The sequence below is a fragment of the Diceros bicornis genome, chromosome 19 (genome assembly GCF_020826845.1).
Source record: "Diceros bicornis minor isolate mBicDic1 chromosome 19, mDicBic1.mat.cur, whole genome shotgun sequence".
In the NCBI taxonomy this organism is placed as follows: domain Eukaryota; kingdom Metazoa; phylum Chordata; class Mammalia; order Perissodactyla; family Rhinocerotidae; genus Diceros; species Diceros bicornis.
In genome coordinates this window covers 8,007,402-8,079,490 of record NC_080758.1, presented here as the reverse complement: position 1 = coordinate 8,079,490, position 72,089 = coordinate 8,007,402, and the positions used below count along the sequence as shown (strand labels likewise).

Genomic DNA, 72,089 nt, shown 5'->3' with positions numbered 1-72,089 from the left:
CTCCAATGTATCCTATTGCTTGCCGTTTATTTATCAGAAGTAAAACAGTTTTGTTCCATTTGATAAATTGAGCACCTACCATGAGCTAGGCACTGTGCCAACTATGATTGAGGCTAAAATAGTCTCTGTTCTCAGAGTTTATATTCAAAGAGCAAAAGCAGCCACACCAATCCATCCATCTGTTCATCCATCCATCTGTCCACTCACTCATCCATCCGTGAACTAATAAATAACATGAAGTAACACAGACATGGCAATGAAAATATTTGACGCCTGGGAAGACTCCAAAATGAAGATGATATCTGAGTAAGATTTAAACAGAAATAGAAATTACTGAGGGGTTTTAACAGGAGAAAGAGTAATATTCATTTACACATTCAGTTAATACTAATAATGTATATAATTTTGTACCAGGCCTGGTGCTGGGTACTCAGGCTATAATGGTGAGCAAACCAAGAGCTGATACCTGATCTCATGACATTCCTTGTTGATTTGGGAAATACATCAGATCTGTATTTTAGATGATTTTATGGTGACAGTGTAAATAACACAGTGGAGTAGAATAACTATGGAGTGCCAAGAGGAAGGAGATAATTGTAATAGTCCAAGTGCTATTTTATGAGGAATTGAAGTAAGGGAGGGATATATATTGATCTGAATTATCCACAAAATTGCATTAGATTATGGCTTCATGTTTTCCTGTTACTCTATATGCAACCCACATGATATTCATTTAATGAGAAGAGGTGACATATAGGAGAGTGTTTTCTTGTCTACCTGAGTATTCAAATGTGTGGTTATTTCCAAATGGTGTTGCTTGGAAGGATAGAAATGGAAATAGAACAAGCTCCCGATAATATAGAGTGATGGATCTTAAAAAATGAAACAGTGAATAATTGTCATGAAAATGACAGCCTGGGATGCACACAAAGGAACAAATTCTAATTTCAGATTGTGCAGTCAGGCAACAGAGCTAAGCAGAAATGAAAGGCTTTGTAAAAATCTCATGTCATAGTCTAATTTTGCACGTAAAACATCCGCCCACTCGAAGAAGAGATAAGAAGTGCTTAACCTTAGCCAATCTGTATCTGAAAACTTTTCTGTGAGGTTCTGATAAGATGAATGAGATTCGACTATTGGGCCATTGGAAATTAGCCTGCTTGTCTGTGGTGCTCAATATTTCAAAGCTGTGCATTGAATTTAACAAACATTAACTGAGAATCTGGCACAGTGTAGGTGCCATGGATGATTCAAAGTTGATTAAGACTTGGTTTATTTTCCAAAAGATCGCGGAACCTACTGTGATGCAACTCACAAAGGTGGAATACCATAGTATTCAAAGGGTAGGGACTTTGAAGTAAGACATCCCTGGGTTCAAATCCCAGCCCTTTCACTTAACATCAGTGTCCACAAGGGCATTGCAGATCTCTCCAATAAGTCTCAATTTTACCGTCTCTTGAATGAGAATATTATTAGTACTGTATTGGTTTTATATGCTGTGTAACAAATAATCACAAACATGTTTATTGTCTCATAGTGTCAGTGGGTCAGAACTCTGGGCATACCTTAGCTGGGGCCTCCACTCCAGCTCCCAAAAGGCTGAAATCCAGGTGCCAGTTGGGCTGTGCTCCTTCCTGGAGCTCAGGGTCCTCTTCCAAGGTCCAATGGTTTTGGCAGAATCAGTTCCTTACAGTTGTAGGACTCAGGTCCTGCTTTCTGGATGGCTGTCAGCCAAGGCCTGTGCTCAGCTCCTGAAGGCCCGCACAGTTTCTGGCCCTCTGGCTGTCTCCCAGCCTCTCTCAACATGGCAGCTTAGACTTTCAAAGCCAGTAGGAGAAGCTCTCTGACCTCTAGACCCTCTTTGAAAAGAATCGTCCGATAATCTCCCCTTTGATTACTTTAAAGTCAACTGATAAGGAATTTTAATCACATCTGCAAAATCCCTTCTCCTTTGCCATATTCTGTTGGTTAGAAGCAAGTTACAGGTCTAACCCACATTCGGGGGACCAGGAATCATGGAGTACGTCTTAGAATCTGCCTACCATAAGCGCTTACTTCACTGTTGTTTTCTTTAGAGTTAAATAAGGCAATAGGTATTACTTAGGATTTGGACAGGCAGCATATCTCCAAAATATCAGTGGCTTAAAAATACATTCTTGTGGTCACCTGCAGAGGCGGACGGACCCCAGCCAAGTTTGGTTCAGATTTCACGATTGATGACACCACACAAATACTAAGAGGGTGTGGAAAGTTTTATTACTTAAGTAACTGAGGTCCCTGGGAGAGGAGGGAAGGCCTCTCAAGCAAGTCTGAAATGGCTTGAGAAAGCACAGAAAAAAGACCGGCCTTGGTTTTTATTGTGATTAGGGGGTGGGACTGGGGTGATGGTTCCCCCACAGATAGGGGCTTGCATGGTTTGAAATGTGGGAGCACGCAAGCTTTCTTATCAGCTTGTCTAGATGTGGGCACTAGGGGAAACACAGGAGTAAGTCTTCAAAGCTGCAAGCAGTCAAACATCAAAAAATGGGATCAGACTCATCATTACACACATGTAAGAGCAACACTGAGGTTGCCAATTGAGAGCTGGTGTGGCAGGTCCACACCGTTAGATGTGATGTAGCTTCCTTCTCTCTTTCTGCTGTTCCATCCTCAGCATTGCCCTTCCTTCTTCAGGGTTTGCCATAAGACTCATAATAGCTCCCAGATCGGATCTTTAGCCTCTTTATCCATATCCCAGGCAGCTGGAAGGAGAAAGGAGAAAAAGTCTAAAAAGTGGCTTTCCCCAGCTATTTGTTCCTCATTTAAAAAACTTCCTGAAAGTTCCTCCAGATAACTTTTGCTTACATCCCACTGCATGGCCATGAATATTAGGGAGAGCTTGGGGCCACCAAGGAGAATGGGAAATGCAGTCTTTTAGCTAAGCCCAGTGTTAACCCTAGTGATAAAGGAGTTTGGTGAGGAAAGGAAGTCTCTTCTTTAGATGTCAATTACCTAGCCCAGTGACTGGCTTTTTCTAGAAATGTCATATATTTATTAAAAACACTCACATTGTCTTTTATCAAATAAACTTTTAACTTTAGAAGAATTTTGGATTTACAGAAAAGTTATAACAGTAGAGAGAGTTTCCATGTGCCACCACGTGGTTTCAGTTCCCACATTAGTATCATCTCACGGAATCAGGGTACCTTTGTCAAAACTAAGAAACCAGCATTTGTACATTACTAGTCACCAAACTCCAGACTCACTGGATTTCCCCAGCTTTTCCACTAATGCCTTTTTTCTGTTCCAGGATCCCTCATTGCATTTAGTCATCATGTGTCCTTAGTCTCCTCTTGTCTGTGATAGCTTCTCAGATTTTCCATTTTGTTTTAATGACCTTAATAGTTTTGAGGAATACTGGTCAGTTATCTCATGGACTGTCTCTCAATTTTAGATTTTTCTGATGTTTTCCCATGATTAGAATTTTGGAGAGATTACCACGGAAGTGGAAGCCCTTCTTGTCACATCATTTGGTAGGGCACGTGATAGCCATGTGACATCACTGTGACGTTCACCTTAATCACTTACTTGGCAAGGAGGTGTTTTTAGATTTTTCCAGTTACTTTGTTTCCCCCTATCCATACACTAGTATCTGGAAGTGGGACACCGAGTCCAGCCTGTATTCAAGTGTGTATGTGACAGGGGAGGGGATTAAGCTCCATCTCCTATGGAGACGTTAGCTACCTATAGTATTTGGAATTCCTCAGTAAAAAAGATTTGTCTCTTCTCCCTCACTTATGTATTCAATCATTTATTTATATGCGTATGGAATCGTGTGTATTTATTTTGTACATTGAGTTACGATCAATGCTATACTGTTTATTTTGTTGCTGAAATTGTTCTAGCTTTGGCCATTAGGAGCACTTTCAGCCAGCCCTGGTGACCGTTCACCATGCTCCATCCTTTTGTTTCTGGACACTTCCTTAATTTCTGGCACTACAGAATGCTTATGGCTCATCTTGTGTTTTCCCTGGCCCAGCCCTAGAATCAGCCATTTCTCCAAGGATTCCTGCTTCCTTTTATCGGAGAGTAGTATTAAAAACTCTGGGTGTGCATTAAATTTTATAAATATCAGCTGAATATTGACATGATAGAGTATAAACAAATTTCTATAGAACTATGAAAATGATTAATTGCCAATGGAGAGTTACAGTGGAACAGCATGAAATGTGCTTTGTGAATGATGTTGATGAGTTTGTCTACACATCATCTTATTTTATTTCTCCCACAATTTCCCAATTTATGCATGAGGAAGTGGAGACTTAGAAGAGCCAATCCCTTGCATATGTCACACAACTTGTGAATGGCAGAGATAGAACTTGAAGCTCTATTTCCCAGAACTCTTTCTTTTTCATCGTAACAGGTTGCCTTCCCAAGGGACATTTTTAAAAGGCTTGATTCCAAGTATTAAAATTTTTTTTTCTTTTATTCACTCAGTGAGCCAACAAAAATTATTTATCTCCACCTATTGGCCAGACACTGTTCTAGGCACTGGGCTTCAGGCAGGCAACAGGGCAAAACAGTTCCTGGCAATCACATAGTTTACAGCATGATAGAGAGGAAAGGAAGTAAATAAATAATTTCAGAGAGTATTAAGTATTGTACAGAGAAAGAACTGTGCTAGAGGGTGAATGATGAAAAGGGCTACATTAGACACGTGGGCAAGGAGGTCACATGTGCATTAGGACATGGCTGATACAAAGAAACCAGGCATAAAATGATACAAGAGCAGAAAGAAGGCAGTCTTCAAGGCCAGAATGTGCTTGACATGTTCTATGAAACTGAATAAAGACTAGCGTAACTGCGTCATGGAGACTGAAGGGTTATATGGAAAAATATAAAATCAGAGAGTTAGGCAGAGGCCAAATAATAAAGGGCCTCATATGACATGTTAAGGAGGTTATATTTTATTTTATTTTTCTCAGAGCAGTAGAAGCCCTTGGAACAATTTTGGCAGGGAAGTAACATGATCTGATTTGAATTTTAAAAATTTTATTCTTGGGGCCGGCCCGGTGGCACAAGTGGTTAAGTGCACGTGCTCTGCTGGGGCGGCCCGGGGTTCCCTGGTTCGGATCCCGGAACGCATTGACGCACTGCTTGAAGGCAAGCCATGCTGTGGCGGCGTCCCATATAAGGTGGAGGAAGATGGGCACGGATGTTAGCCCAGGGCCAGTCTTCCTCAGCAAAAAAAGAGGAGGATTGGCAGATGTTAGCACAGGGCTGATCTCCTCACAAAAAAAAAAAAAATTTATTCTTATGATTGTGTGGAGAATATATGCCACATATTTCATTAAAATGTAACATACCATTGATTGTAATATCCACTCTTGTTTTTGAGATGTTAAAATTAGAAAGAAAAAAAGAACCAGCGCAATTTTAAAGTGCCATCAACTGATTGTAAGATGCATTCTAATTTCAGAGGTGTTGAAATATGAAAAAAATGTACATCTCAGGATACACGTAGTACAGAACTAGTTGACAAGAGTGCAAGCAGGGAGGCAAACAGGAGGTGATTGCAGTCGTGCAGGTGGGATATGTCAGAGCACTAGGCTGGCATCCTTGTGATGGAGATAATTGGCCAGATCTTGAGTATAGTTGGAGGTAGAGTGGGCAGGGCTTACTGACAAATGCGATATGGGCTGAGGAAGAGAGAAGAATGACTCTAGGCTTTGGTTTGAACAACAGGAGGGCGGTGGTACCTTTACTGAGATGGAGGACATTTTGAAAGGTTCATGACTTCACTTTTGGCCATGTGTCTAGTAGACTTCAAGTGAGATTATTAAGCACACAGTCGAGTAAGGAAGTCTGGACACAGTAGAGATGGGTGACAGCCTATGATACTGCTTTGGGAGTCAGTCAGGTGTGGTAGGTAAAGTTATGGGACTGGAAAAGTGAGAGACTAAAGGGAAAAGACTCCAGAAATAAGCCTAGGACAGAGGAGGAGGAACTAGCACAGGTGTCTACAAAAGAGGAGCCAGCATGGGAAACGGCAGCTGGTTAAGTTTGACATCACAAAGGCCAAGAGTGTGAAGAGTGAGGGCGTGGCCAGCTAGGCAACATATAGTTGAGAAGTTGAGCTTGGTGGAGAAAGAGTACTGACCCTGGGTTTTGCAAGACAGAGGTTATCAACGACAGGCTAGACTTTTGCTGCATGTTAATATGTTGATTTACACCTTGGATGAGAGCGTATAACCCTTTTAGGAATTAGTAACACTGAATATTAACTTTGACTGTGCTTTTCTTTCTCTAATTTTCCTCTCTTTTACAGCTCAAGTGTTGCTATAAGATAAAGAATATTTGCAGCTTTATTTTTTTTCTTTTCTTTTTTTTTTTATTGCAGTAACATTGGTTTATAACATTGTATAAATTTCAGGTGTACATCATTATACTTCTATTTCTGCATAGATTACATCATGTTCACCACACAAATACTAATTACAACCCATCACCACACACATATGCAGAATTACCCCTTTCGCCCTCCTCTCTCCCCCCTTCCCCTCTGGTAACCACCAATCCAATCTCTGTCTCTATGTGTTTGTTTATTGTTGTTATTATCTACTACTTAATGAAGGAAATCATACGGTATTTGACCTTCTCCCTCTGACTTATTTTACTTTGCATAATACCCTCAATGTCCTTCCATGTTGTCACAAATGACTGGATTTCATCGTTTCTTATGGCTGAGTAGTATTCCATTGTGTATATATATCACATCTTCTTTATCCATTCGTCCCTTGATGGGCACTGAGGTTGCTTCCAAGTCTTGGCTATTGTGAATAACACTGCAATGAACACAGGGGTGCATGTATCTTTACACATTGTTTTCTCCGAAGAAGATATACAGATGGCCAACAGACACATGAAAAGATGTTCAAAATCATTAACTATCAGGGAAATGCAAATCAAAACTACAATGAGATATCACCTCACACCCATCAGAATGGCTATAATTAACAAGACAGGAAACAACATGTGTTGGAGAGGATGTGGAGAGAAGGGAACTCTCACACACTGCTGGTGGGAATGCAAACTGGTGCAGCCCCTATGGAAAACAGTATGGAGATTCCTCAAAAAATCAAGGATAGAACTACCATATGATCCAGCTATTCCACTGCTGGGTATTTATGCAGCTTTATTTTTAAAAATGCTGTCAGTGGCACATTTTTTAAATTAATGAATTCTGAAATTATTTGGTTAAATGAGAAAATTACAGTATTACAACTCAGACTTGCATTACATCAAAATTATTTATTAGTTTATATAGTCAATAATTTTCTTTTTTGTCCTGAATGTGTTTACAGGAGTCTTCAAATGTCTAGAGGAATGATTTCCTTTTGAGAATTAACACACTCTGAGTCTTTTGAGTTTGACTAATTATGATAAATTTCTTTATTGTCCATTCTCTGAGTGTTTTAAGTTTGTCTAATTATGAGATATACCTTATTATGAATTTAAATGCAGATATTGTCATTGGGAAAAGAGAGCTTTATCCAAATTCTTTATTATAGGGAGGTAAATGTTTTAGATATGGTTCTCACTTCCCTGGAGCATCAACCATATCATGGGGGTATTTGGAGAGTAAGGAGCCTACTGCACTAGGTTTATTAAAACTCTTTAATATATATTTTTCTGTAAACTCTTCATTTTAGATTTGCAGAAAAATTGTGAAGATAGTAGTGAGAGTTCCTGTATTCCCCAGTGTCCCCGATTATTGACATCTTACACTAGTATGGTACATTTGTCACAGTTAATGAACAGTTAATGAACCAATATTATTAATAGATTATTATTAAATGAAGTCCAAAGTTTATTCATATTTCCTTAGATTTTACCTAATGTCATTTTTCTGTTCCAGAATATCCCATCCAGGACACCACATTACATCTAGCTCTTATGTCTCTTTAGATTCCTCTTGGCTATGGTAGTTCCTTAGATTTTCTGTGTTTTTGATGACCTGGACATTTTTGAGATACATTGTTCCGGTATTTGGTAGAATGTCCCTCAATTTAGGTTTGTGTGAAGCTTTTCTCATGATAACACTGAGGTTTTGGATTTGGAGAGGAAGAGGTAAGAGTCATTCTCATCACATCGTATCAAGGGTACATACCGTCACATGACCTTGATCACTTGGCTGAGGCAGTTGTCTCCATTGTGTCATCACTTTTTCCTTTTCTTCCTCTACTCTTTGGAAGAAAGTCTCTATTCTCAGTCTGTACTTAATTAATAGAGAGTTATGCTCCACCTCACTGAGGGCAGAGATTCTTCATAAATTATTTGCAATTCTTCTGCACAGGAGATTTGTCTCTTCTCTCCTGTTTGTTTGCTTCTTCGTCCATTCATTCATTCAATAATTTATGTCACTATGGAGTCATGGATATAGATTTTGTACTTTGGGTTGTAAAACAATACTGCTTTATTTATTTTGTTGCTGAAGTTGTTCCATCTTTGCCACTGAGAGCTCTCTCAGTTGGCTCCTGTGTCCCTTTGGCATGCCTCCATCGGTGTGTGTGCGTGTCTGTGTGTGTGTGTGTGTGTTTCAAGCACTTTGTTACTGTCTGGCACTACCTGAGCCAGACTTCCTGTTGTATATTTACTGTCCAGTTCCTACAATTAGTAATTTCTCCAAGGTCTCTCTTTTTTTTTTTTTTCCCCCTGGAAAATGGTATTAGAAACCAAGATCTGGTTGCTAGATGTGTTTGTTTCTGCTGTGATATCGTTTCTTTTAGGCAATCTCAGCAGACAGGAAGGAAATCTATGTTTTTATACTGACATGTTTATACACATAGCTATAAGTATTTCTATATGTAACATCTGTGTATAGATTACGCTAAGCCTGAGTTCATAGTGATGTCTCCAAACGTAACCCATTTTTGCATTGTCATTCAAGCCTCCTCCCCTTGTTTATCTGTATATTCCACCCCGACGACGAGAAACCTGGCTCCCATCACATACCATCCATTTACTTAACCGTTCAATTCCAGTTTACACGTATAGTGGTTTCAGAATTTCTAATATTAAAACTCTTTTAAAATTATATATTTACTTATTTCAACTTGTGCATCAAATATCAGTATGGAAAGAAATTTTTGTACTATGGTTAATCTGTAAACCAATGAGCATCAATAATATATTGATAGTGAGTCAATAAGAAGTTTTTCTGTTATAACTTTTATGTTCACTGATGTAACTTGTGTATATAGTTTTAAAAAGTAGTGATGTGTGCAAAAAGCTTAAGAGTAATATAAGCTAAAATTTTTGTTATAAGTAACAAAAAGCGTCAGTTCTTGCCTCACCCTACCCCATCCTTGATCCCTGCTCTCCAGGGAAAAGCCATGTTCAACTTTTTAAGCTGTTTTTTTTCTGTATTGACCTCGACGTCTCTAAATAGTATACTTACACTGCTCTTTCTTAATATAAACTTAAACCTGGAAATTTATACCCAATAAGTGACCATTTTCTGCTGGGGTAAACAAGAACACTAAGATATCTAATTGCCTCTTAAATAGATTTATGGCCATTCATTTTGTGATTAGCCCTACCCACACCCTTGCTTTCAGGGACACCGTATCATCCATCACAGCCCCTTCACTTTTAGCATTCTTAGATTTGATATGTTGTTGCCACTTACTCTCCAGCTTTCCACCTTCCAAATTTGATTAACACGTTTCTTCTACTCTTACCTTCTTCCCTTTCTCCTTGTTGTTGTGAGTTGATACCTTTTAAATGGATTTTATTGCTGTTTTAGTGGGATTGTTGGAGAGAGCAGAGCTAAATGCCTGCATTTAATTCACTTATGTTTAACTGGAAATCAGAAATGAACTTTAAAATATGCATGTTTGCTTATGAGCAAAGTATGAGGTTTTATAAAATGAGATTATTTGTGCTGATTATAAAAGAAATAAGATTAATTTAAATAATTAAAATATTATACAAGAAACTGCAAATCTCTCTGTTGTATCGCCTTCACCCCCCCCCCCCCGAAGTTCCATTCCTTAGATTGCTATGTTTTTTCTGGATTGATTAATTTTTGCATTGTTATATGTTTTAATTCACTTTTCTTAATGATGCATATAAACCTATCTCAACTTCTTAAATTGCTTCATGTTAGCCTGTAGATGTACCATACTGTATTAACAAATTCACTGTTGATGGCCATTTAGATAGTTGCCTATTTTTCGCAAATAAACAAGGCTACAGTAGACACCCTTACAAATAAAAAAGTTGAGATTTCTATAAAAAAGGAAATAATGAAGACCAAACATCTAATTGTTACTCATGGGACATGTTGTATATTTTTTTAATTTCCTTAGCTTATATGGTACAGTGACATTTTATGCAAAGGATGTTTTCCTAAAGATCTATTATGATTGCAACTCACATAGCTCAAGATTATTTTTTCCAGTAGGAATAAAAGTAAAGTGTACAGGAGTGTATTCTCGGATCACATAAATCTACAATCATTGTAGCATATGTTTTCTTTAATGCTACTTTAAATTTCCACAATAATGAACACTAATATTTCGCATAATGATATTCTGTAAATTAAGAACACAGCATATCACTGTGGTTATTTAAACTTTCTCATGGTATTTTATCACACCTAATATTGATTCTCAGGTTTAGTTTCCAGTGTTAGCACAAAACAACCATCACTTAGAATGCATTGTTATGGGATCTGAAGAGTTTAAATTATAACAGCCTATGTTAAATGATAGAAAAAGAGTCATGGATTCATTTGTGTGGATTCATTTAAAAAACATGTTTCATACAATACTTCCAAAGGCTGGTAATCATTTTTGGCTAGAGAGTAGGATCACCATGAAACAAGTGTGAAAGCCAAGTTTGCAATTCACTCAACCAGCTCCGAAGTCATATAGTGCTGATGCTTTCTTGGGGAATATTTGCATTATTTAAAATTTTGAGCCAAAGTGGAGATTTATTAATATTTTAATATCATACTATTTCAAATTTACATAATTCATTGTTGCATTCAATGTGATATACTATGTGAGTGTATGTGTATTGAGGTGCCATCATCCATTACATCAATATATTTAGAGAAAACTCATATCCAACAATATGTTAATAGGATGCTATGACGTGGACTATTTAACCTGGTTTTTACTTATTTTCTCACTACACATGGACAGAGGCTGACTCTAAAAATCAATTTATATGTGTGTATATATACACACACATACATAAATATTGTGTGTTTGTGTGTATGTTGCATTTCTGGTGATACTAGGCACTCTTCTTTTTAACTAATTCAGTTGCTGTCCCCTGTAGCATTAAGTACTATGAAAGAACAGGCTTTTAAAGAGATTAGAAGATAAAAAGAAATATTTGAGTTAGTTCTAAAGAGAATTTCTCATTTTACATAGTCTATTTCCAAGAAGTAATTAAAACCATATAAATTACAGTTAAATCTTACCACTGACTTGCAAATCCATAGACTAACAATGTAGCTTTCAATCTTCCCTTTTTTTTTAGCTTTCCAATATTTTAGGGTTTTTATATCTCCAAACCAATGATCAAATAAAGCAAGACATTAATTAAAGTATCATTTATAGTTATTCCAAACTCCATGAATATTCTTTTTAACATGTTAAAGTAAATATTATTATATAAAATATATTTTTTACCAATTTGGTCTTAGGGAAATTATTTACTTTGAAGCATCTCATCTGTCTCTACCGAGTAACCCAAGTATCAGCACCTACTTTTCCCTAGATATCCAATCATTTGGAATAACCATTCCCATTAATAAGCAATAATGTAATCAAAATGACTTTGTTACACACATCTCTGCCTCAGTGTCTCTGGATGGTCCAGTCCACGCTTGCTCTCATTTCCTGATTTCACTGAATTCTTAATCTCACTCCCATTTTGCCCTAACGTCTTGTCCTCTTTCTCTGGCTCATCTGACTCAAAAGTAGAAGACCAACCCTTTCCTCAAAACAAAGCAGTTGTGTTAAGCAGAAATTTCTTTGTGGTTTGTGGTTAATGGGAGAAGGTTACTTTAAATCCCAGTGTAAAATTGAATATTATACAACCACATTCTTTTGAAGGTCATTCAGCCTCTTTAACCACCATCAATTTCTCTCTGAATGACTTCCTCCCCGTCTCCCCGTCTGGACAGCATGGTACTCAAACTCCTCTTTCTGCATGGGTTCCCTTCATGAGACTTCTTCCTCTCCAATTACAGCCCTGGGCTGACTACAAAACTCAGATTTCTCCTTGCAGAGTACATCTCACTTCTCTACCTTTCCAGACCAGTCCATTGAAGCAATTTGTGATGGTTGATTTTGTGTATCAGCTTGACTGGGCCATGAGGGGCCCAGATACTTGATCATGCATTTTTCTGGGTGTTTCTGTGGGGGTGTTTTTGGATGAGATTAACATTTAAATTGGTAGACTTTGATATTAGATTAGATTAACATTGTAATCAGTAGAGTAAAGCAGATTGCCCTCCATAATGTAGGTGGTCCTCATCCAATCAGTTGAAGGCTTGAATGAAACAAAGAGACCAACCCTCCCCTGGTAAGACAGATTTTATCCAGCTGACTCTTTTGGACTTCATCTGCAACATTGGCTCTTCCTGTCTGATGTCCTTGGAATTGAAACCTTGGCTCTGCCTGGGTATCCTGCATCACTGGCCCACCCTGCAGATTTTGAATTTACCAGTTTCCATAATTGCGTGATTCCGATTCCTTATAATAAATCTCATATAGATATATATGAGTGAATATATATGCATTTTTTTTCCGCTGAAAAGAAGCCATCTGCTGTGGGCTCTTAAATTCACAGACTTTCCACTAATATTATCATAGTCTTCGTTATGTTTACCTTCTCATCAATCTCTGTAAGAGAAAAGGGAGCCATGTAGAGATTTATTCTCTCAGTGACATTAATTCTGCTGACTTCCTTATTCTCCTTACTGCCCCTGCCTGAGTCAAGAGAGGTTACCATCAGAGTTTTTCCACTGAGCTTAGTTTGTTATTTTATTTGAAATAGCCATTTTTTCTTTATACTTCTGGAGCTGCCTTCTTGAAAAACGACCGTCTAATTTAACAGCTTAGATTTTATGTATCTAATGAGACTGTTGTAGACACTGAAAGCTTGAGAAATTTGGTCTTGATTTGTCCAAATGCAATAGCATGTTCTACAGTTCTCAGGGCACCAGAATCAGAGGAAAATCAATGGAAACGATCAGTTTGTATCACTCAGGAGACAACGTTGCCTGGCCATAAATGATCAGTACCAGTAAATACTTTGGCATTATCTCCTTCTAATATGATGATGTGGAGCCAGTGGTGTAGCACAGAAAAATAACTAGAAGTAGATTTTGTTAACATATTTTTGGGGAGTGATACTGTCTACTGCCATTGATAGCAATGCTTTAAAGTGGAGTTTATCAATCATTGTTGCACTTTTGGGCTGGATAATTCTTTGCTGTGGAGGGAAAAGGAAGAATAGAAGGAGGGAAGCAAGAGAGTTGCAAAGAGAAGTGCATATAAAAGTTCATTTGCCACAGACCCTTTATTTCACAACATTGCTCTAGTTTTAATGTTATTCTTATGGGAACATACATCAATTTACAAATGTCTTGAACTTTTAAGCTTAAATTCTTTTTTTTTTTTTCAGAACTCGGTAATAACAACTAAAACATTTTCACTGAAATAGTCACCATTCCTCTGGGAAGTCAGTTTTCAAAATCACATTTGTGTATTTTTCCCACCTACCTATTTGGGGGTGTAAGGTGTGGGAGATCAAGATTTGGACACCCTGAAATATATCTCTTTACCTTGATTGCTTTCTCTGAGGGACATTTGACCTCCCCCACTAACTGCCTAAAGAATTTGACATGGTGGCTCCTTCCTGGAACAGATCTTCTATCATGATGGCTGTAAGGATAATGTAAAACAGATGTTACAATGGGAGGGGCACCAAGCCCCTTTTATCAAAAAATTCTCTCTCTCCCTGACCACATTATCTATAGATGACCCTGAAAAGAGTTGTCTTCTTGCCCTCTGAAGTCTACCCACCCCCAACACCTTCCTTGCCTTTAGCTACAATACTTAAGCAAGCAGCTTAGACAGAGGGACGAGTTGCTCATTTCTGAGTTTCTCCCATGTATACATGTTATTAAACTTGGTATTATTTTCTCCTGCTAACCTGTCTTGTTAATTATTTGGCTAGCCATAAGAACCCTAAGGGAAAGGGCAGAGGGGGATTCTCCCTCTTCCCCCCTCAAAGGCAACTGCTGTTAAGAAAAGAAAAGATTGTTTGTTATTTGAAAAAGTACTCTGGGTCCATTTTCCTGCAGGGAATTGTGAGAGCTTATGACTAATTTCCGATTATTTAGGAAAAAGTCACTCCTTTAAGTATCTTATGATAAAGTCCTTAACAGTTTTCACAGGCAACTTCAAATGATGTTTTCTGAGAAATTGGAGGTGACATTTTCTCTGACTTCACAAAGTTTTATTTTTCCCATTTACCTCTCATCAATAATGTGCCATATATTTCCCTCATAAGATATTTTAAATTTCTGAGCATCCCTGAGGAGATTTTAAGATCAAAAAATCAAATCAACATTTCATGTTACTATGTTACCGTTAATGTTACTATTCAAGGTCCTGTGCCAGGTGCTGTAGTGTGTACTGGTTGAGTGAGTCTTCAAAGAGGTTTCAGTATAATCAGAAAGTTGACACATTAAAGACAAAGTTGGGGAGGGCAAGGGCTGAGGGTGGCGAGCGTGGAGATTAAATAGCAACAGGTTTTAACAGTAGCTGATTAGAACATAGCAGATACCATGGGTTGAGGTGGGCGTGGTACAGCATGATTACGGGCCAAATATAGGTTTTTGTGTTACAAAACTCCGAGGATGCTAAATTTAATTGAGATTTGAATGTAATTAATTAAATCTTGTATTGCCTTTCCTCTTTGGCTCCTAATTTCTGACCCCAAATCGCTGTAGTTAAAGGTTATTATCTAAATTAATTCGTGGCTAAAAAAATAAGGATTTCAGTGTTTGAGTTTCATTAATACTGATGCAACAAATTGCAAAGGGCAGACGCTGGGTTCTCAGATGCCCGGTGGGCTCTGAAATGCAAACATACTTGAAATTCACTTTGTAGGAGTGGGGTAACCACTTTGCATGTCTGAAGTTTTGCGTTTTTCTTTCACATTGTGATTAGTCTGAAAGATGTGAAGATATTTCTTAGTCATCATACTGGGATTTTCTAAGAAACGTCAGTTTTTGGTATTCTGGTCAGTATCGATTATATAATAAGGTGTAATCATAAAGCAATTTTTTTCCCCAAATCATAGATTCTTCTGAAAATATCCTTCCTATGTTCTTCTCTAAAATGAAATATTGGTTTCTTTCTTATTTGTCTTTCTTTTCTTCCTCTATGTAGGAGATTGGTCTTTTCTTTTCTCTCCCATAATAGTGAATTTGTCTTTTCTTTTATCATTATTCCAAAGTTAAGTTTTCTTATCCTTTGTCCTCCAAATGAATAATTCTCCCTGTACGGGCCCCAAGAAAGTGAATTTGTGTGTGTGCCTCTCATAGTGAATTTCCTTTCTTGTTTGCTTATTGAAATTTAATTTTTCTTTTCTGCTTTTTTACTCACAGGTAATCTTTCTCCACTTTGACTCCCCCACACCCTTAAATTGATGACTTTTAAAAAGTGATTTTTTTCTCTTTTCTGATAAGTTGAAGAGGCAACATCAGGATTTAAAGTTACAATTGTAATATTCTCATCAGTGACTTCTTTCAGGAATTTCTGCAAATAATTACTTTTGTGGACTTTTACTGAACTGGCCTATTCTCTCCTCCTAGCACTCTTAAATTTACATTTCTATAGTATACATAACTGTATATTTAATAAACATAGAAGGTTTTTCTTAAAAAATTGAAAATATTTTCTTTCCTGTTTAATTTTTAAACTTAAAAGATATTACCAATAAACTTGTAATGGCTGAGTAAATGGTAAGCCTACTTTTTGAGGTTTCCTGGAAGACTACAGCTTTATTTTCAGTTTTCTCAGGTTTACATGATAATGACTGGTTAGCACAACTGTTCTGCCTGGCTCTCTCACTCTTATACACAAAAATTTATTCATTCATCAAATAGTTACTAATCACCTATTATGCACCAGACACTGGGCTAGGGGCTGGGGGAAAGCAGTAATTTTAGTGATCTGGGCCCACTCCCGTGGGGCTAGTGGTTTAGTTAGGGGGACAGTCTCAAAATAAATAAACCAATACATGATCCATGCAACTAACACACTTGGATTTCCCATTGGAGGGTTATGCAATTTCTTTCACCTTTGATAGCTATCTATTTTCTTTATTTCTCATAAATAACAGTAATCACTGCTGCCACTTATTGAGAGGTTACTATGTGCCAGGGACTTTGTTCAGTCTTTTAATTGCGTTATGTCATCTGGTGCTCCAGATACCCATCAATCGATCATTATTACGTGCATTCTACACATCAGAAACTGAATCCTAGAATGGCTCTCATCGTGCAGGCAAACTGGAGCCAAAGTCAAATCCAGTGGTCTGATGCCTGCTCCTTGACCCTCCTTGAGTCTGAATGGGTTCACACGGCCCTTTCTCTTTACTACCAGACGAATAGTCTCTTCCTCTTTCTAATAGAGACCTTCTCCCTCCAATCAATTCAAGGATTTCTTTGGTTTTATTTTTCCCAAACCACTAATGTGAGTTTTGGATAACTGTTCACCAGACAATCATTTATTTGTTGTTTATTCACTCAGGAAGCCTATGAGATAGTGCCTGAACAGCATCCGTAGTATCCATACCTGGCCTTGACTATCTTGGCTCACACAGACTAGCTCAGGGATGGGTGTGTGACTCAGCACAGGACAGGCAGTATCAGTCAGGCAGTATCAGTCTTGGTTTTTCCCTGGAGATACTCAGAGCGAGATGTTCTCTTTCGACTGCAGTTTCCTCGTTGGAAAGATTTAAACCTCAAACTAACTTCCTGACCTCATGTCAGATGTCTCATGCAGTGTGATCTACTATACCCTCTTAGAAAAGGAGCTGCACAGAGGAGGGCTTGGGGTTTGGAGAGACCAAGAAATGTTCATCAGAGAACGAGCATTACCCTTGCTCCTTCTGAGTTGTAGCGTGGATAAACCTACAACCTCACTACATATACTAGTTAAGTAACAAGTTGACTCTCTTACTACTTAGTTAACACTTCATTGGCTTGAGAGCATAGGCAATCCCACAGGTATGCAAACCATTTCTGTATTAAAGTAGTGAGGCAGGCCTGGGCAGGGGGAGGTCTGGCTCTAAGGAGCCAGAGCATTTAAGAATGCTCAGTCTTAATGTTAATACAGAGGCAAAGGAAATTGGAGACGCAAAGGGAGGTCTGGGATTGATACCAGATCCCTCCAGTTTTCCAGGGGGCCCCACGAGTGATGCATAGATTTGTGTAGCAATGAGGTCTGTCACACTGTGTCAAAGGAGGTGTCATCTGCAGCTCATTGAGGATGGTTTTAGAGCAATGGAAAACACACGTGGGATGCAATATACATATCGAGGCTGGCATTAAATCAAAGCATATTAGAGGAGTCTTTGCAGAAGAGTGCTGTCAGTTTCTCTGGGCTCCCAACCAAGCAAGTTACAGAGGAATTCACATCAGCTGTGGGGAAAATTCATCTGTTGATCCAAAAGCAACTGCCAAGCTGTCTTTGGTACATGACAGCTGGAAGAAATGTCCTTCTCATATCAGTGTTTCAAATGCAGGCACTCACCAGATTGGTTAAAGAGGGAGGAAGGGTAAAGGAAATGAAAATGTGGAGATCGTTGATATGAGAGGCAGGAAGAGTGAGGGGAGATCTGATGAAGAAAATCAAATGAATGTTAAGTGGCTCATAAAGGTACCTCTGCAGGTTTCAGATAAATCACCTGTCATAAGTTATTTTCTTACAGGATATAGTTCACCCCTTATTGACTATGACGGGTTTACACCTGATTCAAAGCCATGTTCTCAAACTGGATTTTTACCTTCATTTCTTAAAACAAAGCATTGGCCAGCTCAGATAAAGGTAGAGGCTCTCCAGTATTGTGATACTTATCATTACTGGTTTTCTTGCTGATGTTTCCTTGAAATTTACATTTAAAATGGTACTGTGCTAATTTACCCCTTAAAACCATCTCCATGGAAATGTCCACCAGGAGTGTAGGAATAGTGGGCACGGTTATGGTAGGTGTGAAGGCTGTCCTATTGCTGCCACATAATTATTGCCCTGTGAGAACTCCATGCAGAGCACATGCAACATGGAACCTATTTGCCAAGTGAATAACAATTTTTGATTTAAAAAAAATTTATTTCTAAAACTCTGTCTTTAGCAGATAAGCATTATAAAACTATATTAACTTTTTTAATTTCAAATTTCAGTTTGTCCATCGTGTTTTTTCCTTTAAAATAAAAAGTTGCATTACTTTTCTGATTAAAAAATATATATGTGTGTGTGCGTGTGCTTATTATAAAAGATGTAATCAATTCTGACAAATATGGAGGAAAAAGTTACTGGATATACTACCACCTGAGACAAGTACTGTTCTTCCAAATCTTCCTGAGTTTATATGAACACACATATGTATAAATACACATATATACGTATGTAAATATGCAAAATTATATGCATGTAAAATTTAATAACAAAAATATATATTGTATATACTACATTAAGTTAATTTTTTTTTTTTTTTGTGAGGAAGATCAGCCCTCAGCTAACATTCGTGCCCATCTTCTTCCACTTTATGTGGGATGGCGCCACAACATGGCCTGACAAGTGGTGCATCGGTGCGCGCCCGGGATCCAAACCCAGGCCGCCAGCAGTGGAGCGTGCACACTTAACCACTACGCCACGGGGCCAGCCCCTAATTTTTTTCTGCAATACATCCACTTCATGTTTCCATTTCCATGAATATGAATCCATATTAATGACTACATACCAGGCATTACGTTCATTTAAAATAATTATTTAAATCAATGAATTATTGATGGATTTTTTTCTCTTTTACACAATAGTACAATGAAAATGCTTTTATGTGCATCTTTGGGCACTGCCATTTTATTTGCTTAGGAAACAATTCCTAAAAGCGAAATTGTTAGATCAGGTGGTACATGTAAATTACATTCTAATACCTATTGTTGGAATGAACCTACAGAGAGATTGTTACATTGTATACATCCATCAATAGAATATAAGCTGCCTGTTTCATTTGAACCATATGGGAAATGCTAAAATAACAATTCTGCTCCCTCCCCCAACCAGGTGAGTCAAATGCTCAGGGAATGTGGATAATTGTATTAGTCAAAATCCTGTATTTGCAATAATTTGAAACTTTATTTTCCAATGTGAGAAGAAAAGCTTTGGGTTTAGTTTGTTCTTTTGCTAGTTCCTTACTTTGTAAAGATAAGTTGTTGGTTTGAAATCTTTCTTGTTTTTTTTAGTTTAAGCATTAACAGCTATAAATTTTCCCCTCAGTGACTGCTTTTGCTGCAATTCAGATTTTGGTATGTTGTGTTTTCATTTTCAGTTTTCTCCAAGAATGTTTTAATTTCCCTTGTGATTTCTTCTTTGAGTCATTGATTGTTTAAGAGTGTGTTGTTTAATTTCCATGAATTTTCCAGTTTTCTTTCTGTCACTGATTTCTAACTTTATCCCATTATGGTCAGAGAAGATACTTCACATGACCTCTATCTTTTTAAACCTATTGAGACTTATTTTGTGATCTAACATATGGTGTATGCTGGAGAATGCCCCACATGCACTTGAGAAGAATGTGTGTGCCGTTATTGTTGGGTATAGTGTCCTGTTAGATCCAGTTGGTTTATTGTGTTGTTCAGGTCCTCTTTCCTTAGTTATCTTCTGTATGGTTGTTCTAGTCATTATTGAGAGTTGGGTATTGAAATCTCCAGCTATTATTGTGGAAACAGCTATTTCTCTCTTCAATTCTGTCCATTTTTTCATCATATATTGGGATGGTCTGTTATTAGATGCATAAATGTTTATAATTAGTATATCTTCTTGATGTATAGAACCTTTTATTAATATGTAATGTCCTTTTTTTTTTCATAACCCTTTTGATTTGAAATCTATTTTGACTGATATTAATATAACCACCTCTGGCATCTCTTTTGATTATTGTTTACATGGAATATCTTTATCCATATGTTCACTTACAGCTCTTTGTATCTTTGGATCTAAAGTGAATCTCTTGTAGACAGCATATAGTTGGATCATGTTTTTATCCTTTCTGCCAATCTCTGTCTTTTAATTGGAGGATTTAATGTATTTACATTTAACATAATTAGTGATAAGAAGGGATTTTCTTCTGATAAACATAGTTATTCTTTTTATTAAACTTGATAATAAATGTGAAAATATTAGGGAATGTCTTGATCAGATGTAGTTCTGTATTTGCATAATAAACTTAAATTGGTTATTCTGCCCCTTAGAGTGATTTTGTTTTTAACATCCTCTGACCCACACTGGATTTGATGGAACAGCCTTCAGCGTTGACTTATTCCAGTGTTTCTGCTCTGTTTTTCTGGCATTCACTCAGCTGTGCTCTCCTCTACATTTCTTCTTCCTCAGCCTGGATTCTTACACGGGGGGCAAAATGGCTGGAGCATTTCCGGTGTTCATGTCCACATATACTCATCATCATCAGAAGAAAAAATGACTTTTCTAGCAGCTTTGCCAAGAGATCAAACTTTGTTCTTAGAACCCATCCAGCAAATCTCTTTCACATGTCGTTGGCCCATATTAGGGCAAATGCTTCTTTCTGAACCAATCCCTGTGGTCAAGGGAAGGCTATGTGGTGACTGGCTTAGGCCTGGGTTCTGGAACTAATCAGTGTGGAAGGGAGAATTGGAATTCCTGTAATTCCCATCAAACCAATCCCCAAAGCTTTCGAAGGACTGGACCTCTCTGAATCACAAGGCTCCTATGTGGGAGTCTTATATTAGTTTTCTATTGCTGCTATAGCAATTGCCACAAATTTATCACCTTAACATAACATTTATAATCACAATTCTGCAAATCAGGTGTCTGGATCAGCGTGGCTCAGCTGGTTCTCTGATACAGTCTCACAAGGCTAAAATCAAGGTGTAGGCAGGTCTGTGATTCTATCTGGAGGCTCTGGGATGAATCTACTTCCAATCTCATTCAAGTTGTTTGCAGAATTCAGTTCTAAGCAGTTATAGGACTAAGGTCTCTATTTCCTTGCCGGCTGTCAGCCAGAGGTTACTCTTAGCTTCTAGAGGCTGCCTGCATTCCCTGGCTCAAGGTGTCCTTTTTTCATCTTCAAACCCAGAGCCAGCAAGGACAGGTTGAATCCTTCTCACTATTCCAATATCTTTAACCTCCCTTTGTCTCATTTCCCTTCTGCTCTTCAATCCTCCACATCTGTCTTTCCTTTTTGCTGTATAGAGTTTGTGTGATGACGTTGGATAATCCAGGATCATCTCCCTACCTAAATTCGTGAGTAGTAACCTTAATTCTGTCTGCAAACTCCTTTCAGAGCAGTACCTAGATTAGTGTTTGATTGAATAACCATGAGATGGGAATCTTGGTGGGAACATCTTTAGAATTTTGCCTACTACAGGTATCAACGTATGGATAAAACATTTCAGTACCTTTGGAGGGAAGAAGGAGGAAATAGAAGCTGGTTAGGCAACTATCATCGTTTTCCAAAGATTCTAAGTACAAAATCTCTAGGGTTCTTTTTTAATTTTTAAAATTTTAGAATTAAAAAAATGTTTTTTAACATATCAAGCTCTAAATACAATGAGAACTAAAAGGTATCCTTTGGATCTTACAAATATTTTCCTGCAATTAGTCCTACAGAAACTCAATCAGGTAATACATTTCTATTCTCTTCACTCAACAAATATATATTGAGCTTCTACCATGTGTCAGAATCTGTTGTAGGGACTATATTATTTGGGAAAAAAATCCCTGCTCTCATGGAGTGTATACTTTAGTTGGGGGCCATGGGGGGGGCGCTCAGTGAAAATAACACATATATATGTAGCAGAAAGTGATACATATTTTGACAAACAAAATGAGCAGAGGAGAGGAACTGCTGCAATTTTAAATAAAATGAGAGATCTCACTGAGAAAGTGAACATTTGAATCAAGGCCTTGGAGAGGTGAGGGGTGAGCCATATTTATATCTGGGGGAAAAGCATTCCAGGCAGAACCACCCCTATCCACCCTCCCTTCATCCAACACAATGTAGCTACTCAGTCTTCAGCCATAAAGGCTGTGAAGGCTTTTATACATCAGTCAAATTATGGGAGGCTTCAGTGAGGAATATTTTGGAAATAATAGTGGAATTCTATCAGAAGGTGTTAGAGCGTTTCTTGTGGTGAACAGAAATAAATGCCAGTTTACAATGCATTGATGTGTGTATTCAAATTGATTTCTCCTTCTCGGAGAAGAACTAACAAGAAAAGTTATATACACACCTGCTTTCAACACAAATATCTTCAACCTTCATGTTGCTCATGTAGATTCTCAAGGAAATTGCCCCAGAAAAGCAGCAGAATGTTAAAGCTAATAGCAACAAGGCAAACACTAACATTTTGCTTCCTTTGCTTACTAGAGACAGCCCCCCTCTTGTCACAGAAACGGATAGCCTCCTTGATGAATTTCTACATTTCAATTTATGTCTATTTCGTTGTGGGTGAGGAGGGGTGAAATATGATGACAGGCCTACGGAAGAGGGAACAAGAGTAGTTAGAGGAATTTGTGATTTCAACATTTGAGAAAAATATGGACCCTGGAAGGAAATAATGATGCTCATCAAAAGGCACCATAAAACAAGATTATGGAAAGAATATGCTTGTCTGCAATTCTATTTTGAGAATGGATGATTAACTTGTACTGCAAATTCATAACATTCCTTCCTGGAAATCATGATTGTGTATGAAGGTCTGTGCCCCAGCCATAGTGTTGAACACACTGTTTAAGGTGGGGTTCCCAGAGCTCCTACGGGAAATAGGCATGGAATTCATCAATTTACAAATATAGTTGAGTTTTGTGTAGTTAGGAATTAGTTCACATGCTCGAAGTTCCAACAAAAGTGAAAAATAAAAACCAGAGTGGATTATACAGGATAGATATTTGTTTCTCTCCTCTAAAAGACACCTCGAGACATTAAGACAAGGCTGGTGTGGTGACTGTGTTAGTCAGGGTTCTCCAGAGAAACAGAACCAATAGGAAATGTATTTTATGTATATAAATATATATATTTATAAAATATATATAAACAAATATGTAAATATAAATATATTTTATATATAAATATAAATATATATACATATATATACTGGCGAACTAGAAAAGCCAATGGTGCAATTCAGTCTGAGTCCAAAGGCCTGAGAATCAGGGGGCTGATAGTGTAAATCCCGATAAACCCAGGGAACCAAGAGCACTGATCCAAGGGCAGGAGAAGATGGATGTCTCAGCTCAAACAGAGAAAGTGAATTTGCCCTTCCTCCGCATTTTTGTTCTAGTTAAGCCCTCAGTTGATTGGATGATGCCCTCCCACACTGGCGAAGATGATCTTCTTTACTCAGTCTACTGATTCAAATGTTAATCTCTTCCAGAGACACTCTCACAGATGCACCCAGGAATAATGTCTTATCAGCTACCTGGGCATCCCTTAGCCTGGTCGAGCTGACACATAAAACTAACCATCACAACCACATTAGGCACTAGGGCTATTTCTACCACGTTGCTTCTGCTATCCTCGGCACTGGTTTTCTAACTCACAATCCAAGATGGCTGATTGAGTTCATTATATTTGTACACCTGCTACCAGAAGCCTACACCCTCAAATTCACCTATCTTTAAAGACATTTTTGAAAAGTGATACACAACATTTTCGTTTATATCCTATTGGTTAGGACTTAGTTACATGGACTTAACTCTGTATTTTAGTAGATTATGTGCCTAACTTCAAATCAAGACTTTTATGATGACGGATGAATGGGACCTTAGCTACTAGGGGTGTGCAATGGAAATTGAGCTCTTAAATGTTCCCTGTGTTACTGATAAGAATGTCCTGTATGCTTGAAGCCTTGAACCACACTGTACCAGCTTGTCGGGATAGTTTGTGCAAACAATGTGGTTTATGGTGAATGCGTATTTTTTTTCTGGGGGTTTGGAATTTTGATAACTGGTCAGTCATGAAGGCACTGTGCTCCTACGTGACAGTCTCCAATAAAAACCCTGGACTTGTAGGCTCATACAACCTTCCCTGGCAGAAAGCACTTCACATATGTTGCTACAGTTTATTGCTGGGGGATTCAGTGTGTCTTGTGCAGCTCCATTGGGAGAATACTCTTAGCAGTTCACACCTGGTAGCCTCCAGACTCTGCCAGGTGTGGCTTTTTCCTTAATTGATCCTGCTTTTTATCCTTTGGTCATAATAAACCATCATCATAATGAAATGACTTTTGAGTTCTACATACCAGGCTGTGTGCTAATTGTCTTATATGCTTTTTATATGCATTAATCTTGCTAGCAACCCTACAAAGTTATGATTACTATTGCCTCCATTTAAGTAAGGAAAGCCTCTGGATATATATGTTATTCATGATAATGTGGACCCTGGAAGCTGGTTGTTCAGTTTTGGGAAGGAAAATGTCTTGAGTATAGGCATGTCTCATTTTTTGAAATAGTGGAATAAACAACAGGTTGTTGCAGTAGACTGTGTTATTTTTCAAAAATGTCTTTGTTCTTGCGTTACTCTTCCCTGCTCTGTTGACTTTGGGCCTGCACAGGTGACTTACTCTGCCCAATGGAACATGGGCATAAGTCACAGTGTGAAAATTTCAAGAAGAGGCTTAAGGGCCACCATGAGTTTCCACTCCTCTTGAGCTTCTGGCTTCTGTGATGAGAACATCAAGACAAGACCTGGGTAAACATTGATTTTTCAGCTTGAGTTCTGAAATGAGAAGACATGTGGAACAACCCAAATCTCCAACTCAAGCCTGGAGCAAAGCAATCACAGTACACTCATCCCATCTATGAGGATGAAATATAGACACGTCATAGCCACTAATGTTTTGGTATTGTTTGTTATGCAACATTACCACAGTAAGGCTGAATAATACAGTTGAAAAGCAAACATGTAATTCTATTATTTTATTTTTTCTTGGAAGATTGGCCCTGTGCTAACATCTATTGCCAGTCTTCCTCTTTTTTTTTTTCTCCCCAAAGCCACAGGACCTAGTTGTGTATCATAGTTGTAGAGTTGTAGCTCTGCTGTGTGGGACGCCACCTCAGCACAGCTTAATGAGCGGTGAGTAGGTCGGATCCCAGGATCCAAACCAGCGATCCCCGGGCTGCCAAAGTGGAACATGCGAGCTCAACCACTACGCCACCGGGCTGGCCCCCTAAATATGTAATTTTAAATGGAAACAATTTGAATAGGCCGTCAGAATTCCCAAAATAGTCACTCTTATGATAAGTCATTTTATTTAGTAAAAAATATTTTTTGCATCACTAAAAACTCAATATTTCTATCAAGAGAAAATAACAACACACAATTACTGAATTTCTGCTGTGTGGTAGATACTTTTCTAAGCTCTTTACATATATGTGTGGTAGATACTTTTCTAAGCTCTTTACATATATGAACTCAAGTTGATATATGTAAGGATGTTATCCCACATTATAGAGTTGGAAATTATGGAGGCTAAGTAACTTTCCCACATTCACACAATGGTTTCAAGTGATAGAACAGGGCTATAGTTACAGGAAGTCTGAGAGTCCAGAGGTTACACTGTTGCCCACTATGTAATACTGACAAATAAGTTTGGATATTTAGATAATTTACAGGTGGGTTTTTAAAGTTAGATGCATAAATTAGTAAGTTTGCAGATTGATTGTATAAGGGGGAACAACTAGCATTTAGTTTGTTTTTTTGATCACTCATACACACACACACACACATTTTAGCGGATGGGGAAGTTCATGAATATTCTAACCTCCCTAGAGATAATTAAATACACACATGAGTAATAGGAAGATTTTTTTTCAGAGACTTCCCATATTGAAAGAATTGCTCAAGGCCAACCTTTGAGGAGCCCTTGCAATGTAAAATGTTTCATTTAATTTCTCTCCCAGCATAGTGAGGAGATATTTATATTTTGGTTAACATAATGAATGCAACGCCAACTATGTAATAGTGTTTGGCTCTTGTTGTTTTTACTCCATTCACCTCTGGAGCCCTTATAGTATGTTTTCCTCTGGAAAAATAACCTATAAATAAATTGAGATTTTGATATTTTGAGACTCTCTGTGATTATTAATTATGGGGGAAAATGTTATGATATTTTACTTTACCTCTTCATAACAAAGAGATGGAAATTTGCACTTTTCTGGGAAACTGGGGATCCATAAATGATCAATTTCAACAATTTTGAGCTTCCTTACCTCAACGTGCATATATTTCCACACCTTATCAAGATGCCCCAGATGTGGTATAAGCATGTTATACTGTATCATAGTCCTTATGTAACTATATATAAATTTATAGTAGAATAATGGAACAGGTAGTGACTTGGAATATAATATGTCATTACCTTTGATTATTTAGTGAATTATCATTTGGTAAAAATTCAATAGGATTTATACAAAGAATTAGAGAAAAATGATATCAAGTGCTAACATCATTTCATCTCTTCGAAATTTTTTTTCTCTAGTAAACATGAGGTACAATGATAAGACAGTTATTTTATTAGTCCTTTCAATTCCTCCACGTTAGATGTGCCTAAAGATGATTCTTTCACAGTCCCTTCTTCCTTTCCATCTCATTATCTCTCTCTCTTCTCTGTTAGAATTATTATATTTCCATCACTTTTGTGGGCACTCATTTTTGTTTTGAAACTGCAAAATTTAATCACAAATTTAGATCGCTGAGGAAAGGGAGTTGGTATTTTTATTTATTTATTTATTTTCCCCCCAAAGCCCCAGTAGATAGTTGTATGTCATAGCTGCACAGCCTTCTAGTTGCTGTATGTGGGACGCGGCCTCAGCATGGCCGGAGAAGCGTGCGTCGGTGTGCGCCCGGGATCTGAAGTGGGGCCGCCAGCAGCGGAGCGTGCGCACTTAACCGCTAAGCCACAGGCCGGCCCGGGAGTTGGTATTTTTAATGATTTCTATTGGTCGAAGAGAATTAATTAACTAGACAAATTATAGTTAAATTGCAGTATTTATGACTTTTTGAGTTCATCAGAGAAATATGTGTGCGGTTCATAGACAGGACTAGAAACGGCAGTTAAAGATAATTCATCACACCAGAAGTGCTAAACCACAATATTCACTACATCCCATATGAAGCTGTTTCTAAATGATCAGTGACCGTTTTTGACAGAAGTGTGTTGATTAGGTATAAATGTCTACTATCCTGTCATGGGTAAGCATAATGATGTTATAATCACATGTCACGCATGTCAGTGTACATAATTTGCAAAAGTATTCTTTCTTGACCCAAACATACCTCAGGCCACTTAAGAAAACAGACTTTGGCTTCAGACATCCAGGGTTCAATTATATCATTGCCGTATACTTGACGCCTGTGATCTTGGGCAATTTATTTGTGTGTGCCTTAATATGCCAGTAATTAATGTCAGGATAATTATACCTTCTTCTTAAGATAGCTATGGCTGTTAATGTAAGATACGTTTTAACATAGGTATACAACAAATATACATTGAAGAATAGTTTATTGAACGAATGCTGTTTCAGGTTTTATTCTCACAATATTTTATAGTTTGCATGCATTTTCTAATATATACTCTAGTCTACATGAAAATTTTCCTTAATAAGCTTTGGATGATCTCAAAATATATGCTAAGTTTACAGTTAAATTATATACAATGTTTTTTCCTACTATGTTGTTTAAAGGAAATGTTTATCAGTGAATTTCAACTTCAACAGCTTGATCAGTTAAGCAAATTAATGATTGGAAAGATAGAAAATGAGCAAAAGAGTGAACTTCATGAAAATGACAAGCCTGAAAAAAATTGTTTTCCTAGAGAACCAATCAGAAAATGCCAGAATAAGCCACTAGGCTTTCCTTCTAAGACTTCACAAATTTGCTTAAAAGCTATGCCTACCCTTTAAAAGAGTTGACACTTGACATTTTCCCAAGTTAAAAGTAATTTGGGTAATAACGCTGTAGGGAAATTGATCTTGTCAGGATGTTAAATGCATTTGTCTCTCTAAATATAATAAACTATGCTGGTTGAATGGATGATAATCACAGGCACATTTTTCTAATTTATCAGTAAGGTATTTAAACTTTTTTTTTGTTTTTTTTTTTACTTCTTCTGTTTATTACCAAGTGTCAGATTTAAAACTTTACATAAGGGGCCAGCCCGGTGGCAGAAGTGGTTAAGTGAGAGCACTCTGCTTCGACGGCCCAGGGTTCGCAGGTTCGGACCCCAGGCGCGCACCGACGCACCACTTGAAAAGCCATGCTGTGGCAGCGTCCCATATAAAGTAGAAGAAGATGGGCACGGATGTTAGCTCAGGGCCAATCTTCCTCAAGAAAAAAGGGGAGGATTGGCATCAGATGTTAGCTCAGGGCTAGCCCTCCTCACAAAAAAAAAAAAAAAAACTTTACATAAAATAAAACAAATATCTTTATAACATCTTTTACTAGAGCCTCAGGGTTATGAAGTGAGAGTATTTTGTAGCCATTTCAGTTTAAAACGCGGTGTTTTGCTACCATGGATTTATTCAAAATCTCCCACCATTTATGATTTGATATATTTTTATTTGATATATTGTGATATATTTTGTTAAATGAGACATTTTTGTCTAAGTCATAGTTTTAATTCACATTTGGAGATAAGGCACTTAAAGGTCAGATACAGGAAGTAAGGTTAGCATTTGGAAAGCACATCTATTTTGTCTTAACGCTACGGGAAATGTATACTATGGGCTCCACGGGAAGAACAGCAAGTGTACTCATTGGGTACCAGACATATTCAAAGTGTTTTACATGTATGAGTTTGTTTAATCCTCACAACAATCCTAGATGGTAAATACTTTTATCATCATTATCGGCATCTTAATAAATGAGCAAACTGAGGCCCAGAGGGGTTAAGTAAGTTGCCTAAGGTCATTCAGCCAGTGAGTTGCAGAGGTGGGATTCAAATCCAGGATGTTGGCACCAGTATAAGCTGTGTTCACCTACAATTCGCATATCTGCCATATACAGAACAAAGAGATTTGAGCTCTATCTTTAATATATTATTTAAAAAATAGAGGCAAATATTGTAAATTGTTGAGACATTAATCTGACTAGAGGATAAATGGGTGCTTGATATGCTATTTTCTACTATGATCTATGGTTTGAAATCTTCCATAATAAAAAATGTTGAGAAACAGAATTAAATTTCCTATGCTGTGAGGCAGATGTGGAGTTGTCTACCTCTAAGTCAGGGCCTAAGCACAGTCAACTTCCTGGCATTATCACTTCAATATGACATAGCTGCTTCCTGTTATCAGATCATATGCATTAATCATCATTAATTAAGTGTTAGAGTTTGTAATTATGGTGTTTAGGGAGGAAGCCAAACGCAATATGGAATAAAAGAGAATTGAGAAGGTCTACAAACATATCCTTTGAGGTGTCCAGGGTCTCTACTTTTTGCAAATACCCCAGAGATGGATAATTGAGTAGACATTTCTATAAGATCCACTTTGGTTCTTAATAAGATGGCACCTTTTGCAAATCTTCTTCACATTAGCTGCATATTCTATATCTCGGAATATGTAAATAATACTTCTCATGCTTAATGTCCTAATAAGAGACAAATAAAATAAACCCAGGGGTCAGCCCCACGGCATAGTGGTCAAGTTTGGCACGTTTTGCTTTGGCGGCCCAGGTTCATGGGTTCAGATCCTGGGTGCGGACCTATAGCACTGGTCGGCCATGCTGTGGTGGTGACCCACATATAAAGTGGAGGAAGATTGGCACAGATGTTAGCTGAGGGCTAATCTTCCTCAAGCAAAAAAAGAGGAAGATTGGCCACAGATGTTAGCTCAGGGCTAATCTTCCTCAGCAGAAATAAATAAATAAATAAAAATTAAAAAAAATAAACACAGAAGATTTTCCAGGAAAATCATGACAAAATCAGATCTTTAGATGCTATAGCCTCCCTCTGAGTAGCTAAAATAAAAGTAGTTTTGAAATACAAATGAAGTTGATATTTAGCATACAAAAACATGAAAATTTGACTTTTGGCTTGAAGAAGGTGGTTGAAGCTGATAGCGTTTTTTCTTTTTAATGTAAGATAACACTGTATGAACATGAGTTATTTGCTATAAAAGTTTGTGTGTATATGCTATTAAACTGGATTTGTTATGACCTTAGCTGACAAAACAAACAGTTCTGTTGTGGAGAAGCCTTAACTAAATGTTAACTGAAAATCCATTAAAGTGAATAAGTTTTAGAAGAATTACAAATTCGAGCTTCTGAAGAGTGCTTAACATTCAGCGTTTTAAAACAGCGGTTCTCAAATATGTTCAACAAATTACTCTCCAGATCACCCCATCTGTATAATACCTCTCTCCAGTCTCTTTTCCCTTTTACTCTGCTCTTTACAAATTAAGAAAATGTTAGGCTTTTTCACTTAATCCCCCAATTTTGCCACTTACTTATTTGATTGACTTTAGACCAATTTTTAACATCTTTGGTCTTTAATTTCTTAATCTCTAAGATGGTGGTGTTGTACTCTAAAGTCTAAAGGCTCATTCAGTGCTAAATGCCTATGATTCTGGATGTTTCTGGACCATGAGAGAAATTTTCTTGCAGCCAGCTATGCTGTAGTTATCACAAAATGAGCCATAGTCACTTGTTCTGTCTCTAAGGAGAAATCATTCTCCCTGTGGAGTGAGTATCTATTGTGTTTTTAACATTATTATTATTATTATTTTATTTATTTGTTGTCTTCCCAGATCCATTTCCTCTTTATCTTTTTTAGCATTAGCACTTCTTTTTCTTTTTTTTTTTTGAGGAAGATTGTCCCTGAGCTAACATCTGTTGCCAATCTTCCTCTTTTTCTTTTTTCTCCCCAAAGCCCCAGTACATAGATGTATACCCTAGCTGTAGGTCCTTCTAATTTTTCTATGTGGGACGCCGCTTCAGCGTGGCTTGATGAGTGGTGAGTAGGTCTGTGCCCGGGATCCGAACCGGCAAACCTTGGCCACCAAAGCAGAATGCACGAACCCAACCACTACGCCACCGGGCTGGCCCCCCACTTTCCCTTTAATAACAACATCCTAATTAATTTTCCACTGAAAAACAGCCCCTCTCTCACCTTTGATCTGTGTGATTTGATAGGTGGAGGTGGGCATAGGAATGAGCTTTAGAATCTAAGCCTTAGTTTGTCATCGCATTCCATTTATAGCCGTGACCCACCCCCCAGACAATGAAATTTGATTTGAGAATATTTGTTGCAACACTCGTGAAAGATAAACACTTGTTCCACTGATGGTATTAAGGAGTTATATATGCTTGAGGTTGTTAGGAGAGCAGAATTGAGAGCTAGTAAAATCATTTGCAACCCTGTATCAATCTACGTCTGAAGTCAGACCTTTTCTTGGAAGTTTTAGTTATAAGGATCAATGCATTTGCTTTTTTTGCTTACCCTAGTTTGAGCTGTTTCTGTAACTCAAAACTATAAGAGTTCAGACCACTTCAACCTATACATCTGGATGGTTGAAAATGACCCAGTCACAGAAGTTGCATGAGGACTATGTGTGACGGTCTGCCTCTCAGACCTCCAGTTTCTCAGCAGAAGTCTCCTTCTTTAGGGAAACTGGGAAACCTTCCTACTGACTCTGTTTCAAGCCAAGCGTTCATTCTTTTTCAAAGTCCAGACTTATGATTAAAATATTTTTGGAAAATATGAATGTATTAGTGTTCTCCAGAGACACAGAACCAACAGGATAATATATATATATATTTGTTGTTGTTGTTTGCTTGTTTGTTTTAAGGAATTGGTTCACACAATTATAGAGGCTGGCCAAGTCCAAAATCTGCAGGGTTGGCTGGCAGGCTGGAGAGCCAGGAAAGAATTGATACAGCTTGAGTCCAAAAACAGTCTGTTGCCAGAATTCCTTCTTCCTTGTGGGAGCTCAGTATTTTTTTTTAAGACCTTCACCTGATTGAATGAGGCCCACTCACATTACAGAGGATAATCTGCTTTACTCAAAGTCTACTGATTTAAATGTTAATCTCATCTAAAAATACCTTCCCAGAAGCATCTAGAATAGTGTTTGACCAAGTATATGGGTACTGTGGCCCAATGAAGCTGACACATAAAATTAACCATCACAGTAAATGTATTTTAGAATTTGGTATTTAATACCTGGAAGAAAAAAATATATATATATGCATGCCATTTATAAGTTTAAAAGAATAATATGAAACAAACCTGTAAATTCCCTACCCAAACTAGGCACTATGACACAATGAATGTAGGTCAATCCACCAGGCCTCCTTCCGGGTCCTGTTCTCCTGTCTCTGAGTCTTAAATTGATTACTCTCTTATATTTAAAGAACTATTTCTACCACATGTGCATGTATCCTTAAATAATTTTTGTCTTTTTTTTGAGCTTTAAAAATAGTTTTGTTCAATGTGTAGTCATCTGTGACTTGCCATTTCTAAGATTCCTCTATTTCGTTCTGTGTAGCTGCAGTTCATTCATTTGCATTGGTGTATAATTCCATTGGGCAATTATAGCACGACATTATTTTTGTCCAATGTCTTTCCAATAGATAGTAGAGTTGTTTACGAGTTCTGGCTTTATGGCAACTGTTGTTTCAAATATGTGTATACAGGTAAGTTTTAGAGATTCACTAGGGCAGTGGGTCTCAAACTGAGGTCTCTGGACCAGCAGTAGCAGCATTAGCATCACCTGAAAATTTGGTAGAAATACAGATGCTCAAGTTCCAAAACAGGCCTATTGATTTAGAAACTTCGGCGTGAAGCCCAGCAATCTGGGTTTTTAGGTGATTCTGATGTTCTCTCAGGTATAAGAGGGATGGTTCTAGGTAAATACCAGGAGTTGGCTTGTTCATCGTTGACTCAGTTTACCTTACTTGTCAAGTCTTTTTTTCCTAGAATATCTCAATTTTACATCTCTTCACTTCCATGGTTTCATTTTCTATCTTTTTAGTTCAGAGCCTCTTAAAATACTCTTCTAAATAATTAATTTGTTCTATCTTGCTGTCTAAATCTGAATCACAAACTTGAGGATTTCTATCACCAGGATTCACATTACTTTCTTCTGTTGTTTTTATCCTTTTACATCTCTTGGGTAAAATATTTCAGGTTTTATCTCATACTTATTTTAATTTCTAATTTTCAGGATGCTGTTCTCATCTTCTTAAGCACGTATTATTTCTATATTTTTCATCTTATCCCACATTTTCCCCATGTTCTTTTTTTTTTGTGTGTGTGAGGAAGATCAGCCCTGAGCTAACATCCATATCAATCACCCTCTTTTTGCTGAGGAAGACTGGCCCTGAGCTAACATCTGTGCCCATCTTCCTCTACTTTATATGGGATGCTGCCACAGCATGGCTTGACAAGCAGTGCATCGGTGCGCGCCCGGGATCCGAACCCGGGCAGCCAGCAGGGGAGCGCACGCCCTTAACCCCTACACCACCGGGCCGGCCCCCTCCATGTTCTTAGTTTTTAATGGATTTCATTTTTACCCTTAGCAAGAAATGAGTTTAGAAATTTGTGAACAGAAGATATCACGTTGCAATTGCAAAATAATTGAGATTTTCTTAACCTAAGTTGCCTTAGCACTTACTTCTTACCTCCCCAAAAAGGATTCCTACCCCAACTAGGGCAATTCATTGCAAAATCATGGGCAAGGAGCTGTTGCAAGATGAGATTTTCTCTCCTGTGGACCACATAGCTGACTGCCTGGTTGGCAACTTTGATTTACAGGAACAATGTTGGTTGTTAATAACTCACATTAATTTTCTTTGGATGGAATTCTCTGTTCAGTTCAGCTGACCTGACCCAGAAAAATGGTAGAACCCCTACTACTCACAATAGCCAAAGTAAGGGGGACCTTGGTCCTGGGGAGTTCGCTCAGGTGATGCGTCAAATATCCTGTGACATCAGAAAGTGTCCCCAGCAGGTGAAAAGGTACCTAGGGGAACCAGCAGACAGCACACTTTTAGAATCTATAGATATTAAAAGTTCTAGAATTTAGGATTCCAAAGTGAAAAATGAAATAATGAACTGCTCAGTCAGTTTTTGCATGCAGGAACTCTGTTGGTCTTTGTTGATATAAAGGATAAGAAAGGACTAGGATAAAGAGGGTAACGATGCTTAGTGGGTTGCTACTTTAAAGAAAAGAGTTGTGCTAAACACTAGAGGCAGTACAGTATATGGATTGAAAGCATAGACTCTGGAGCCAGAATCTACCAACTGTGTGATCTTGGGCAGGGGTCTGCTGGCTGTAGATCCTGCTAGCTGGGAGGCTTTGGGCAAGTTGCTTAACTTCTCTGTGCCCCAATTTAGTCATGGATAAAATGGGGATAATAATATAATTGTTTTAAAGATAAAATGATGTAATATATGTGAAATGCTTAACATGGTGCTAATAAGTACATACTAGGCATGATAAATATGCATCATTATTACTATTGTAATTATGTAATTTACATTTTGGTAGATGCATCATAGTATCTCCTCTCAATTTAGGAGCCATGACCTAGCCTTTGAGGAATCCTTATTTATAGCCAACACTTAAATTTATTTTAATATTCTGTTTCACATTTAATGGGAAAAGATAATGATTTCCCTGGAAAAAAGCTTTTTTAATAATCCATTAAATATTAACTTAGCTTTTTATTTATTTGAATACCTTATGAAGAACTGCAAATCTCCAGAAGTTATAGCTTAGAGTTTATTGCTAAACAAAGAGCACACACACATACACGCACACACACAACTGGATTATGGTTAGATGTGCTTGCTTTACAATTTAAGTACTGACACAAAAGAAATGCATGAAGTCAGAGTCCAGACTTAATTTTTCTATGGATTTTCAGTTAATGGCCTGGAAATCCTTTAAGGAAGGATGTGTACCGAGCCACGATATACACATTTGTGTTACGGAATAATTAGGTTCATGAATAAGTAATTCAAAATGATGAAGACTTATGAATTGTTGTGCATCATAAACAAGCTGAAATTGTGGTTGCCCGCCTAGAATTGAAAATTAAGGGATGAGTCATTCCTTTAAGACTCGGCCTTCCTGTGTCCAATAAAAATATGAGAATTACTTTTTAAAATAATTTTTTGGGAAAAATGTTGTCCAACTTTCTCAAAATTCTCAAGAAAGACTCAAGAGAGTCAACAAATAGACTGAGAGAACAATCTACTTGAAGAGGGTATTTGAACATGCTTAGGAATGGGGCGGAGTTGGATCTGAGTAACTTGGCTGCAATGTGCTGCCATAAACAGTTCATTCTAAGGTGATGTGCCAACCTGAACCTCAGAGGCAGGAGGAGGATGACATTTCACTTGAAGCAATTGTCAGTTCTCACCACGACTATTTTCCATGGGTGTCAAGGACTAGAAAGGTGGATGGAAAAGCACAGTCCATTTTTCATACCAACTGTGATCAGTTGGTGGTGGCTGCCTGGGCTGTGTTGAAAGGGAATCAAGTTAATTCCCAGCTCAGAGAATGCTGTAATCAATTAATTAGGCCTGGCATTGGGAGTAGGGAGGAGAATCAGCACACTCATGCCAGGCATTGGCCATCTCAGGCTAGAGGCATATGTGGGAAACAAAAAATTCTCCGTTATTCAACTCTGAACTTACACTCATGGGCTTGGATTAATTTTCTCTGCCTTGTATATTGGTTCACAGAACTGAAATGCCACGTTTCTCAGTAGTTTTTTAAACCAGAGAGCCTAAAACAAACAGCAAGATGATCCCTACTTCCTAGCTGCTTATAATCTAAGAGAGCCGGACACGTGTCTGATTCATTATTGATTTCCTATCAAGACAGTACCTGGCACATAGAAAGTGCTCCATAAATTCGTGTTGGTCATATATTCATCAACTATTTATTGAGTACCTACTATGTGTCAGGCACTGTCTTTGGACTTGAGAGTGAGCAAAACAGAGATGTCAGGTGCTTGATAGAGCTTATGCTTTAGTGAAGGGGTGGACGTCAAAGGAATTAATACCCAAATTGTGGAAAGCACTCTAGGTCAAGACACTGCTCTGAGAGAGAGAATAACGGTGGCACCTGCCTGAGGATGAGGATTTGGGGAAAGGCTCTTTGAGGAAGAAATTTTAAGTTGAAACTGAAGGACGGGTAAGAATTTGTCAGCTTGAGATTGTGATTTTGTTTGGAAGATCATTCCAAAAAAAAGGAACAGCATGTGCAAAATCTGGAGGTGGGAAAGAGTTTGGCATGGGATGAAATGCTGGCTTGGCTGAAGTGTAGTGAAAGAGGGGAGAGTGCCTGAGGATGAAGTTGGAGAGTCAGGCAGGGCCAGGCTCTGCTGAACTTAAAGGCTGTGCAACAGAGTATGAAATTTACTTTAGGAGTAATGGGAAACCAATAAAAATCTGGAAGTGAGGTGGGTTGTGGAGACTTTGACTGACATTCTAAAAAGTCACGCTGGCTGCTGGGAGAAGAATAGGTTATCTTGTCTGGGGGAACTTGCCCAAGACCCAAGGGGCAGAGCCAGATGGGCAGTCTGGCACCAGGTGCTGTGTGTGTGGCTGCTCTGTAATGCATAGCAACAGACAGACAGTGGCTGCCACTTTTGACAAGGTATGAGCTCTCCAGTTTGTGAGAGTCACCTCCACTCCCTTGGGGCTAGGATGGTAATGGTGGGAATGGAGAGAAGCGGATGAGTAATTTTATACTGGCCCCATTCACTCACAAAAATTACCTGACACCGCTGGGTCACTATCTTCATTTGAATAACTCCTGCTCACACTTTCTCTCAACTCCTTTTTCTAAACTGACGAAGTTCAAAATAGGAAGGAGTACTGTTTTCTACTACTCAGAGAGAGATGTGCTGGAGATGAGATAGGGAAAATTACCTTGAGCATTTTAATTTGTAGACTTGATCTACTACCTAGGAATGATAATTGCCTTGTAAATTCTTAAAGGGGTTGCTCTAAGTCAAGTTTAGCTTATGCAGTGGACGGTCCCCAGAGGTGAGGGAATCTTTGAGTGGGATTTCTGTTGTCTGCTTCAGCATGAGTCTCCCACTACAGGCTGGGCTGCACCCTTTCACCTTTCTGCAGGAGTTGCCTGAGTTAGTAAAATGGTGAGAATCCTAGAGCTCCCCTTTGAGCTGTTCTTGTGTGCGAGACAGCGTGAAATGGGAAAATATTTTCCAAGCCTATGTCCTGTGGCAGCCTTTCTGTGAGGGGTTGGCCTGAATTTCATGAATGCAGCTTAATAATGTTGTTTCATTTTGTTAAGGGAGCATGATGTTAATTAAACCAGCACGAAGATACTGGGCGGCTAAATTGCAATCATTTGGTCTTCGATCAAGACACAGGCTTTCTCAAGTAATTTGGTTAGAGAATAGTTGTTCACATGGCCAGCAGGAAGAAAAACCCATTTTCCCCCAACGCAGAGATTTAAATACATCTTAATTGTCCTGATGGCTCTGACAAGTTTTATTCTCAAAGCTTGGCTCCACTTAAAGGGCTGAGTACTCCTTGAGAGCGGTAAGGACTTTGAGAGTGGTAAGGAAAGCTGTCCAGCTGAATAACACCAGCTAAGATCAACATGATTTATTTTTTTTATGAACTAGCTGTTTTCTTTCATTTTTGAACTAAGAAATAATGCAGATATTTTACAAAACATCCTGAAAATGCAAAAGGTTATATTCTGAAAAATAAGACTACCCTTACCTTTGAACCTCTAGTTCCCCAGACTCCATCATCATCATCGACGATGGGTATGATCTCTTGTGTCTCCTTCCAGAATTAGTCTATCATGTACATAGAAGCATGTGTATAGACTACATATTCAGATGTATAAAGACTAGGTTTAGACAGATGTATAGCACATCTGTCAGTTTTTACTCGCATGAGGGTTTCCTATACTCCTGTCGCGCACCTTCTTTTTTTACTCAACTAGCTTAACTGTTATTTTCATGATTCTTGGTAATTTCAATGTTCATGTAAAGAAACCATCCACCACTCTGAACTCTCAGTGCCATGGACTCTCCTTTGAAGCTCTTCAACCTCCTCTTCCCTGATCATATTTTACTCTGGACTTTGTCATTACCAATAAACATAGTGCCACTTTATTCTCAATTTCACAAATCCCACTCTCCAATCACCACCTCTCCACTCCCATGTCACTCCCCTTTATTCTCTGCTTCCAACAACTCTTCAACCCCCCTGGGACCTACACACTGTTGAGCCCATCACCACTGATAGTCCTTTAACTTCTCAAATCTTTATTTCCTTTCTTATCTGGCTGAGATCCCAAAGTCCATTGTTATAATCTTCCTTCTGATATGTCCTCAACTTTCCTGGCCTTCCTCATCCTCACCAGAGAAAACCCTAGCATAGGTTAAATCCAAATTTTGCTTATTTTATGCCTAAACACAGTCCACTAGCTGGTCTGGCCTAAAATACGTAGTTGACAACCTCAAGTGGGCCCGCTTTGTTGCTGACCTACGACTTTTCCTTAGCCCAATTACTTCCTGTTCTCCTTGGACCTTCTCCTTTTTTCTCAAATCTGTAACCACCGCCCCCCTCCAGTCCCATGATGATGTTGCTCTTTATTTAATTGCTAAACTAGCAATCATAAGAGAGCTTTCACATGCCAATATTAGTCATCTACCAACAGAGAGGCTCTGCAGTTGTGTACTCTACATTTCATTCACACACATCCGGCAATCCTGCAGCTAACATTCGCAAGCCTTGCAGAAAAGTATATTTGGAGGTTCTAGCTCAGGTCCAGACCTCTTCTTTTTCAAGTTTCATTCTCCTCTCCCAAGCAAAGAACAGCCCACAGAAGTGTGGTCCATCCTCAGGAAAGCTGACTTAGGAAGAGGATCTTTTAGGTCCTGGAGGTAGAGGCAAGCCCTTAGAGCAGAGAAGTCCAGGATCCTGGTCAGATGTAATGCATTATGGAAGAGGGGGCACTAGTTCCTGGGGGGGCATCTGTGGAGGGGCAGGACCTAAGTAGGGCCAGCAGGAAACTGTCTCAAATGAAGAGACCCAGGCCAGAGACTCCTGGTGCCCAGATCTAAGAGCAGCGTGGCCATCTGCTCTGCTGGGTCAGAAGACACCACATGTACAGTCCATTTTATCCCTGCTCTTACTTCAGTGACCTCTGTCCAGCAAGTAGTGTTCCCACTTTCTCCTGCATCAGTGTTTTTCTCCCTTCTCTGGACAGTTCTCAGCATATACACGTGCTGAAGTTTCTTCCATTGTATAAAACAAAAACACGAAACCACTGACTTTTGGGGCAGCTGGTTATGCAGCAATAGATAACTGGAAAACTGTCTAATATATAATCAGTTCTTAAAATTATTTGTCAAATGAATGAAGAAATATGTTTACTACTGGTACGTCGTTTTTTACTTTATAAAATAAAAATTTTCTTTTATTATGTTTTCTATATATAAACATGCCAGAAAAAAATAAATAAATAAGTATATATAATAAAATAACTATAAAAAAGGAAAACAGTCACATAGTAATAGTTTTTAATTACATCAATTCATTTTTTAAAGGGGGAAATCTGTACCTACATTTTTGTCTTTTAGAGTATCAAATAATAACACTATGGCTTCTGTTTATTAAGCAAGTTTTAAAAATTTTAGGCACAAAATCTCCAAGTAGTCACATAAAAGGACCAACTCGAAGTATTCCATGTTTTGTTTTTTCTTTATTATAATCCCTGAGCAATCCGTGTTTATTTCACATCTACGGTTTAAATGCAAAACTAAGTACTTCCACAGGGGCTGAGGACACAAGCCATGCCTGAGGCAGTCTTGAAGGGTTCCAAACTTTTAAGACTTTATTCTTGAAATAGATGCATATGGCTGAGTCTGCCTGTCTCCAGGGCCAGCTTATAACTGGAAGTTCTCCAAATGAACTGCCATGTACAAAATAGTGTTTATTAAAGGAAAAGTGGAGACAATGTGCTAATCTGAAGCTATTATACCTTATTAAAACTCAATGGTAATCAGAGAAATTGATGAGAACTAAGATAAACAAAATATGTTTTGGGGGAAAGATTATTTTTATTACTAATATTATTTAGAATTGTAGGCATGGTGATAGGAAGCGGGCCAACTTTTATTTTTTTGTGGGGAAGATCAGCCCTGAGCTAACATCCATGCCCATCTCCTCCTTTTTGCCGAGGAAGACTGGCCCTGGGCTAACATCTGTGCCCATCTTCTTCCACTTTATATGGGATGCTGCCACAGCATGGCCTGACAAGCGGTGCGTCGGTGCAGCCCGGGATCCGAACCCGGGGCGCCAGCAGCAGAGCACGTGCACGTAACCGCTACGCCAGGGGGCCGGCCCCAGAAGCTGGCCAACTTAGCTATTTATTGTCACTTAAAAATTCTCTCTGAACAATGCGTGTCCTCGTTGCCTGCACCCAGGACGGACTCCTCCCACTATCCTGCCCTTGGTTGTCCACTCAGTGGGACACAGAGGCAAACGGCTCTGACTTCAGTGGTTCTTCAGTGTTTGTCTATAATGTCTCTACTCTCAACAAAGTTTGCAAAATAGCGGCCTAAAAACCAGATCAACTCTCACATATCTTTTATTTTGACTACACTGTGTTTTTAAATTAGGGGCCATCATGTAACAATGCAGAGAGTTCACATAAAAATCTGTGTTGCTGGCTGCTCTTAAAATACTGATAGCTGCTACAATATGGATGAACTTCAAACATATTATGCTAAGTGAAACAAGTCAGTCTCAGAAAAACACATAATATACCATTCCATTTATTTATTTATTTAGTTTTCTTATCTTTTCTTTTTTTAAATTTTTTGTATATTGCAGTAACATTGGTTTATAACGTTGTATAAATTTCAGGTGTACATCATTATACTTCTATTTCTGCATAGATTACATCATGTTCATCAAACAAATACTAATTACTACCCATCACCACACTCATGTGCCGAATTATCCCTTTCGCCCTCCTCCCTCCCCCCTTCCCCTCTGGTAACCACCAATCCAATCTCTGTCTCTATGTGTTTGTTTATTGTTGTTATTATCTACTACTTAATGAAGGAAATCATATGGTATTTGACTTTCTCCCTCTGACTTATTTCACTTTGCATAATACCCTCAATGTCCATCATGTTGTCACAAATGGCTAGATTTCACTGTTTCTTATGGCTGAGTAGTATTCCATTGTGTATATATACCACATCTTCTTTATCCATTCGTCCCTTGATGGGCACTTAGGTTGCTTTCAAGTCTTGGCTATTGTGAATAATGCTGCAATGAACACAGGGGTGCATGTATCTTTATGCATTGGTGTTTTCAAGTTCTTTGGATAAATACCCAGCAGTGGAATAGCTGGATCATATGGTAGTTCTATGCTTGATTTTTTGAGGAATCTCCATACTGTTTTCCATAGTGGCTGCACCAGTTTGCACTCCCACCAGCAGTGTATGAGAGTTCCCTTCTCTCCACATCCTCTCCAACACATGTTGTTTCCTGTCTTGTTAGTTATAGCCATGCTGACGGGCGTGAGGTGATATCTCATTGTAGTTTTGATTTGCATTTCCCTGATAGTTAATGATTTTGAACATCTTTTCATGTGTCTGTTGGCCATCTGTATATCTTCTTTGGAGAAATGTCTGTTCAGGTCTTTTGCCCATTTTTTAATTGGGTTGGTAGTTTTTTTGTTGTTGAGATGCATGAGTTCTTTATATATTTTGGAGATTAAGCCCTTATCAGATGTAAGGTTTGCAAATATCTTCTCCCAATTGTTAGGTTGTCTTTTGGTTTTGTTGATGGTTTCTTTTGCTGTGCAGAAGCTTTTCAGTTTGATGTAGTCCCATTTGTTTATTTTTTCTATTGTTTCTCTTGCCCGGTCAGACATGGTGCTTGAAAATATGTAGCTAAGACCGATGTCGAAGAGCGTACTGCCTATGTTTTCTTCTAGAAGTTTCATAGTTTCAGGTCTTACATTCAAGTCTTTAATCCATTTGGAGTTAATTTTTGTGTATGGTGTAAGGTAAGGGTCTACTTTCATTTTTTTGCATGTGGCTATCCAGTTTTCCCAACACCATTTGTTGAAGAGACTTTCTTTTCTCCATTGTATGTTCTTGACTCCTTTGTCAAAGATTAGCTGTCCATAGATGTGTGGGTTTATTTCCGGGCTTTCAATTCTATTCCATTGATCTATGTGTCTGTTTTTGTGCCAGTACCACGCTGTTTTGGTTACTATAGCTTTGTAGTATATTTTGAAATCAGGGAGTGTGATACCTCCATTTTTGTTCTTTTTTCTCAGGATTCCTTTGGCTATTCGGGGTCTTTTGTTGTTCCATATAAATTTTAGAATTATTTGTTCTATTTCTGTGAAAAATGTTGTTGGAACTTTGATAGGGATTGAATCTATAGATTGCTTTAGGAAGTATGGATGTCTTAACTATGTTAATTCTTCCAATCCAAGAGCGCAGAATATCTTTCCATTTCTTTGTGTCTTCTTCAATTTCTTTCAACAATGTTTTATAGTTTTCGGTGTACAGATCTTTCACCTCTTTGGTTAAGTTTATTCCTAGGTATTTTATTCTTTTTGTTGCAATTGTAAATGGGATTGTATTCTTAATTTCTCTTTCTGTACTTCATTGTTAGTGTATAGAAATGCAACTGATTTTTGTATGTTGATTTTGTATCCTGCAACTTTACCGTATTCGTTTATTACTTCTAAAAGTTTTATGGTGGATTCTTTAGGGTTTTCTATATATAAAATCATATTATCTGCAAATAGCGAGAGTTTCACTTCTTCCTTTCCAATTTGGATCCCTTTTATTTCTTTCTCTTGCCTGATTGCTCTGGCTAGGACTTCCAGTACTATGTTAAATAGGAGTGGTGACAGTGGGCATCCTTGTCTGGTTCCTGTTCTTAGAGGGATAGCTTTCAGTTTTCACCATTGAGGATGATATTAGCTGTGGGTTTGTGGTATATGGCCTTGATTATGTTGAGGTACTTTCCTTCTATACCCATTTTATTCAGAGTTTTTATCATAAATGGATGCTGTATCTTGTCAAATGCTTTCTCTGCATCTATTGAGGTGATCATGCGATTTTTATTCTTCATTTTGTTAATGTGGTGTATTACATTGATTGATTTGCGAATGTTGAATCATCCCTGCATACCTTGAATAAATCCCACTTGATCATGGTGTATAATCTTTTTAAAGTATTGTTGTATGCGATTTGCTAGTATTTTGTTGAGGATTTTTGCATTGATGTTCATCAGTGATATTGGCCTGTAATTTTCTTTTTGTGTGTTGTCCTTGTCTGGTTTTGGTATCAGGGTAATGTGGGCTTCATAGAATGAGTTAAGGAGCTTCCCCCCTCCTCAATTTTTTGTAAGAGTTTGAGAAGGATAGGTATTAAGTCTTCTTTGAATGTTTGGTAGAATTCACCAGGGAAGCCCTCTGGTCCTGGACTTTTATTTTGGGGGAGGTTTTGGATTACTGTTTTGATCTCTTTACTGGTGATTGGTCTGTTCAAATTCTCTACTTCTTCTTGATCCAGTTTTGGAAGGTTGTATGATTCTAAGAATTTATCCATTTCTTCCAGATTGTCGAATTGGTTGGCATATGGCTTTTCATAGTATTCTCTTATAATCTTTTGTATTTCTGAGGTGTCTGTTGTCATTTCTCCTCTTTCATTTCTGATTTTACTTATTTGTGCCTTCTCTCTTTTTTTCTTGGTGAGTCTAGCTAAAGGTTTGTCAATTTTGTTGATCTTTTCAAAGAACCAGCTCTTGGTTTTATTAATTTTTTCTATTGTTTTTTTAGTCTCTATTTCATTTATTTCTGCTCTGATTTTTATTATTTCCCTTCTTCTACTGATTTCGGGCTTTGTTTGTTCTTCTTTTTCCAGTTCCTTTAGGTGCATTGTTAGATTGTTTATTTGAGATTTTTCTTGTTTGTTGAGTTAGGTCTGTATTGCTATAAACTTCCTTCTTAGAACCAGTTTTGCTGTATCCCATAAATTCTGGCATGTCGTATTTTCATTTTCATTTGTCTCCAGGTATTTTTTGATTTCTTCTTTGATTTCTTCATTGACCCAGTCGTTGTTCAGTAGCATTTTGTTTAATCTCCACGTATTTGTGGCTTTTCTGATTTTCTTCCTATAGTTGATTTCTAGTTTCATACCGTCGTGGTCAGAAAAGATGCTTGGTATTATTTCAATCTTCTTAAATTTATGGAAACTTGTTTTGTGGCCTAATATGTGATCAATCCTGGAGAATATTCCATGTGCATTTGAAAAGAACGTGTATTCTTCAGTTTTTGGATGGAATGCTCTGTATATATCTACTAGGTCCATCTGTTCTAGTGTGTCATTTAAGGGCAATGTTTCCTTATTGATCTTCTGTTTGGATGATCTATCCGTTGGTGTAAGAGGAGTGTTAAAGTCCCCTACTATTATTGTGTTACTGTCTATTTCTCTTTTTATATCTGTTAATAATTGCTTTATATATTTAGGTGCACCTACATTGGATGCGTAGATATTTATAAGTGTTATATCCTCTTGTTGGATTGTTCCCTTGATCATTATGTAATGCCCTTTGTCTCTTTTTACAGTTTTTGTTTTAAAGTCTATTTTGTCTGATATGAGTACTGCTACCCCAGCTTTCTTTTCATTGGCATTTGCATGGAGTATCTTATTCCATCCCTTCACTTTCAGTTTATGAGTGTCTTTAGGGCTGAAGTGAGTCTCTTGTATGTAGCATATAAATGGGTCTTGTTGTTTTATCCAATCAGCCACCCTATGCCTTTTAATTGGAGCATTTAGTCCATTGATGTTTAAAGTTGCTCTTGATAAGTATGTACTTACTGCCATTTTTTAACTTTTTTTTTCCTCGGTGTTTTAGTAGTCCTTCTCTGTTCCTTTCTCCTTCTATACAGAATTGATGGTCTCTTTAGTTTGACCTCTGTCTGAAAGCTTTACTCTTTAACTCCTGTCCTCCCTCATTTTATGTTTTTGATATTATATCTAACCTCTTTTTTGTTCATTTGTATCCATTACCCTCTTATCATGGAAATAGATAATTTTTCCTGTTTGTGGTCTTCTCTTTTCCCCTTAAATCAGTCTCTTTAACATTTTTTGTAGGACTGGTTTCTTGGTGACAAACTCCTTTAACTTTTGCTTGTCTGGGAAATTTTTGATCTCTCCTTCTATTTTGAATGATAACCTTGCTGGGTAGAGTATTCTTGGCTGTAAATTTTTTCCTTTTAGCACTTTAAATATATCATGCCACTCTCTTCTAGCCTGTAAGGTTTCTGCTGAGAAGTCAGCTGATAGCCTTATGGGGTTTCCTTTGTATGTAACTTGTCTTTCTCTTGTGGCTTTTAGGATTCTCTCTTTATCTTTAATTCTGGACATTTTGATTATGATGTGTCTTGGTGTGGGCCTCTTTGGGTTTATCTTGTTTGGGGCTCTCTGTGATTCCTGTACCTGGATGTCTGTTTCCTTCCTTAGGTTAGGGAAGTTTTCATCTATTATTTCTTGAAATAGATTCTCTGCCCCTTTGTCTCGCTCTTCTCCTTCCGGGACACCTATAACACGGATGTTAGTGCACTTGATGTTGTCCCAAAGGTCCCTTAGACTGTCCTCACTCTTTTTAATTCTTTTCTCTTTTACCTGTTCAGCTTGGGTAATTTCTTCTAGTCTTTCATCCAGCTCCCAGATCCATTCTTCTGTATCCTCTACTCTGCTTCTGAGTCCCTCTAGTGAATTTTTCATTTCCAGTATTGTATTCTTCATTTCTGATTGGTTCTTTTTTATATCGTCCATTTATTTGTTGACATTCTCACTGAGTTCATCTATTCTTCTCCCCACATCAGTAAGCATCCTTAACACTCTTTGTTTGAACTGTCTATCAGGTAGGTTGCTCATTTCTGTTTCACTTAGTTCCTTTTCTGGGGTTTTGTCCTGTTCCCCTACTTGGAATGTATTCCTTTGCCTCCTCATTTTGCCTCTTTCCCTGTGCTTGTGTCTATGTATTAGGTAGGTCAGCTACGTCTCCTGCTCTTGGATAGGTGACCTTATATAAGTGATGCCTTAGGAGGCCTGCAGTGTGCTTCCCTCAGTTCTCAATGTTCCAGGGGTGACTCCTATGTGGGCCAGGTGTGTCCTTCTGTTGTGGCTTGTTTGCTCTCCCTGTAGGCACCCAGGGAGGCCGAGATATGCTCCTGGCCAGCTGTTGTAAGGCTCAGCTGCTTGTAGTTGTTGTGGGCCCTTCAGTCTCTTTATCAGGTGTGGGGAGCCCCAGCACAGTTGGCTGCAAGTTCTAATACCACATTTGTGTTGCGGTATTTCTTTTAAGTGAGTAGGCCCCCAGTGTGGCAGGTTGTTAGGCTCAGGGCCTTACAATTGCTATAAGCCTCCAGCCTTTAGGTCTCTTGTCAGCTCTCTGAGGATTGGAGCTGGGTAGGGCTGGCCTCAGGCACGGGAGCACCCAATTGTTTCAGGCTTTGGAAGGTGGGGCAAACCCCCTATGTGGGTCTTTGAGAAGCACAAGTCTTCTGCAGCTGACAAGCCCTGCCGCCCACAGGTCCACACACACAGTCAACACAGTCCTGCCCCTTGTGCACACCCCGACCTCCTGAAATGGACCCAGTCTCTCCAAGGCAGGAGCCCCACACACTCCACCACCGGCACACACTCTCCACCTGCTCCTTGTGCACGCCCTGCCCCTCTGAAGTAGGCTCAGTTTCCAGGCTGCGGAGAATCCAGTCACCAATCTATGCAGGCCCACAAGTTGCCTGAGGGCTTGTTGTTGGGTGGGGCCAGTCTTTAGGTTGGGCTGCCTGTCCTGGCTGAGCTGGATTAAATCGGTGCTCCAGTGGGTGGGGCAGACGCTGGGCTAGCAGGCCTCAGGAGAACTCCAATGGCGTCTGTGTCAGCACGCCCACACCAGGCCACAACAATGGCCGCCGCCAATGTCCCAGTCCCTGGAGAGGTCTCACCTCTCGGCGAGATGCACTCAGGGCCTATCAGGTGGGTCTCTTTTCACCACAGCATTGTGCACCTTTCTTTCTGGTGATTTTAGGTTGCTTTCTGAAATGGGTGAGTTTGCGTGTGGGCCCTTTAAGAACCGGTTTTAATTTCTTTGTGACCCAGCTTTTCTGGGGGTACTCTCCAATGTTTTAGTAGCAGGCAAAGTCAGATATTATGCCACTCGTCTCGACTGTGCTGGGTCCACAAAATGCCCACGGTGGAGGCACTCCCCGGCTCAGGGCCCTGCTCCTCCAGGGGGGCTGTGTACATTTGGGCTGCTCCCGGGCGGCCGTGAGGTGCTGCGGCTTGTGAAGGCAGTGTTTTTTTCTCTCCAGAAGGGAGTTTCTGCCTCTTCCACCTCAATTATGATTGTCCTTTGTTTCAGGAGTTCCTCTCATCCAGTTTTCAGTTCTGTTTCAGGGGTAATTTTTCCACGAGAAGTTGTAAATTGGCTGTGTCCGCGGGAGGAGGTGAGTTCAGAGTCTGCCTATGCCGCCATCTTGACTTCTCCCTATACCATTCCATTTATATAAAAGGTCCAGAACAGACAAATCTATAGAAACAGAAAATAGATCAGTGGTTGGCAGGAGGGGAGGGGAGGGGTCATGAAAGTGACTGCTAATGGGAATGGGGTTTCTTTTTGGGGATGGTGAGAATGTTCTAAATTTAGATTATGGTGATAGTTGCATAACTCTCTAAGTACACTAAAAAGCATTAATTTGTATTCTTCAAACAGATGAATTTTGTGCTATGTGAATTAAGTCTTAATAATGTTGTTAAAAAAGAAAAGGAAGGGGCCGGCTCGTGTACTAGTTAAGTTCACACACTCTGCTTTGGCAGCCTCGGGGTTCATGGGCTCGGATACCAGGCGTGAACCTACATATTGCTCCTAAAGCCTTGCTGTGGTGGCATCTCATATACAAAATAGAGGAAGATTGGCACAGATGTTATCTCAGGGCCAATCTGCCTTTCCCCACAAAAAAATTGAAAGATCAGGTAATACTGATGCTATATTTCCTGATGGCAAAAATTGCAGAGACTTTATTAGGACTTTTCCTGTTGAAACGGATGATATACTCTCCTGACCACCACAGCTCCCACCACTTCCTCCATTACTCCCAACACTGAGGCCAAGTTCCGGTTGCTATTTATCAGTATTCCTGCACTGTTGTTGTTTTCTGCACCTTACAGTGAAGAGGAAATTTTAATTTTTTTAGTACTCACGTCTCTGGCAAATATAGGAAATTGAAAGATACAACTAAAGGTGAATCATATGTTGTAAGATTAATGAGAAACAGCATAATTTCTCTATGGCATCCAGTCTACTTCACTGATTTTGCACTGCCTACCTTGTGCCTAAAGATGGCAATCTGGGTCTTAAGGCTCTCTCTGAGGATGGGAAAGAAGGAAAACAGGTGGTATTCCACAGAAATGTCCTGATTCCACTGTAACTGGTATGCATGGCCAGCACGCAGCCTGGGCAGTCGGAGGTCAGACGGGTCAGTGTGCCATCTGACTTGCTCCATGCTCCGTGTTCAACATGATGCAGCTCTCCTCTGTCATCTCCCTCACTCATGGTAATGTTGTAAGGGCAGATCGGAAGGACCCCAGGACTTCATGGTCATACATTAGATGCCAGTGTTCCAATGCTCTCCCAGGCTGCCCTTACCTTACCATGTGAGGTTACATCTGAGATGCCCATTTGTTTCAGATGCTTTTCCCCCTCACTATTATGATGTGAAATCTAACATTGGGATGATAGAGCAATATTCTTTTATCTATCTATCTATGATATATACATCATATATATGTATATAAAGGAACGTGTGTGTATACCACTTTGAAAATTGCTTTTATTACTTAAAAAAAATCTCCTCACTAATTATAGAGGTAGTATAGTAAGAGTGACAGGATGTACATACAGAAACAGTAAAAATCACAGGCATGGGCTTTAAGATTCAGGATTTTCTCATGGCGGCCACAGGTGTAATAACAGAAGCAGACACTAGATCCAGGCTACATGACACTGGCTCTGTCCACCTCTCATGTCTGCTTCCCTCTGTTCTCTGGCCCAGGCTCTGCTCTCCAGCTGCTGCCCTGTCTATAAGGGCAGAACAGGGAGGGCTGCCTTGGATCTCCCAAATGTTGTATCTTCTCTGTTCAGGAAACCACGCTTGATTCTGAGCATGGAATTTTGGCCCTAAATCCAAATTCTTGGAGAATTGATTCAGATAGAGCTAGCTTGGCCCAGGTGTCCACTGAAGGTTAATAACCTATGATGAGGGAACAGAACTCTAGATAGCAAATGTGGTGGCTGGCGACCTGCCCAGCCATACCCACCAATAATGTGGGGAGAGGGATGACAGTGGTTGCCAGAGGTGGGGCTGGGAGGAAAGGTGAATAGGCAGAGAACAGAGGATTTTCAGGGCAGTGAAAATACTCTGTGATATTATAATGATAGATACCTGTCATAAATTTGTCCATACCCAAAGAATGTCCAACACCAAGAGTGAACCCTAAAGTAAACTATAGACTTTGGGTATTTATTTCATTTTGAAAATGGATTTGGTCAATAAAATCAAATTGTTTTCCACCTAAATATACCAATTCACGCCTAGTAAGTCTTAAAATGTTACTGTCATTTTTTAAAAAATTCATGTCATATGGTGGTCAGCACTTAGCTGATCGTTTCCATCCTTTCTCATTCCATTCCCTAAAACTCCTATAAACCCTTGCCCTATACAGAATTCACTACAGAGAAGTTAAAATTCATCTCTCAGTTTTCTTTAGGTTTTCTCCTCTAAGTAGACGTTTCTTTAAGTCTCCATAGTAGTTGTGAACTTACGGTCTTTCCATAACTTTGCATTTGGTCATTGAGAAATAGATGATGAGCAGACACTTTGAAATTACCCACAATTCCAAAATACTTGCGTTCTACTTACTCCTTTCTCATTACATAACACTGAAATGGGATATAAAATGGAGAAACGTACACATGAAAAGAAATCTACCCTATGACTCAGCAATTCCATTTCAATGAATTTATCATAAAATAGTAAGCAATGATGTTCTCAATTATTATATATTAATGTATTTATTACAACATTATTTACAATAAGAAACTTTGAAAGAGTTTTAATGTTTAAAAGTAAAGGCTTCGTTGAAATAATTATGCTACATCTATTCAATGAACTGTTCTGTACTTTAAAAAGCACATTGATGAACAGTGCATACAACAATGTGATCATAACTTGATGAATTGGATTTTAAATAGACACACACATACACATATAGACAATAAATATGTGCATCGTGTGGTGTATGTGTTTGTGTATGACAGACAAGTATACACTAAAATGTTAACTGTGTTAGAGTGATAGTATGGATTAATATTTCCTTTCCCTATAATGGTTTTCAATATTTTCTGAGTTTTCTGTAATGAACATGTATTAATTTGATAATTAGAAAAACAATGAAAATCAGGTTAGTTAAAACTTAACAAAAAGAAGCCTAGTGCCCTTTTTGGATATTGTGTTGGAATTTCCTTCTTATAATGCAATGAATAAAGACAGCGTTGTTTTATTCCTTAAAAACAAAACAAAGCAAAACAAAACACTGGAACAAACTGGATAAATATATATCATGACGTGCAATCAGTATCATAAGGTGCATTACTTTGTACATGGAGCTCCGAATAGACCCCAAGATTGTGTAGCTTCATTTGTAGCTTGTCATTGCTTTTTTCAAAGGAATTCCCACTTCTGTAATGTTACATTTCCCACAATACCTTATCTCCACCAAAAATAGTAAAAGGGCATAAGGTCCGTTTCGTTTTCTTTGTATTCTCTCCTTACCTGGATGAAAAACTAATTAAATATGCTTTCTTTTGTCTGATTTTTTTCCTAGGCATCGTAGAAAGTGGTCACAGAGACAGTTTTCTGGGATGGCAACTTCTCCACATAAGGACTTTCTCCAAACCCACCTAAAATGATCAAAGATTTATCTATATTAAATAAAATTGAGAACACGTCAGGGCCTTTTTTCCTTTATCTTTTGTACTTAGTTGCTGAATTGTTGGAATGCTATTAGCAGAATGTGAAAGTGGGTGACACAATAAGAAAATAGAAGTGGTGAGCGAAGAAGGGAAAACGCACCTTTTCTTATTCATTTTTTATTTACAATTCTGTGTAACTTCTTCCATAGATTCTCATAATACTCAGGAAAACACACACACACTCATTCTCTCTCTCTCCACACTCCCTGATAGAAATTTATCCAATATCCAACTTTCCAATGAAAACACAGGCTCCATGCAAACAGCAACCTGGTTCATTTTGTTCATATTTGGGATAGTGAGTGGCACATGAGACAGGGTCTACAAGCATTTGCTAAATGAGAGGCTGATTTTTAAGGTGAAAGGAGACATAGCTGGTCAATGAAGAAGCCTCTTTTTCCTCACATTGAAACAATCCTACATTGTTTTAATTTGTCTCGGTTTTTATTAACCAATATATATACTGGCTCTATTGTTCACAGAATGTAGGGCAGTATCAATAAACTTACTTTTTATTTAGAAATAATTTCAAACTTACAGAAAAGCCTTATTCGAAGAACTTTTCTTCCTCTAAATCATTTGAAAGTGAGTTACTGACATCTTGCTCTCATCACCACCTAATATTTTAGTGTGTGTTCCTACAAATGAGAACATTATTCTACATAACCACAATACAGCCATCAAATTCAGATCATTAACGTTGACATATTACTGCCATCTAATCCAGGCACCCCATTCAAATTTCTTCAGTTGTTCCAATAATGTCATTTATAGCAAAAGAATCCAACCCAGGATCATATATTGCATTGAGTTGTCACGTCTCTTTAGTCTCCTTCAATCTGGAATATCTCCTCAGTCTTTCCTTGACTTTCATGACATTGATTTGACAATTTGAAACTTTACAGATGAATCATTTTTTAGAATGTCTTTCGATTTAGGTTCGTCTGATATTTCCTCATAATTTGATTGAGGTTGTGAATATGGGGCAAGAATGTCACAATATGATGACACAGATGTGGTGGCTGTGTAGTTCTCACCACATCCCATCAAGTGGTGCATGATTGCCATTTGTCCCATTGCTCTTGATGTTCACTTTGATCGCTTCCAGGTTTTTCCAATAGAAAGTTACTCTTTCCCCTTTGTAATTAATATGTATTTTGTGGGGAGATACTTTGAGACTATATAAATATGCATTGTCATCAAACCTTTATTGATGATTTCTATATCCATTGATAGCCCTTGGCTAAATTATTAGTGATGGTTGCCAAATGGTGATTGTCTAATTCCATCATTCTCTCTACATTTGTTAGTTGACATTCTTGCAAGAAGATGTCTATTTTCCCATTTGTTTATATCAATGCAATCTCATGGATTCCTATTTTATTCAAGGGCTATAATCTGTTATTATGGTTATTCGCTTTGATAATTGTACCAGATGTGACCAGTGGGAACCCTTTCAAGCTGACTTTGGTTTCTTTTTTTCTGTCTTTACTCTTCTCTGAGCACTTTTTGCTTTCTGGCACAAGGTGATATAGGTTCATCTAGCTCTGCTCCTGCCCCAGCCCTCGAATCAGGCTTTACTCCAAGAAACTTAGCTTCCTTTTAGTAATGAATGATATTTAGAAACTAAGATTTGGGCACTAGATGTGCTGATTGCTTTTGAGTTGTCAATACTTCCTGGTCCTTTCAGAGGACAGAGCTAGGGAATATATACTATATATATGTATGATTCTATCTACTTTTCTCCCTTTTCATATGTGTGACCCTTTTCTCCAACAGTGAAAAAAACTGGCTAGTGTTATCCTTAATATTTTTATTCATTGGGTTACTACTCCTTCTGTGTAACTGATCTTCCGTCACTGCCCCCTCTGTTTGGATGTCCATCTTTACCTCACTTGGTCTCTGAGGCTTTGTGCCAGGCCACCGCTGCCGCCCTCACTCGTGGTCATCCTCTTCACCCCTTTCAAGCTCTTGTTCATCAAATATTTGTGAACCACATTCTATGAGGCCCTCACTGTACCAAAGACAGGAGATAGTGGAGTGAACAAAATGAACCTGGTTCCTACTTGCATGGAGCCTGCCTTCTAGTTGGAAAGCACCAATCATTTTTTTAAATTAATTAAATTTTTTAACCTCTTCATCCCCTTCACCCATTTCTCCCACCCCCCCCAACCTCCCCCTCTGGCAGCCACCAATCTGTCCTCTGTATCTATGAACTTGTTGGGGTTTTTTTCAGATTTCACATATAAGAGAGATCATGTGGTATTTGTCTTTCTCTGTTCCATTGATCTATGTATCTGTTTTTATCAAAATACTGTACTGTTTTAATTACTACAGCATTGTAATATATAAAGTTTTGAATTTTTAAGTTTTTTCTAGTGGGCACAAAACTTCACCAGACAGTCGAAAACCATAGTAGAGTTAAAGACTAACATACGTGAAAACATTATAAACAGACTCAAATTTAAGTCAATGTGAGTAGGGATTTTCCAAGAGTAAAGTGTAAAGCATTTTTGGAAAAGATTTAGAAAAGATACAGGTCAGTTTGAATTATCATGATCTCTAAGTGTTATTCATCATTACCTAGAATATTTATCAGAATTATTGAAGTACTAACGTGTTTTCATAATTTTCCTTTCTTCCAATTAAATCTTCATTGTCAAACTTCATTTAGATGCAAATCCTTTAAATGAAATCTTGCCTAGAAGCCTAAATTGTAAAAGACATATAATAGGAGATGCTCTATTTGAGGTGGGAGTGGGGTCTGGGAAGATTTGCCTGTTCTCTTCTCCTTCCAATACAACCCATGAGCAGCTCTCAGAACACAATTTGAAACCCTGTTCTACATAAATGCCATACTTTTCCTTCAGTGATTCTTCCCAAAGACTGCATTCTTTTATGTGTTCAACTAGTAGTTACTGAGCATCTTTTCCGTGCCTAGCACTACACTAGGTGCTAGAGAAAAAACAAAACCGGAAAGGTCCACTGTCGTCTAATCAAACTTGTAGGCTAGGGAATACTAGGGAATTCTGTATTCCCTACTAGGGAATACAGACAGCATACAAGTCAACAAACACCAAGTAAACAAACACCAACATACTGCGAGACTGTTGTAAAAAATATGAAGGAAGAGTATGAGCCTTCTAGAGAGCATTGTGGCAAAAGGTGGGTATTTTATAACGGCATGGTCTGGAAAGACCTCCATAAAGAGGTGATACTGAAGCTGAGCCCAAAGTAATGTGGATCCAGGTATCGGACTGGTGGGCAGGAGTGGGAAGACAATTTCAGACAGCAGGAAAGGCTTGCATAAAGGCCCCGAGATGGGAGAGAGCTGGTGCACCTTCAAGAACCTCAAGAGGCCATGTCTTTCAGGGCTTTGGTTAGGAGTTTGGATTTTATTCTTAAAGACATGGAAAGGTTTTATGTAGCAAAGTGATTTAATAGCTATTTGTCATGTTTTGGCTGCCTGGCATCTCATCTACCTTTCTGTGTTTGGGAGGATTCTCCATTGTTTGCATCTTAGTGGTCAGTGCTTATCAACTGCCAGCCTCCCCCGCAGAGTCCTTGCTCTCTCCATCCACTGTCAGCTAGAGGCGTGAGGCGCAGGATGGCAGCTTGGCCAGTCACATGCTCCTTCCCAGGACTTTGGCCCTGGAGAAGAGGAAAGGGGCACGGGACAGTAGGGAAGTACTTCCGACTGCATAGTCCTAATCCAACGGCCGCTCCTGTGCATGGCCTTGGCAATGAGTCTTGTGCGTTGTCTTTCCTTGTTTCTTTCCATTTCTCCACCCTGGCTCCCCAAGCTTTCTGTCAATCTGGTGAGCTCCTCAACATCCTTCTGATCAGTTTTTTTGCTTGTTAGTATCTTGCTTGCAGCTAAGAACTATGACTGATGCATATTTGAAGAAGATCTCCGGTTGCTGGGAGTATAGAAGGCTAGCACACAGGAGAGGGTGGCCTTGATTTGGGTAACTAAGGTGATAGAGAAAATCCAGCAAAGAGGTGAAGAAACAGGAGTAGGTAAAGATGCCTTTTTGAATGGGGAAGGAAACAGCAGTTACTAGGGCCATGCACTTTCCTTCACATGAGAATTCCGAGGCCAGTCTTTGCCTGCAACCCAGAGTATATTCAATTAAGATTTTGGTAAAAATAAGGCCACTGTTTAACAAGCTGCTTTACTTGCTTTTCCACTTACAGCAGATATTGAGAAGCATATAAGAAATATAAGTGAAGTGGAAAGAGCAGAGCTGTTAGAGGCAATTAGTTCTTCATACCTTTGCATCCCTTTGAAAGCAATCCTTTAATTGAACTCAGCACAAAGATGCATGTTCAGAATGATAATCCTCAGCAGCGGTTGTAAATACTCTGAAAGACAGGTTTTATTTGGCTTATGCCACATTAAAAAATGAGTTACTTGTCAACATCAACAAATAGGAAGACCAAATTTTTTTTTTTTCGGTGAGGAAGATTAGCGCTGAGCTCACATCTGTTGCCACTCTTCCTACTTTTGCTTGAGGAAGATTGGCCCTGAGCTAATATCTTTGCCCATCTTCCTCTATTTTGTATGTGGGACGCCACCACAGCATGGCTTGATGTGTGGTGCATAGGTCTGCGCCCGGGATCTGAACCCTCGGAACCCTGAGCTGCCAAAGCGGAGCGCACGAACTTAACCACTATGCCACCTGGCTGGCCCCAAGACTGGATTTTATTGTGAAAATTCTTAGCTTTCTGTAAAAGAATTTTGAACAGCACTCTTCAAAAAGAAAATGAACACTACATTTTTGCAACAGTCCCCGTCACTCCCCCTCACCTTTTGTACCCGGCATATATTTATGTTACTTGCTTAATCCCATGGGAATTTAATTTTGAGATTCCCCAGAGACATCAACCAAAAGTTTGAATTCTGTTCCACAGATGTTCAAAAAGATAAGAAGATGAATGAAAATATTAGATATATTTCCATTAATATTACTAAAATATTAATATGGTAGGAATTAAGCTTCAATATCTTATTCCTTAATAGTATAGAGGAAATAAAGTATTGCTCTATAGCTATATTCCCTGAATAATAACTTATGAGAAGGTATTTATGCCATCACATAGTGCCGATTTGGGGGCAAGAAAACATCGTTTTTGCAATTTGGGAAGAAAATTATTTTTTTCTGAAAATAATCCAGGAGTTGCTGTGCTTTTTCTTCTCTCGCCAATATTTAACTTCTTGATGCCTGGTATCTTCTTTTGATTTTTAGTATCTTTTTGTACTTTTCTGCATTGTTAGAAGTGTTCAAAATCATATATGAATTTTATAGTTATAGGACAGCTCTTTAAAACATCAAGCATCACGGAAATGATGATTTTATTGGTAGATGTGGATAACTACAGAGGTTTAAGGTGGAAAATAAATTAGAGACTTTTTGTATCAGCTCCTTCACTGGGCACTGGGGAAACTGAAACACTAACTTTTGAATAGCTTTTGCTAAGAACTGAGATTACTTTAAAGTCAGAGTCATATTTGGCGCTGCTGTGGGTGGTCGGCCAGGGGAAGAAAGACCAGCCACTATTTTCCCATCTTAGGATGAAATCTCTATTTCGACTCTTACCTAAAAGAACCTACATGGTCTAGTTCTTGCCCACCTCTCTGACTCTTCTAACTTGTCCTGACATGGCTCACGGCACACAACTTACATGTTTTTCTTCCTGTTTCTAGAACATACTAATGTGTGGGGCTAGGATTACGGTGAGGCAAATGAAGCACTAACTTAAATTTTTGTCCCTCACTCCTACCGCTCACCCCACCCACACCCCCTGTCTTAGATTTTGTGCCCTTTAAGGTGCTTTCCTCAAGCACGAAATTTAAGGGGGCCACAAAAACTCAGTAATCAAGAGAAATAATATTGTAATGCAATATTTAAAAAATAAAAATTAATGCAAAAATATCAACAATGAACACAATGTCAAAATTTTGAATGAAGGCCAGTGTCCTGCCAAGCCAAAGGAAAATAAGCGCCCACATACAGAATTTTATGTGTTGTTTAATACTTATTTTTTCCAAAACATTAAAGTGGTTGAAAATATATTGAACAATTGAAAATTAGGTGTATTAAAACTCATAACATTAACATAATTTGAGATACATTACTTATGCTAACAACAGAATTTATTATAATTTTACTTTCTTGGCTTTAATGGAAATGAAATCATTGATACTATTCTCAAAATCTACTCCTTTATTAATCTCATTTTCAATTGAGAGAATTGCCCTGTTTGATAACTTCTCTTTTCCAAGTAACTATTTTGAATAATTTCCAGTGAAGTGAATTAAAGGTTAATAAGGCCTCTGAGGGGCAAGAAAGATCATACCCTTGCCCATCCTGGTTCTGAACAAATTGCAAACAAAATGGTGAAATGATGCAGTGGTAAATGCATCAAAATATAACCTTGATGGCTGTAATGGCCAGGTAGGAGGACTTGGCTTGAGTCTGTTAGTCATGAAAGTTTATTGATTCTGAATTCCAAAGTTGGGTGGACTAAACCCAGCCAGGCATAGGTAACTCTCTATCAGGGCAGGATCCCCTTTCTTCCATCCTCAACAGGCAAAGCTTCCTCTGGAGAAGCAGAACAGAAGGCTGCTCCCCTAGGGCAAGCAGCTTGCTCCTGAGAGGAAGGGTGCAAATTAGTCGAAAATGAACAATTATTCTGCCTTAATTTATCACTCAGATGTCCCTGCACTTACTCTGGGGCAAGGAGAGTTGAGGATGAAGAGATGCCAGAAATTACACCAGTCGAGCTGCCTTTGAAGGAAGGAACATCAGGAATGGAGAGGAAGAATTCCCCACTAACACAGACAAAGCATAGTCTACCTCAGGACATTTGCATCTGTTGGCCCCTCTGCCTGAAGTACTCTTCCTCTATGTTTTCACACAGCTGGATGCTTCTCAACATTTTAGTCAAAGCTCAGTTGTGGCTCCTCAAGGAGGCCTTCCTCTGACTACTTTACCTAAAATTGTCCACCTGTTCCCAGGCACACCTTGTTTGTTTTAATACATTGAAGTGCATCTACAATGATGTTATCAATAGAAGGTACATTCTATAACGCAGTAACCTTGCCTGTCTGTCGAGCACTGCAAACTGACCCTGACACATAGTATGCAGGTGTCTCAGCTTGGGTTTTCCAGATGCAGAGCCTGGGGTGAGTGTCCTTGTGTAAGTGCGTCACTGAGATGGTGCTCTGGAGAGAAGCGGGGGGCAGGACAGTGCAGGGAAGAAGCTAATAAGCAAGATACGGCTTCAGTTCTAGAGCAATGAACCATCACAATTTACCTGCAACTGAGGGGTTTCCCAAGACTTTCAGTACAAAACCAGCACAGTCCCAGGGCAAGCAGAACAGTTGGTCACTTAGCCTCAGCCGAATCCCGTGGGGAGCTCTGGAGCATGAATTGCAGCAAGCAGGTGTCCCACTTTGAAGCCAGTGGACTAGGTTCTCACCCTACATCCCCGGTCTGAGTCAGTCACTGATGTGAGAGGTGGGTCCCACCAGCTGAGGGCAATTCCCAGAGGAGGGTGAGCTGTGAGCTGTTAGCAACCCATACTCACAGCACGTGCGGGACTGGTGCATCTCCTGGAAAAGAGAATCCAGGTGAGGCACACAAGCATTATTACAGCAAGCAATAAATATTTGTTCAACAAATAAACGAAATATATAAAATTTACAATCTCATCTCATGTTAATCAAAGTGGCCCAACCTTTGTCTGTTTTGCATTTTGGACTTTGCTGTAACTGAGATGATATGTGTTCCTTAAGCTCTTTTATCTTACGTTTTGATAATATCTCACTTTTTATAACCAGAACACTCTGTGCCTCCAATTCGTCTCTCTTGTTTGCATATATACAAAGTTTATGACTTGCTGACTCAGAGTCCCTCAGTCTGTTAATACACGTTGGGGTAAGTTAGGGACTTGGAGAGAATGCGCTAACTTCTTAATGATTCCAGAATTCCTTATAGGAAATGTTGGTTCTATTCCAATGTGACAAATGGTATCCTGGTGGGGTAATAGAGACATTCTTTCCACAATTCCAAAACCACAGCGGAAAAATTATAAAAAGGCAGGTAATCAATTGTTCTTTTCTGTTTAATTCCAAATAACTTATTTTGGGTTCCTTCCACCAGCTACTTATATTCAAATTCCATTTAAATACCCAAGTAATTTTAAATACAGAGTATATCTACCTGCATAGGTGTGTGCTATTTATATGTATATATGTACATGTGAGTGTGTGTCTACATTAATGTGCATGTGTATGTATAACACCTCCCTCCCTTCTTTACGTAATATTAATGGCAGTTTAGAAGGATGTACATAAAGCAACAGAGTTATACAAGGAATAGGAGAAAAAAGATGAAATACCAACAGCCACTGTCATCAACACGAAAGAAATAGAGCCAGTGATGAATTTAATACAAAAATGCATATTATTAAATCTCATACACTTTCTACATAGGGTGAGGCCCAGATTTCTCTACAGGCATGTAAAGTAAAAACGGAAATTACATAGTTTACAATGCTAAGATAAAGACAAACTAATTCTTGTGGAAAGTACTAGCATTCTTGAACTGAAGAAAAGGCAAATGTCTCATGAGAGTCTTTGTATGATCTAAATGCAATACGTATTGTTCATAGATATTGCTCTACTGTCACATACGTGTTTCTGAAAAACCTCACAGAATCACTTGGTAGAAATAATGGGGCTTATGGGGAAAATAAGGTTAGGCAAACCACTCAAATCATGCAAGTATGTAATCAGAACTATAATAAAGACAATACTAATCCTAAAAAAGCAAATATGAGCACAAATAAAGATGTTACTTCTTAATAAAGAAATACTACAGTAAGTATAGGACTTTATATCTTTGATAAAAAGTGAAGAAAATTTGTTAGAAGAGAGTGTAAGGAAGGATCAAAGCTGAAAAATTAGATTAATAAATAAAGAAATGCATAGAGTGGGAAGAATTATGCAAAAATCATTTCCAAGACAGACCCCAAGATCAAGCAAGTGTAGTGAACTTGGAATGAATGAGCGTCATGTCGTATCCCTCTGCAACTTGCCCTGTACAGTTGCGTTAGTATAAGTCACACCCACGCTGTGAACATCATGATGACATCATCCCTTAATTTACTATTTGCATATGAGCTAATTTACATCACAGAAGCAGGTGTGGCAGGAGAACAAGACTGTACTTGTTGATATCTCATATGTGTGGGTGCTTTAGGGCATCAAACCAACTACTTTTCCAAAAAAATTTTAGAAACTTTGCATGAACAAAGATTGTCTTTGTTTTTGCACATATAACTCATAATTTAAATTACCTTGTTTGTGTTTTGTTGTGTGGTACTCGATTTGCCATTTAAAGATCTACATAATAGACATTCTACTAAATGACAATTCACTGATGTTTGGCAATTAGCAAGGTGAGGGTGCTTTTCACAATAGAAAGTACTGTGTCTTTTGGTTTTAAAAAATTCATTGATTTGATTTGGCTGTTCCAATATGAATATGAATTGGTGAACTAGGTCAGGAGTGAATTACTGTTTTTCTTAAAAACTGCACTGTTTATAGTGGGGTTTTCTGAGTATTTCACACTGCCATGCTTATATCACAACATTGTTAGGAAAAATAACAGGAAATAAAACAATTTCAACTCCTGTGGGTTTATCATGAGATCTGGATAATAGTTTAGAATGCAGTAGGTTTTGGCAAGTTTCTCCCTAACAAGATTGATCCTCAGGAAAAATCAAAGTTACTATATTATACGGGCTATTCCGTTAATAGCACTTGAAGAAAAATGAAAATGGGCACCTAGTCTAAATGTAAATGGCATATCCAATTTGGAAATAAATGGCCAAAGGATTGAAGAACTATTGAAATATATGCCTGCCTTGAGTTTGGCCATTCACTCCAATATCATGAAGTCAGTGCTAGGATTTACTAGTGGCACTTATCACTTTATGACTAATATAGGAGTTCTAGGATATTATTTTTGTGTCCTTTTCCCTTAGAGGGGGAAAATGCAAGAACTGACAGAAATACAGATAAAGAGAAGTCAGAAAAATTAAAAGGAGGATATGATTATAAGCAGTGACAATATCTTGGAATGCTAGCACTTTCCACTTGGAATCAAATTAGTTCTGTGATGCCATGCTGCATATGTTAGATTTATAAATCTGTGTAAGTTTACGGCTTAGCAAGATTTTTGTTGTTGTTTTCACTCTCCTTTGCATAAATTTCTCATGGGAATTTACTTCTAAGATTGCAGAGAAACAGGAATCTGACCATTACTAGCTGACTTTATCAGTGTAGACAGATGAGCCATCGGGATGCTTTTAATCCTCCTGGTTGGGCAATTGGGAGTTTGAGAATTGGGGTTTGGAGTTGAGTGAATCCCACTTACTATATTTTTTTGACATATGTCAGTTAGGAAAATGATCCTGAGGTGTGACTTTTTCCTGTACGTTGAGAGGTGGAGACAAAACTATGATTGAAATCTTTAGTTCTGAAATTCAACTGCCTGTGTTCTAGTCCTGGCTTCCTCTCATTTTAGGTATGTCATTTTAGGGATGTTACTAAATCTATTCCAGCCTCAGCTTCTTATGTAGAAGAGGGATGATTCTCATACGAACCTTAAAAGATTGTTGCGAGGACTGGATGAGAAAAGGCATGTAACGCCCCTAATGGCATACCTGGTCCATAGCGAGCATTCCATACATGTTAGCTTTCCTCATTATCACTATTATCATTACACCATCTGTAGGACCAGGCTGTGGCAAAATGGGTTTATTCTTCCAGGGCAGTGGAAGCTACTCTTTGGAATGTGGATACTAAGGATAACAAACTATCATCATTCATCTAAAACTTGGACTTTCTTCACCACTTATTTGTGTGTATCTGACTCTGTTTGCATTAGCCTACAATCAGGCTGTGAGGGGGAACAATTTGCATGCGAGTTTCTGTTATTGAAAACCATTTTGGCAGCAAATTATACATGAAATATTCATCATCATAATAGTTCAAACAGAAACAGACTCACAGGATATTAAAGAGCAGCTCAGAGTTTGCTTAGATGATGCCGTTGTTGTGAATGGCATAGGTAAGAATCTATGCCTGTTTGTGGATGGTTTCACATGATTGATTCAGTAAAGACAATCAAGTGCCATTCTTTTTTTTTTTAAATTAAACACTTTACACACTTTACTTGTCACCTGGTAGTACTGGTTTAGTCTAGATGGAGTTCAGAACTTCACGGTTATTTGGTGTACAAAAATCCAGCCCCAGTCATAAAAGCAGGCCAGGTCACCAAAAAGAAAGGGGTAATTTGGAGATAGATAAGTGCCATATTTTGTTTTGATTAAATAAAAGAAATCATAGCATGGTGCTATATATTTTAATATTTCAGAATATTTAAGAAATAGCCTACCTCTGTAATTGGCTGGATTGATCATTATTTTCTTTTAGATGAAGACACATTCTGGGAGATTTACTGTTGTTTAAAAACAAGCAGATATTAGAAATTACATGTGCAAGTAAGTATATTTTTTCCTAAGTAGAAGCATTTACTAAAAATTGTCTTTAGATTCTTTTTTGCAAATTGCTCTCAGCCCCCAAAATATGTTTGATTTTTATTTTCAATAGTCTCAGTGGCGGCCAGTTTTATCCTTTTAGTGCAGATAATTGCTGTCTTACAGAGATCACCAATCCTCTCTCTCATTCTTCCTCTATTAAATTCTCCTAGTGTAGTCCTAGTGTGCGATTAAACTCTAAACATCCACCATCTTCTTGTGTGGCAGGCATGGCTCTTTGTTTATTGAATACTCATTCTCCCATCCTCTTTGCTAACAGAACCATGGTCGCATTCAGGGCAACAATGTACATCTAGATACTCACTTTTCCTGGTTCCCTTGCAGTTGGGGTGGCTGTGTGCCATAGGTCTAGCCACTGACACGTGAGTAGAAGTCTGGTGGATATTTCCCGGAAATCCTTTCTTTTCCTAAAAGAAAATTACTGAGTGCCGGCCCGGTGGTGTAGTGGTTAAGTTTGTGCACTCCACTTCAGTGGCCCGGGGTTCTCAGGTTTGGATCGCAGGTGCAGACCTACACACTGCTTATCAAGCCATGCTGTGGCAGGCATCCCACATATAAAGTAAAGGAAGATGGGCATGGATGTTAGCCCAGGGCCAATCTCCCTCAGCAAAAAGAGGAGGATTGGCAACAGATGTTAGTGCAGGGCTAATCTTCCTCACAAATAAAAGAAAAAGGCTGGTGAAGCCCGTTCCTTCTTTTTCTTGCTATGAATGCTGATGTAATGAGGGTGGAAACCAACATGCTGAGCGTGGAACTGAAGAAAGAAAGAAAAAGCCTGCATCCTTGATGACATTATTTAGCAGTTGCTGAATCAATACCAGCAACTACATTATCTCTAAACTTCCTATCATGCAAGAGAAAAAGAAATCCCTGTTTGCTTAACCCACCATGTGTCAGTTATTCTGTTCCTTGCAGCTAACTTAGCTAACCACATTCCTACAAGCACGTTGATAGCCGAGCATTGCTAGAGAAAATCAACCTTTGTGATGGTCTCTATTTTAACTCATGCTCATACAATACATCGGGTCACAGCTTTCAATCCTATTATGCCTTCCTGGTAAAGGTAAGTTTTTCTTTTCTTTTCTTTTTCTTAGACTCTATAGTCACTGTCTCCTCTCCACCACCTGAAAAACTCCCTCGAACTTCATTCAGAAAATAGAAGCCCTCAGGAACAATCTCCCGTAATCTTCCATCATATCTGTTCTCTTCTCGCATCACTACTCATCATTCTTATCAGGCCACAGGAAAAGATGTGTCCCCGCTTCTCTCAAAGGCAATCTTTCCATTTTTGCTCCGGACCTGCATCACCTCTGCCCTTCAACATGACATTGCTCCTTTCTTTTGTCCTCTTTCTTCTGCATTTCAGTTTCTCTCTCACTGCTCAATCATTGCATCAGAACATAAAAATATTCTAGTACTTTTCACCTTTATAAAAACTTGCTTTGACATTTCTCCTTCCTGTAGCTTCTGACCCATTTCTCTGCTCCCTTTTCCAGCCAAACAACTTGACAACATTTTCACTATTGTCTTCATTTTCTAAAGTCCGTTTTCAGCCCATGACAATCCTGCTTATCTTCCTACCAGCACACTAGAACCAATCTTCTTCAAATCACCAATCTCTGCGTAAACAAATCCACTGGACAGTATATATATTTTTAACATATTGGTAACATTTGGTAGAGCTTATTAATCTCTCCTTGAAATTCTTTCTCATTTTTTAAAAACACTATTCAATTTTTCTTCCTTCTTTACTAGCTGTTTCCTTCTGTCTTTTCCCTTTCCACAAGATCTCTAAAATGTTAGAATTCCTCAAGGCTAAGTCTTGGACTGACCTTCTTATTTATCTATATTTTTCCACAAACATCATTGCCCAAATAGTAAAAATGTACATCTCCTGATGACCTTTCCACTGAAATCCAGAACCATATGTTGAAATACTCATTTGACCTCAAGTGGATATCTAACAAACATCTCACGTGCAACATGTCTGAATAAACTGATGACCCCCTCCTCCAACTTTCTTTGGTTCTAATCTTCTCTGTCTCAGAAAGTGGTACCATCATCATCATCCAGTTATTAAAGCTAGAAATGTGGAAGTCATACTTGATACTTCCCTCTTCTTAATTCTCTACATCCAATCTATCAGCAAGTCCTATTATTTCTATCTTCAGAACCTGTCTTGTAAACCTGCTTTACTTTGCTCTATCACACATCATCCATAATAACCTTTTAAAAATAAAAGCACTCATGAGAGCTAAAATTGAACATAATGACAACACCAATTGGTGGTGAGGCTGTGGAACAATGAGATCTCACACATTGTTAGCACAAGTTTTGATTGGTAAAATGCCTTTGACAAGAAGAGGCATTGCCTATTAAAGCTGAAAATATCCCACAGTTCTATTCCTAAAGACATATCAACAAGAATGAGGGTATGTATGCACCAGGAAATATGTGCAAGAATATTCATATCAGCAATGTTCACAATAGACCCAAAAAACAACCCAATGTGTGTCCACAGTAAAATGGACACAAACATTAAATTGAGGGATAGACATGCAATAGAACACTACAGAGCAATAAACATGAACAAATTACAGTGTGACATAACAACGTGGATGAAACAACATGGATGGACTTCCAAAATTATGTTGAAATTATGTCAATAATACTTGGCAAAAGAAGCCAGACACAAATTGATACAAAGAACAATTTCATTTATTTAAAGTTTAAAAAGCTGGAAAGTTGAGCTATAGTGTTTAGCAATTCATACTTAGATGGGAAAATATAAAGAAAAGCAAGAAAATTATTACCATAAAAGTCAGAAGTGCACTTGCCGGTGGAGGGAAGGGAAGGCAGTTTGAGAGAGAACGGGCAGGCAGGGGGGTCCCGGGGTGCGGGCAGGGTTCCATTTCTTGCCCTGCTTTTGCAACTGCGCGCCTTATAGTAATTAATCTGTACATTTATGCTTCATGTATCTTTCTGTATATGCATTATATTTTACAATAAAAGACACAAATATTAACTATATAAATATCTTCCCGGAACGAAACCTACACTGTATGTAGAATGGAAGCTGAACACCTCGTGTCTGACAAGACTCTGGAGGAGCTGGCGGACTCCTTTGCAACCTCATCCCACAGCCCTTTGCTGCTTCTTTTTTTTTTTTTTTCTAAAGATTTTTTTTGAATTTATTTATGTATTTTCCCCTCAAAGCCCCAGCAGACAGCTGCATGCCATAGCTGCACATCCTTCCAGTTGCTGCATGTGGGACGCGGCCTCAGCATGGCCGGAGAAGCGGTGCGCCGGTGCGCGCCAGGGATCCGAACCCGGGTCGCCAGCAGCGGAGCGCGGGCACCTAACCGCCAAGCCACAGGGCCCTTTGCTGCTTCTTAAGCACACCGAACTTTACCTGCTTTCTGCCAGTTCCTTGAACACACCAAGCTCTCAGCTAGCTCATGGCCTCTTTACTTGCTATTCCGTCTTAACGAAAGCCCTCCCTTGGCTCTTGATGGGTGAGCTTCGTCTCATCCTGTCTCAGGTTAAAACGCCGTCTCTTCACAGAAGAGATCCTGTATAAACGTTTTACCTTCTATCCTCTGGCGTACCTCCCTGTTTGTTTTCTTCTTTGTACCTAGCTTAATTTGCAATCCTTTGGTGCTACTTACTAATTTGCTGACTATATTCCCAACTATGTTGGCGGTCCTAGGAAGACAGAGATCTCTCGTTTTTTTGTTTATCACTGTGACCCTAGTGCTTGGCACACAGTATACTTGGCCAAATATCACTGCAGGCAGAAATCAATAGATTGGACTTTAGGAAGAGATCCTATTCGATGAGCTATTTGAGTAATATTAACTATTAACTAATTAGACATTTTCTTCTCTGGTTCACGAAGTGGCTCTAAGCAATAAAAAAATTTTTTTTTTCCGTACCCTCTTTCCACACACACAAAAATACCATACTGAAAGGTGACTCCATTTTAAGAATAGGTGTGTTGTCTCCCAAGGTGATTATGCAGAAAAGATAATGCTTCAGTGATTATTAAGTCTTGTTTTCAATAAGAGATGGTTAGGGCTAGAAGATGCTAGACCATGTGAAGGATGAGGAAATTGAGGGACAGAGAAGTGAGATAGTTTCTTCATGTTGGAAGGTTTTCGGAGAGAGGAAGAAGAGGAAGGGGAGGAGGAAGAAGAAAGAAAAGAAAAAGAAATAGAAGATAAACTAGAATCACGTCTTGTGCATTTGCCATGTATGTATGGAGTGAAGGTGGGTGCTGAAATTTGACTCAGCCAGTGTCAAGTAGAGTGACAGAAAGACGGACTGTGTAGGGCTGCCAACTAACTTTTTCAATGTGTGTGTATGTGTGGTGTGTGTGTGTTTCCTATAGATACTGTCTAATTGTATGTGAGATGAATCCAGTAATTTCTTTCCAGGTTATCCTTTTAAGAAGATATTAACCAAAATTCCCATCACTTTTTCACCACAAAGCACCATCAACGGTTTTTATTTTCCTTAAGAAAAGGCCACCATGGGGCCGGCCCAGTGGCGCAAGCGGTTAAGTGCGTGCGCTCTGCTGTGGCGGCCCGGGGTTAGCCGGTTCGGATCCCGGGCGCGCACCCGACACACTGCATGTCAAGCCATGCTGTGGCAGCGTCCCATATAAAGTGGAGGAAGATGGGCATGGATGTTAGCTCAGGGCCAGTCTTCCTCAGCAAAAAGAGGAGGATTGGCAGATGTTAGCTCAGGGCCGATCTGCCTCAAAAAAAAAAAGAAAGAAAGAAAAGTCCACCATCCGTCCTCATTACCTTCTTCAGGTGACTGACACCTGCATGAGGTGTGAGATGCTCAGCATCCAGGAGCTATAATTCCCTAGGACCCTCAAAATCTTGCACCTTCAGACACTGCCCTGGCCTTTTGCCAGGGTGGTCGTCTAAATTCCCAATCTTTCAGCAGATTACAAAATCACAAGAGCTTTGTCAATCTACATAAAATATCTGAATGCTAATGAAATGGTCCAGCACATTAATTAGAGAATCAATAGATCATTCAGTCTTAAAAGCTCAGTTTCTCTTCTCCTCATTTATTTTCAAACAATTGAGCAGCAGCACATGAGGAATGGAATCAGAATACTAATTAATTCCAATTCAGTAAATTTCCAAACAAGTTTTTCATGTCCATATGCCAGAAATATTTAAAAAATAATTTCATAATATTAAAATTTACCTCTTTTTCTATTAATCATAACGAAGGAAAAACACATTGATGTTGTTTACACATATACTTTAAAGAGATTTCAATAGAAATATATTAACACTAACTAAGCCAATCAAATATGGGTCTCAAAGAGAACAAAATCATTTTTTCATGTTAATTAGTCATCAGAATTGATATCTGTTATGAAATATTTATAAATTTAAATGGAGAGGATGTCAATTTTGTTACAAAATAAGACTATAAAATTCAACTGTCAAATTTTATAGGACTTGTTTCAGGCTGAAAAATGTAGTCTAAAGCTCATTAAGAAAATGTATTTTTTTTGTAAAAGAAAGTTTCATTTGAAATATCATAATGTTGAGTTATTTATCCATTCCAAAAAATAACTGAGGAGCTTTTGGGAGAAAAAAAAATCACTGACATTATTTTTTCTGTTTAAATCAACTTGCAATTAATTGACTATCATTAAAAAAGAGTGTGAAGGATCAAAAATAACTAAACAAAAAGCAATGTGTAAAGTCAAGATTTGAAGACAGTTTTGAGATTTTTATTTGGTTTTATGGCTTTGCTGCTGATGATGGTAGGATAGTATTTCCGGGGCTTAAGATGTATTCTCAACAAATTTTATTTACTGAAATGCCTCAAAAATAAAATTACTAAAAATTGCTGGCTGTTTTCTAAACCACACACGTGTGATCGTTTAATTCCTATTGAGGATCTGAACGGTGGTACACACATTTTGCTTCATGGTATTATGATATCGTCTTACATTGTTGGTAGACAATTTGAAAAGTACAAAAAAAAAAAATGAAAGCACAAAGAAAAATAAACATTACCTGTAAATCTATCACCAAACATTTTGTTATATTTCCTGTACTCTATTTGTCCATGCCAACTTAATGTACATAATTTTATTTAATGTGTACACATCTGATATAATTATAGATTTTATAAATATTAGATTATATCATACTTTAAAAAATAATCAGTTTTATTGAGCTGTAATTTACATGCAATAAAATTCACTTATTTTTAATACTAAACCATTCTTGATTCCTTAAAGTAGCCCTGTTGGTGATAGTTTATTATCTTCTAATATACTACCAAATATAATCTGCCAAGTTTTTATTAGGGTTTTTGCATCTGTATTTATGGGTGAGCTGGATCTGTACTTATTTTATCTTTGTCAGGTTTTATATAGGGATTATGTTTAAGTATGACTGGAGAATCTTCTTTAAAAATTCTGAAATAGCATATATAATGGGGATCAATATTCTGGGGAATGAGAAATTAAAGCAAAAAAATTAAAGTCATGTGGGTCCAGAATTACTGTGCGTGTATGTAAGTACAAATTGTGTGTGTGTGTGCCTGTGTGTAAAAACTTAATGAGCAATAACTGATGGAAAATATTTTTTAAATTTCCAAAAATGAGTTTTAATAAATCTGTGTGAATTTTGTAATTTGTATTATCTTATTAATGAATGAAACCATTATGCTCAAATTTATTAGCACAAAGTTGTATATTCTTTTCTATAGCATTTATAAGCTCTCGTGTATTTGATTTTACTTCCAATTTAAGTTCCTTTGATTTCCCCATTTCTCTTTTTTGACCAGAAAGAGAACTTCTTTTCATGGTTGTTTTGAAATCATTTCTTAAATTTATATATCATGTATTCCTTTATCTAATGCACCTATCAGCTACTATTTTAATTCTTTTTTCTTGTTTTCTTTAGATAGTTCATTCTTTTTATATTCTTTCTCCACTTATAATAAAACCATTTAAAGCCATAGTATGCCTCTGCATATGCTATTCATCAAATTTACAAAATGTTTTTTCTGTTGTATTTTAAAAATTAGTCAATCAATATCACATACCCTTCACCTAGATTCACCAATTATTAACATTTTGCCACCTCTCTCTCTCTCTCTCTCTGTCTCTCTCTGTCTCTTTGTCTCTGTCTCTCTCTCTTCCTCCCTCTTGCGCTCTTTCTCTCCCTATTTGTTTTTTGCTGAACCACTTGTGAGTAATTTGCTGACATCACGATCCTTCTAGACCTGTCATCAGCTTGTATTTTCTAAGCAAAAGGACATTCTCTTACATAAATCTAGGTATAGTAATCAAATTCAAGGAATTTAACATTGTTTGAATTCCATTATCTAACATACACTTCATCTTCAAACATTTAAGATAATGTCCCAAAGCACAATGTTGTATATTATATTTTTCTATAACTTTCTATAAGCAATATATTTTCTGGCTCCAAGATCTAAGCCAGGGTCATGTATTTCTTTTAGCTGTTGTGTCTCTTTAGTGTCCTTTAATTGTTAACAATTTCTCAACCTTTCTTTGTTTTTCTTGGTATTAGCAATATTGAGGAGTACAGGTCAGTTGTTTTGTGGAGTTCCCTTAATTTAGTTTTTTCTGATTCTTTTCTTGTGATTGGATTCAAGCACTGCATTTTTAGCAGGGACATTGTATAAGTGATGTTGTGTCCTTCTCAACGTGCTGCATCAGGAGGTACATGATGCCAATTTGAGTCATTCTGATTAGATTACATTTGCTCACTTTTTCTAGGTAGTGCCTGCCAAATTTCTGCACTATAAACTTACCTCCCGCCTCCATTTGTAATTACCAAGCAATCTATGGGAAGATACTTTAAATTGTGTGAATATCCTGCCACAGCAAGGATTTTAACCTCCATTGCTGACTTTTGCCTGAATCAAATATTGTTATAGTCCTTACAAAATAGTGAATTTATAACTTTCTCATTATTTCAGCATTTATTACTTAGTAGGATGAGTATTCTACTGGAAAATAAGTAAATAAACAAAAAACCGAAAGTTAAAAAACCTTTTCTCCTGCATGAATGTGCATATATATGTATTTATATCAGTATAGAGGCATGGGTTCATTTTTAATTAGTATGTTAAAATCGACCGCTGTCATTGTATATTGCAATGCTTACAAATTTCCAGATTTGGCATCAAGCTGTTTCTTATGTGCTTTTGGCATGTTCTCACCAGTTTTTCAAACCTTCCTTACACCTTGGCACAGAAATATTTTCAAAAATCTTCCTATATATCTCTGTCCTAGCCATGGAATCAACCGTTTTTGTGTGTACTGGCACATAGTAAACATGATATAGGTGCCAGCTGTTCATACATATGTGAAATAATCAGCTCACACTAATTCTTCTAATTCCAGTTCAAAACCTCACGAATCTTCCATGATCTAGGAAGGGAGATGAGAGCAAGATAAATGAGATCTGCCTTTTTGTTTGGGAAATGATGTCATTCATAGGAGCTTCTAGCCACATTTCATTGGACAGAATTGTGATGCATGGACACTGGGAAAGAATAGGAAATTATTTTTTTGTAGTGAAAACAATGCCTACTTAAACAAAACTTGGGTTCTCTTAGTTAAAAAGAAGGGTAGAAATGAACAGTACGTTGGCAGCTGGCAATGATTGCACAATATTCTATATCAACTAGGAGAAAAACATGCAGGTTGTTATGTTCTCTTAATTCTAGAATAACTATAATGCTTAACCCCTCATGCTTGAGGAGGAGCGCAGGACCCTTCTTTAGTTCTAACACAGTATCCTAACACTCATTTTTTACTTTAAATAAATATAAACACAGTGACAACATTGAAAAGTCTCAACTGAGTATTATAGTGTTTACAGAGTAGCTGATAAGACAATTCTTTATTCTAGAATACTCCTTTGTCTGCACCAAGAATGAGGTCTAAAACTTATGTACATATGAAGTCCAATAGGTGTTTTGCATAATGTCAATATGACTTTTGATTCCTAGA

General features: G+C 38.3%; 1 long non-coding RNA gene across 1 annotated transcript; it reads left to right on the top strand.

Annotated features, from left to right (window-relative positions):
- The first annotated feature begins 47,291 nt into the window (after window positions 1–47,291).
- On the top strand, window positions 47,292–51,389 carry LOC131418106 (uncharacterized). Its single transcript, XR_009222854.1, has 3 exons — window positions 47,292–47,367; window positions 47,753–47,837; window positions 51,274–51,389. It is a non-coding gene; the product is annotated as an uncharacterized LOC131418106 (long non-coding RNA).
- Window positions 51,390–72,089: the final 20,700 nt, after the last annotated feature.